The sequence below is a fragment of the Notolepis coatsorum genome, assembly GCF_963971535.1.
Source record: "Notolepis coatsorum genome assembly, chromosome: 5".
NCBI lineage: Eukaryota > Metazoa > Chordata > Actinopteri > Aulopiformes > Paralepididae > Notolepis > Notolepis coatsorum.
The window spans coordinates 9,825,045-9,897,133 of record NC_140169.1 but is presented as its reverse complement, the minus strand read 5'-3'; the positions used below and the strand labels follow the sequence as shown (position 1 = coordinate 9,897,133).

The window sequence follows — 72,089 nt, the reverse complement described above, 5'->3', positions numbered from 1 at the left end:
ATGAGAAACAACTGTTCTCAACAACAAGGAATGCAAACAACGTTGCAAGGGTGAAGTGTGAAGCGGGGCCTCCAGTGCCAGCGTCGTCACAGGAAGCATGTCGAATGCCAGCCAGCGAGGATGAAGAAGGATGAGCAAGCAGTTCAGGACCTGCAGGCATGCATGAGGGATTTTGAAGCTGATCCATTTGACATCTCCTCACCTACACTGAGGTCACTACAGTCTGGCCTCCTCGCCTCACCAGAGTTACTGCATGACCTTAAGACTGCAATTCCAGATTCCAGGTTGAGACTTTTCTGCAAGAGCGGGTGTTCACCAAGATCAAGCCTCTTACTGCAACCATCCACATGAATAAGAGAGGGAATTTTGCAAGTGAAAAGAGCTGCGCACCTTCTGGTGCTCATACGCAGGTGGCCCATATGGAGAGATCAGGACTAGCGGCCCTGGTGGACCTAGCAGAGGGATCTGGTATGATACAACTTGAATCATCCCTTGAGAGAAGAGTGACAGAGGAGTGCCTTTCACTCTTCAATGTGGATGGGTCAATGTGCAAGACTGTGAAGAGCAAGTTGTTAGAGCTTTTCACCCTAGAACCAGTTCCTGAGGAACCGCAGAACTACGTGAGCCTTGTAGACATGGGTCTGATATAGCGGCTTGCCACCCCCACACCTGAGGACCGAGAGGCTAGGAAGCGGGATGGTTCAGAGTACCGCTGGAATGACTACCTGCATAAAATCTGCGCAATCATCTTCTCACGCCATGCCAATGCTTACCTCATCATTCTCATCAACGACAAGTATGACCTTCCCTTCAGCATCAAGGATGATGAGCATGATGATGAGCAAAACATCCACACATCCCAAATGTTTTCCTGAAACCCGAAGACAGGTTCCCAGGTCAACTCATGGTCAACTCAGGAAACAAGGTCAGATTGCAAAAACTTGTGAAAGAACAGCTGAAAACACAAGTTGGTCATGTGCAGGGTGCTATCATATACTGTGAGGGAGAAGTGTCAACCAACCTCAGCAGTGGCATCGATAATGGAGAGTATGTCTTCAAACATCCAGAGGCAGATACAATGCTGCTTTCCGCCTATGCAAAGGTGAGGACCACCAACTACACTGGACCTGTTGTTCTGGACTGCGGAGACACAGACGTGTTTGTCCAAGCAGCTTATGTCTCGTAACAAATCAGAGGTGATCTGCTGATCAAGCACAAGAATGCATTTATCAACTGCCGTGCAATGCTCTCTGAAGAGGTTGCAGACATCATCATACCTCTCCATGGCAGTAACCCAACTCAGGCTTCTATGGGCATGGAAATAAAAAGGTGTTGGAGAAGGTGATGGTTGTTCCTGAGGCAAGAGAGCTCCTGGGACGAGTGGGTGATAGTCTGGAGTTGAAAGATGAAGTGAGAGCAGATATGAAAGCATTTGTCCTCTCAATTGTTTACGCTGAGAGTGCAGATGTTATGTGTGTACGATTCGTCTCCCACCTGATGAGGACTCCTTGGATCTTCATGTGGAAAGGACAAACTACATTACATATTGCCAGCTCCATTACAACCTTCAAGAACATCCTTCCCCCATTGGTCACGGCTGGGAACTAGTGAATGGGAAGTGCCGGCCAGTGTATCATACCCTTCCCCCCTTGCCCCAGCAGCTCACATCTCATGACTGCTCAGATGAGAGTAGCAGTGATGATGAATGGAGTCAGTGTGGAGAATCAACAGATTCTGATGAAGAATAGTGATTCTGTCTCCCGTTCTCATCATCCATCAACAACAAGTTGTTACGTTATATCATCTGCTTAGCTTACTTTATATCCATCCCTATACTCTGTATTTTGTGTTTTCTACCAGCCTTTTCTCTCCACCCTTATTTCCTTTATTTTTTAATATTGTGATGTGAACATTAGTGTGTTTTTATTCTAACAATTATATTTTCAGTTTGACATTACATGGTTCAGTTGCTGTGTCAGCCAGAGGGAGATTTTGTTGCCTCCAAATCTGCCCTTAAGGCCATTAGGCTACTAGTTGATCAATTATTATTTTGGAGTGCTATTTGTTGAAGCACTATAGTTATACAAAAGTTACAAAACATATAGAAAAAAAAGAAAGAAAAACCTTGTCACCTTGTCGTGGTAAGGGAGCTTGAGTACCTCAGTGAACCCTGAGAGCTATGCCAGTAGGAGGAATTTTTTTTGTACCAAACCGGACAGGTCTAGGGTGAGAGGTTAGGCCAATAACCCACCCTGCTGAAGCAAACAGGGGTGATCATGTCTCCAACTTTCACAGATGGATGGAGTATGGTGGAAGATAGCCACCTACCCCCTCTGTCCATAACTCAACTCATCATGAGCAGAGCTTTCATTCGAGCCTAATATGAAGGCTCTGTGACGATTTTGAAAAAAATCCATTTTGGAGCTCAAAATGGGCAGCCATCTTGCATTTGAAGGTCAACAATAGGTCAAATCATTATATGAACACCAAATATGTATTCCTTGATCAAAATAAGCTCTGAAACCATGTATTGTGCATCATTGTAGGTCAAACCATTAAAAAGTAAATTTCCACGGCAGCCATTTTGGATTTTGGTCTCTCGCGAATCTTCCCCGCCTTTAAAAAAAATACCCCCCGGCTAAATTTGTTTATTAACCCTCCTAGATGACAAATCCATTGAGAAACGGACCTTCGCTCTCCACGGTCACGGAATTGCCACAGATGACCATACTAACCCCCACTTGCTGCGTCCCTGTCTACAAGTTAGACAGACATTTAAAAACAAAGTGCATCGTGGCTCCTCCCTCTCAACATGAGCTGAAACTACTGTTGGAGCTTGTGGGGGAGGGGCGGATCACACCACTGTGAAGGAAGGGTGCACAGCATTTACAACACAAGACAAAATGAGAGCAACACGGCATGTGGCACAGTAATCCTTTTATCTCGATTATCTTGTTTTCATGATCGCAGGGATAGGAGTCAAAATCGTATTAATCCACTTTCATTAATTTGTGCTAAACTAGGCTAGCTTGAAGCCAGATCGTTTTTTGAACGCAAATTGGTATCTTCTTGTCTGACTCTGGAGAAGACGGTAAGCACATTTATCATAATGTTGGCGTGTTTCTTTAAAGTACCACATAAAAAGGTTGCTCTCTATTGTGCCATAACTCTTTCTGCGCCATACCCAAGATTTCTCGGGTTTCAAATCCAACAGTTGAGTCTTGGTGACTCACCTGAGTCCTTGAAATTGCAATGACGATTGGATCCCGCCAGGTGGCAGTATCGCCTACCTTATGAACATGCATATGGGCCAGCTTAGTGTGGGTGGCCCCAGCCCCCAAACAACTAGGGACTCACTCTACTAGTAGGTTGCGAGCAGCTGTGAGCAGGATGACAATGACGATCGCCTAGAGCAGGGGTCGGCAACCTGCGGCTCTTTAGCCAATCTTTAGCCCTTTTTATTTATTATTATTATAATTTTTTTAGATCGATGTCATACTGTGACACTGAAATGAAAAAATATTTCATCAACAAAAATATTTCATCAACTAAAATATACAGTACGTCACACCCCGCGCCTCTCCCTGCCATCTGCAAGTGGCTAATCTTGAGTTTCCGACCCCCCAGTAAGCTAACCGTGGATACATCCAAAAAAAGGAAAGTCTGAGGAAAATAGAGGGTTTAATTCAGCGTGGACAGGTAGGTAGGTAGGTAGGTATTTATTTAGACAACAAAACATATACAGATCATTTCATCACATATTTGCCTTTGTCAAGGATAGGAACGAAAAAGCCAATGACTTATTTACATCGTTGTCCCTGGAAGTCAAGGATGCTTGATACATACACATACAAGGCACAAGGCAGCTGTGGTCAAAATGCTTCCAAAAAATTCCCCAATTTGGTTTAAACACGATTTATCACGTCCTTAATCTCCTGCGTGATACCTAGCATGGTCTTTGATCTCGATTGTTTGTCAGAGTGGTAGACCGCGAGTCTCTTAAAAGGTCTACCACTAAAAGTAGGTCTACAGATGCCAGTGTTTTTTCTCCTATTCTGTGTTTTATTTCAAAGTAGGTCTACACATTGTAGTCTTTTTTCAAAGTAGACTACTTTTTATTTTATAAATGTTCTACAAATAAGGGAAAGACTCAAATATACCTGCATAGTTCAGGGTTTTATTTCAAAGTAGGTCTACAGATGCCAGTGTTTTGTCTCCTCTTCTGTGTTTTATTTCAAAGTAGGTCTACACATGGTAGTCTTTTTTCAAAGTGGATTACTTTTTATTTTATAAATGTTCCACAAATAAGGGAAGGACTCAAATATACCTGAATAGTTCAGGGTTTTATTTCAAAGTCGGTCTACAGACACCAGTGTTTTGTCTCTTCTGTGTTTTATTTAAAGATAGGTCTACACAGCCAGTATTTTTTCTCCTCTTCATACGAGTTTGAGGTTTTCCTTTGTTATAACAGGTAAAAACAGCAATAAAAAGACAAATAATTTCTTTTTGTTGCTTTATAATTCCATTAATGCAACAAACTGTGTGCTAGAAGTATAAAGTATAATAAATCGCAAATTACTTTGGGTATGCAATTGTCAGGCGTTTTATGCTAAATGTGGGGTATGCTTGGGGATAACTATATATAAAATGTTATACACTGTGTTATCTTCATTTTAAGGGTAAATTGGTTTTGCGGCTCCAGAGGAATTTTATTTTGTGGGAGGGGGGAAAAATGGCTCTTTTGATAGTAAAGGTTGCTGACCCCTGCCTAGAGCGAACTATTGGATATTATGAAAAAGACTAAATGGATTATATTGATGATGATTATGGACGATAAGGTGCGTTTACTAACGTTATATGTATTGATCCTGTTCTGATTCAAGACAGGTAACGTCCATTTTACATCTACCTTACCGAAACTCCATCATAAAACATGCGTTTGCAGCATCGGAAAACAAGGTCATGTGTTTACCTTTGACCTGGCAATAATATAGGTTTCAGGCGAGCAGCCACGATGTTTGCGCATACGCTGCACAAAACACACTTTATCTCACAATCTAGAAAATCAGCCTGGATTATTTTGAAACGGGGCAATGTTTAGCTCGGGATTGTGCACAAACGAGGGTATGTAGAAATTAACTATTTTTTACATGTTGGAGTATAAATAGTGCCTGTCAAATGAGCCATACTATTGTCTCCATAGCTATAATATAGAATATACAATAGCTCTGCAAAGATCATGAAATATCGTGAAAATGGTAAAAATAAAATAAAAACTGACGCCAGGGAGTACAGATGGGAAAACAGTGTGGCATTCAATGAATTAATGCAGTGTCTAAAATACTGTATTATATCACAATGGCAACACTTTTCAGTGAGCTTTTCAATATTAGCATTTTATTCTTTTGTTTTTTCAACATTTGTTGTCATTATACAGCACAAATACAGTACAACAAAAAGAAGACAAGACAAGATTGATTTGGAACCCACATGTCTGAAGACTGGTCCTGAACTGGACAGCCAAGCATGCGGTTGTCCACAAGGACACACTCTAAACATGTCGGTTTACATGTATATAGTTCTCATTCAGTTTGTTTTCTGCCGCCCTCTTTCTCTCCACGCCTGTTTCTACAATTCTTCTCTCCATTCCTCCTCCTCTCTCTCTCTGTTCCCATCTCCTTCCTTCCTCTCTCTCTCCCTCCATCCTTCCTTCTCTCCATCTTCACCATCTCTCTCTGCCTCTGTCTCTCTCTCGGTGTCTCTCTCTCTGTGTGTGTCTCTCTCTCTCTCTCTCTCTCTCTCTCTCTCTCTCTCTCTCTCTCTCTCTCTCTCTCTCTCTCTCTCTCAGGATAAGCTGTGTCTTCCGCACCACATCCTGGAGGAGAGAGGCATGGTGAAGTTGAGCAACACGGTCCAGGCCCTGGTGGACGAGACCTCCACTAAACAGACCCTCTTCACGTGAAGCAGAGAGAGAGAGAGGAGAGAGAGAGAGACAGGGGGCATTTCCACCAAGCAGCCAACATATGCCCCCCCACCCACACACACACAGACACACACACACACACACACACACACACACGACAGACTTCGGGGGAAACGTGTGTGTGTGTGTGTGTGTGTGTGTGTGTGTGTGTGTGTGTGTGTGTGTGTGTGTGTGTGTGTGTGTGTGTGTGTGTGTGTGTGTGTGTGTGTGTGTGTGTGTGTGTGTGTGTGTGTGTGTGTGTGTGTGTGTGTGTGTGTGTGTGTGTGTGTGTGTGTGTGTGTGTGTGTGTGTGTGTGGAGAGAGAGAGATGGGGGGGGGGGGGGGTACCTGAGTTCTACCCTACTGGTTCAATGTAAATTAAATGGCATGCTGTTCCTCATACTAGCTCCCGGATAGTTGGAACTAGGGATGCCCCGATCACGTTTTTTGATACCGATCGCCGTGAGCCATATCGGCCGATACCGATCGTTTTTGATTAAAAATAATTAAAAATAATTTTATATACATATTTTTTTATAAAATATATATATTATATAATTAGACTTGTACTTGTATTATCTGCGAGACATCGCCACCACGCAACAAGTCAAAATGCTCGCTATCTGCAAACAGCTCCACTGTCTGTGTGTACTCTAGTAGCCTCCAGCTCCAGCAAGGATTCTCCTGCGCTGCAGCTGGACCCTATTGGTATAACGTTACTGTGCTTTGGTCATATCACATTCAGCAAGCCCTCAGCTCCAATACGCATTGAATCAATGTTATAAGACTGTAGCTTCTGTAGCTACTGCTAGCCGGCTAGATGACGTTAAGACAACTATTTAGTTCAATGGGACATTTCGTTTTGAACAGTGAACTAACGTCAGCTAACGCGAGCTAACGGAGGTATTAACATGGACTACTAGACTTGCTGGAGCATTTGTTGATATCAGGAGCTATCAGTAGCTAGCCGGCTAAATACCGTTAGACAATGCCTACTAAAAGTGAATAGTTGACTCTGTAATTTTGTTTAAACAGTAACGATAGCTAGGTAGCTAATGTTAGCTCATGGTCGAATGCACTATAGACTTGAGCAGAGGAGCCTCCTCTCAGTCCTCTGTGTTTACAAACTGTACACAGGTGCTGGCGGGGCTAGGGAGGAGGAGCAGTGGCAGTTTGCAGGTCGTGTGTGTCTGAGACAGACAGCGAGTGAGATCTCCGCTTGATCGGTTTCCGCGATCGGCGAATATGACTCATTATCGGAATTCACGATCGCATATTTATACTGACTATCGGCCGATAACGATCGGTGGCCGATCTATCGGGGCATCCCTAGTTGGAACCAATCGAAATCTACTGCACCTTGGGAGATATCTTCAGTGAGACAGACCCCATTGACTTTGCATTGGTTTGTGGCTAAACTATCCAGAGCTAGTGTTTGAGGAACAGCATGGATTGTGCTGAGAAAAGAAGGATTCTACCGATCAACATCATCATCGGTGAGTAAGAAATAGGGCTTGGCATCCAAAGATCTGAACTATCCCTTTAAAAGTTGTTTCCTGAGGCCGGTGTAAACGCTCAGTGTCATCATCCTGGGGTGTGGTCACAAGAGCGCTGTGGGGCTTCTTCCAGACTGAAGTGGACTGAACCAATGTTAACGGGGGGGGGGGGGGGGCACGTTAACTGTCTTAACACTCGCACAGGAGCCGTGATTTGTTTTGGGAAATGCCATTTCTGGGTCGTAGGAACCCTAAACACGCTTGTGACGTGCTTCACCATGTGTTTTTCAGCATGAGGTTCTTGAGGAAACACTAGACACTCTTAGCCCCGCTGGCCCATTTCACATTTCTAACGTGGGTCTCAAGCTAAGTTGTTGGTGAACAGTGTGAATATCTATCCTACAAGTAGCTATTCTATTATAAAGACCATGTATCTCAGCACTCGGGGGGGGGGGAAACAAAGAAATGAAAGAAAAAAAAGAAAGCACATGCCAATCAAGCAAAGTCTTTAAATAGTAGAGAGGTCTCTTTGAGAAATGTTTTACCTACAGCTTCTATTTAAATATACAGGTATTTATGATATAAAGATAAGCCAAGATGAGTTGTTGGGTTGTTGTATACATGAAAAAAAGGAAGAAAAAAAAAATATCCCAAAATATTTTTCTCTAATATATTTTAGGTATAGTTCTGTATATTTTATAATGTTTTACTGGCTTTCAAACGGGGGCCACCTGAGATTTTCCTCTGACCAGGTTTGTTTGGGTCACAACGTGTTCGTCTTTCATCAGGGAGCTTTTTCTGAATTCGTCAAGCTTCTCTGAGGATTTAAAACAGAGAGGTAATATCTGGTTTTTAACCCTTAGCTGACCACATGGTTCATTATGCATTTTTTTTTTTTTCTTTCTTTTTTTAATCCCATGACTATTCCATGATATATAGTACTATATCAAAGAGCTTTATTTATCAAGGTTCTACGTTGAAATGTAACTTTTTTTGTGTTGTTGTTGTCTAATTTGCTGATTTTAAGGTGTCAAGCTTTATTTTGGCTACACCAGTTGAGAGTACAGTAAGTCATCAGGAAGTGGATTTGGAGAGGTAACTAGACCCATAGATATATATCTATGACTAGACCAGCTGCCAAACTGGTTGAAAAAACCATGACATTCCCAAGACATATTGGTCACTTTCCAATAACCTTTCCAGGCCTGGAGAACACAATTAAAAAGAAATGTCAAGTGTTATAAGATTTTCCATCCTGGTAGGAACCACGTGACCAGCAACAAAAAAAGATTAAATTGGTGCCACAAAGTCAACAAAATTGGATACAAATAAAAGGAAAGTATTTTGGTTGCCATGCAAATTCCTCTGAGAAGAGTGTATGTGACTCACAGTGACTGCGTGTAGCTGTGAGCTTACTACACTGTCAATGCTTCATTCCTTAGCCTACTACATCAATAGTATTACGTGTGTGCGTATGTGTGTGTGTGCGTGTGTGTGGGTGCGTGCGTGCGGAAGAATAAAGGTGAACCCTATGAAAAAGGGAGGCAAAGGTTATCTCCAATATACTACCTTTTCTTGAATTATGTGATGGTTATCCCTCATAAAGGTGGTCAAGTAGTAGAGTATGTGACCATTCAATGGCTTGACTGAAATATTATACTACTGCATTCGTTTAGGGTCAGAGGTGGGAAGTTGGGACACGTGTCACCTCCAACTTACGTGCGTTCCAGCTACAAAGTCAGAAAAACATAAATGCTCATGGTAAACTTTCTTTTTTATAAATTTTTTACAATTTATCTCGCGAGACAGTTTACAATGACACAGCTAATATACTCACAAACGTACTCTTAAAACAGCCAATAACAACATTACCGTTCATACGGTGCGGCATGTTGAAATTACGTCAAATGACTGCTTGAAGAGTTGATACGCTGTTTTATTAGATTTGTCCTAGTAGGAAGTCGGACTGTCCGACCTCCGAGTTGTAATTGAATTTAACATCATCGTTTATACAATGTGGGTGGCCATGTTGAAATGCCATGTTGTAGCCATAGTGACGCACGACTCGCTAACAATTTGTTAATTTTGAATTGATCCGGAGTTCTAACTTTGAATCTACCAAGAGTATGTCATAACTGCCTATTAAGACCACATCAAATGTTGAAGACTCCTAAAAAAGTATGGTTGTATATGAGAGTGTGTGTTTGTTTGTTAGTTTGTTTGTTTTCTACCAATATGGCTTGGTATCCAAAGCTTCAGCTACTACACTGTATAATCAGTGGTAAAATGAAACTTTTCACTGGGTAGATTTAACAGTTGCCAAAACAAACATTTTAAATCTAAAGATTTTCATTTTAAATTTATTTGTATTGTAGCTTGTGTACACTTTATTTGTATATCAAAATGATCTACCTTTCTTGGACTTGGTAATTATTAAAAAAATTTATATGAGAAGTGGTGATGTGCACTTGTAACGTGATGACGGTCTGTGTAAGTCAGGTTGTTTTTAGAGAGTAAATGTATTAAGTCTATTTTGTTATGTACTGTATGTTTTTTACATAGAATAAAAGAACAAAACTTAACACCGCCAACATTTTGGGACCCCTCTACAGTTTATGGATAATGTGCTTATTTCATATTAATTTAACATCTTTGTAATAATCCATTTTAACTAGGGATGCTCGATATTGGCTTTTTTACCGATACCGATATTGTCCAACTCTTAATTTCTATATACCGATACCGATATATGCAGGGTTTCCCCCCCCAAAAAACGGAATAATTTCAGGTAATTAACATTACATATCTCTTGTTGTGGAATTAACACAACATTATGCATACTTTTGACAACAAATAAAATCAGAATTTGTTCTTACTTGCTTGCCTGGGTAAATAAAGTTTATAGAAATGTAAAAAAAGAAAAAAAAATTGAAAACCGATACCAATATTTTCCGATATCACATTTTAATGCCGATATCGGCCGATAATATCGGTAGGCCGATAATATCGGACATCCCAAATTTTAACCTATTTCGCCACACTTTGACACAATTTAGTAAGGTAAAGGCTAATGTTATTTATGTGGACATTCTGTGGAACCACAAGCTTTTTTTTGAGAAATGTCTCCGCTGCTCAGAAGTATTTCAATTAGACCCCTTAATTAAGTTGTTCACTTTCAGGCTAAAAGAATAATTATTATACCACCCCATAATTGGGAGGCCATAAAACCGCTAGCCTGAAATAATCTGCACTTTAAAAGGTTTAAATTATGTATAGTTCTTTGTTTTGGCAACTGAGAAAATCTTACGATGAGTAAACCTTTAATTAGGAATGTAAAGAGTTGTGACTATAAAATACAATTTTCCGTTCAACAAATGTGACACTAATGTAAATGTGTGGTAAAAAGATGATTGCCTGCTGAATGTTACGCAACATTGTTTTTCCGTCTCCCTTTTTGTACACCTTTAAAAAAGAAAAAAAAAGCTTCCACTCACTCACTTTTGTACTTTTCTGATTGGGAGGACATTTATTTGTATGTGGCGTAATGTTCATGTTTGTTGACAGTTTTGATGTATGATGCTCTTTTTGTACCCGTTATGTTTGTACAGCAACACGACTTAAATTGCATGAAACACTCCTTTGATGTCGCCTTAACTGCTGTGAATACTGTACATATTTCTCACCACTTTATTAGTAAAGACCTTATCTGTAAAAAGCTATATATTTGGTTCTCGTTCTTTAATTCACGTTTGATGAGAAGGGGAATTCGAAGATTAACATTTTAGGCTTTTGTTAAAGGACGATACCAGTCTTTTTGACATGTGGGTTCCAAGTCATTCGTGCCTTCCTACAAAGAAAATCAAGGTTCCCTTATTTTTTTTTATAATATTTTAATTGTATAACACTTCTATAGGTTTCCAGTGTATCTGAAAATGTGTCTTAAACAGCACATAAACTGAAGTCACCATGTTTGACTAGAACACCATGCTGACATCTTATGTGTCACTTGTTTTTTGTAAAGGTTTTGCCATTGTGATGTAATAGTCTTTTTTAAACTGTATTAAGACACAATAGAGTGACTTTCCAGGGTGAAAACGGATCTTTTCAGCATGGCATTTTAGTCGGATGTGGTGAGGTGACGTTCATGGTTTGTGAGCCTATGGCAGCAATGAATGAGGAGAAAATAACTGCCACATTTTCAGTGAAAAGATTATGAACAAACAAGGGCGCCTTGATTTTTGTATCAAGGCAATAACGATTTGGAGCCTACATGTCAAGACTGAACAGGTCCTTTTAAAAATGTTCCCAAGAGATCAACAAAACAAAAACAAAAGGCCGGCTGTCACAAAACAGTCACATCTAGAGACCTCAAAACCTACTCTAGCGAGGCCTTTAACCTTGAACTGGGGAGCCTGGACTGGTCAGATGAGCTCAATGGTACACTGGTTGAAGAAACATGGCTTGGTTTCAAAACCAAATTTTCAACAATACTAAACGACATGGCCCCCCTAAGAACCACCAGGGTAAAAAATCACCTGAGCCGTGGATGCACACTGAAATACTGACTGCTATGAAAACCAGAGACAAAAAATTCTCTGAGTTTCGTAAAAGTCAGTCAAAGCTTACCAAAAGCACGAGCAGTGAACTCCAAGCCCACGTGACTGAACTCAAACTGGAAAGAAACAGACTAAGAAATGACGTTAACTCCATGATCAAAACTGCTAAAAAATATTTCATCAATGACAAAACTGAGGAAAACAAAAACAAACCATGTGAACTTTGGAAATTACTCAATAATCAACTAGGCTGCAGTAAAAAACTTAAAACCAGATTCTCAAACATAAACATAAAGACGGACAACACGCTCATCACAGACAAGCTGGATGTAGCCAATTACTTAAACATTTTCTTCACAAACATAGCCACAACACTGGTAAACAAACTACCCTCCCACTCAGGGCATTATGGGGTAGAACACATACTAGCATACTACAAAAACCTAGGGGTCCACAAAGACGACTTCAAACTGGAAATGGTAACAACAGATGAGGTACTCAAAAAACTGAGCGCCCTCCAACCGAACAAGGCCACTGGCCATGACAACGTCTCCTCCAAATTCCTCAGAGACTCAGCAGCCGCCATCACCCCAGTCATCACACACATAATAAACCTCTCCATAAAACAGGGACACGTCGCCAAGGACTTCAAAATTGCGAGAGTAACACCCCTGCACAAAAAGGGCAGAAGATTAGACCCAGGCAACTACCGCCCTGTTTCTAACCTTACCTCCATCTCGAAAGTCATGGAAAAAAAATTATACGAACAGGTCGAAAAGTACCTTGCGGAAAAAAATCGAATCTACGAATTCCAATCTGGCTTCAGAACATCCCACTCCACTGACACATGCCTTCTCTATTTAAACGACCACATCAAACAAGAGGTGGACGCGGGCAAATACTGCGGCATGGTCATGCTGAACCTACAAAAGGCCTTCGACACTGTCAATCACACCATTCTGATTGACAAGCTAAAAGCAATTGGTTTTGATCAGTCTATCAGTGAGCTGGATGCAATCCTACCTGGAGGGGAGAAAACAGATGGGTAAACGGTACCCTACCCCCCCCCCCCCCCCCCCCCCCTCCCAGTGAGCTGTGGTGTTCCACAAGGAAGCATACTAGGAGCGCTACTGTTCCTAATTTATGCAAATGTAGGTCGTCAGCTTGTGACTGCAACTTGTTCCTGTTCACGGACAACTCAGCCCTGCTGGTCTCTGACAAGAACAAGTTACAGGTTGAAAAAACCCTCAGCTCGGAACTAGGCAAAATCTGCATATGGCTCGCTGATAACAAACTATCATTACACCTGGGTAAAACAGAATCCATTCTCTTCAAATAACAAACTCAGCAAGACCGACGGCTTCTCAGTTACAGTGGGTGACAATATTGTCACAAGGAAAGAAGAAATTACATACTTAGGTTCCATCCTAGAGGCAATCTTTCCTGTGACAAAATGGCATCCAATGTAATAAAAAAAAGTCAACCAACAAACTCGATTCTTGTACCGGATCTCCTCTCTGGTAAACAAGAATACCCTGAAAATGGTACAATGCATCGAACATTGTACATATGTCTAAACTGAACACTGTGACCTCATTTTTTTACTTCTAATTTTACTATGTTATTTTATTTCATACTTATCTTGTCTTGCACAGTCTCTGGAGCGTAACAGTAAGAAGCATTTTGTATAAAAGTATTCTGTACTTCTGTATGACAACTATTAAAGAAACTTGAAACTTGAAGACTCTGGCAGGAGCACTCATTCAAGGGTACTACGACTATGCTTGCACCTCATGGTACAAAAGCACCTCAAAGGCGCTAAAAACATTACAAACATCTCAAAACAAACTGGTCAGACTACTGCTTGACCTTAATCCTAGAACCCACCTCACCCCTGCCCACTTTGACAACCTAGGATGGTAGAGTAGATCAGGGGTTCCCAAACTTTTCAGGCCGGGGCCCAGAAAATAAGGCGTCAGAGAGCCGCGGCCCAATGCACATCGTCTGGTTTTTTTTTTTTTTTTTTTGTCAGGCGACCGATTTTTTAAGCCAAATATCACTTCAATCCTATTAAGTTAGTTCAAGTTAGTTATTCATTTATATGTGCTATTTATGAGAGGGCTAACTTGTTGCAAAATAATAATGATAATAATAATAGCCTCATTAAAATACTATTGTTGCTTCGGTTGTTTTCAGCGTTTTATGTGCATAATCTGTTATTTAGTTTGAAATGTTCGTTGAAATAAGTAGATTTTTCGTTTTTGTTTATTTATTAAGTTAATATAAAACCATATAGTCACATTTTAGAATACAATAGAATAGAATTTTAGAATACAACTAGAAACACTGTCCTGGCCTGCTTCTAAGTTCAGTGGCCTGACAAAAAAAAATAAAAATAAAAAATAAAAAATTATAATTTTTTTTTTTTTTTTTTTAAATCATCTCGCGGCCCATCCGTGGCTGCTCGCGGCCCACCTTTGGGTCGCGACCCCAACTTTGGGAACCACTGGAGTAGATGACAGAGTACAGCAACTTGCAATGGGCCTGGTCTACAAGATACACTACACGACTAAGGTACCCATGTACTTGTCAAAATACTTCCCAAAGGTCAGTGAATACCACGATCACAACACCAGAGGAAGCTCGACAAATCATGTTAAACCCAGATTCGGCTCAAACAAGGGACTAAACACGTTTCGCAATTATGCCACATCAATGTGGAACGCCCTACCCAAATCTGTAAAGGAATGTGAATCCCTACCCACATTCAAAACTGCTCTTAAAGAGCACCTACGGGACGCTGCAATTCGAAACTGGCCACCATAAATATCCAAACCCCCCCACCCCCACCTAATAGACAGTCTCCTCCCCACCGTATGTATATATTCTCTCCCCACTATGTATATTTCTCTCCCACCCACCCACCCCCTCCTAATGTACAGTCTCCTCCCCATCATATGTATATACTCTCTGTCGGGATCTATGGGTAACAGTACTGTATATTTGCATATCGTATATGTCACAAATGTAACAGTACTATATACCTGTTTGTCATGTATGTCCCTATGCCATAAATGTCATGATGCCATATATGTTGTGTATGTCATAAATGTCACTATGAATTGAAAATGGGGGACCCTGATGTAAACAAGACAGACGTCTTTCTCTGGTCTGCATCCCCTTAACAATTGTGTGTATTGAGCCGTACTGTATTGTACCCATTCTGCAATCTGTTAAATAAAGTTTTCATTCATTCATTCCGGACCGCATCTACCGGGTCTGAAGACTCATGGATGCTATCCAGCTCATAGCCTGCAACACACACACACACACACACACACACACACACACACTGAACACAGGACTACATTTCCCAGATGCCTCCCATGTCTGGATCAACAAAGAGAGTTAAACTAGTCTGCAGACCTGCTCCTACCCAGAGAGTTAAACTAGTCTGCAGACCTGCTCCTACCCAGAGAGTTAAACTAGTCTGCAGACCTGCTCCTACCCAGAGAGTTAAACTAGTCTGCAGACCTGCTCCTACCCAGAGAGTTAAACTAGTCTGCAGACCTGCTCCTACCCAGAGAGTTAAACTAGGCTGCAGACCTGCTCTTACTCAGAGAGTTAAACTAGTCTGCAGACCTGCTCTTACACAGAGAGTTAAACTAGTCTGCAGACCTGCTCCTACCCAGAGAGTTAAACTAGTCTGCAGACCTGCTCCTACCCAGAGAGTTAAACTAGTGTGCAGACCTGCTCTTACCCAGAGAGTTAAACTAGTCTAGAGACCTGCTCTTACCCAGAGAGTTAAACTAGTCTGCAGACCTGCTCTTACCCCGAGAGTTAAACTAGTGTGCAGACCTGCTCTTACTCAGAGAGTTAAACTAGTCTGCAGACCTGCTCCTACCCAGAGAGTTAAACTAGGCTGCAGACCTGCTCTTACCCAGAGAGTTAAACTAGTCTGCAGACCTGCTCTTACACAGAGAGTTAAACTAGTCTGCAGACCTGCTCCTACCCAGAGAGTTAAACTAGTCTGCAGACCTGCTCTTACCCAGAGAGTTAAACTAGTCTAGAGACCTGCTCTTACCCAGAGAGTTAAACTAGTCTGCAGACCTGCTCTTACCCCGAGAGTTAAACTAGTGTGCAGACCTGCTCTTACCCAGAGAGTTAAACTAGTCTGCAGACCTGCTCTTACCCCGAGAGTTAAACTAGTGTGCAGACCTGCTCTTACCCAGAGAGTTAAACTAGTCTAGAGACCTGCTCCTACCCAGAGAGTTAAACTAGTCTGCAGACCTCATCTTACCCAGAGAGTTAAACTAGTCTGCAGACCTGCTCTTACCCAGAGAGTTAAACTAGTCTGCAGACCTGCTCTTACCCAGAGAGTTAAACTAGTCTAGAGATCTGCTCTTACCCAGAGAGTTAAACTAGTCTGCAGACCTGCTTCTACCCAGAGAGTTAAACTAGTCTGCAGACCTGCTCTTACCCAGAGAGTTAAACTAGTTTGCAGACCTGCTCTTACCCAGAGAGTTAAACTAGTCTGCAGACATGCTCTTACCCAGAGAGTTAAACTAGTCTGCAGACCTGCTTCTACCCAGAGAGTTAAACTAGTTTGCAGACCTGCTCTTACCCAGAGAGTTAAACTAGTCTGCAGACATGCTCTTACCCAGAGAGTTAAACTAGTCTGCAGACCTCCTCTTACCCAGAGTTAAACTAGTCTGCAGACCTACTCTTACCCAGAGAGTTAAACTAGTCTAGAGACCTGCTCCTACCCCGAGAGTTAAACTAGTCTGCAGACCTCCTCTTACCCAGAGAGTTAAACTAGTCTAGAGACCTGCTCCTACCCCGAGAGTTAAACTAGTTTGCAGACCTGCTCTTACCCAGAGAGTTAAACTAGTCTGCAGACCTGCTCTTACCCAGAGAGTTAAACTAGTCTGCAGACCTGCTCCTACCCAGAGAGTTAAACTAGTCTGCAGACATGCTCTTACCCAGAGAGTTAAACTAGTCTGCAGACCTGCTCTTACCCAGAGAGTTAAACTAGTCTGCAGACCTGCTCCTACCCAGAGAGTTAAACTAGTCTAGAGACCTGCTCTTACCCAGAGAGTTAAACTAGTCTGCAGACCTGCTCTTACCCAGAGAGTTAAACTAGTCTGCAGACCTGCTCCTACCCAGAGAGTTAAACTAGTCTGCAGACCTCCTCTTACCCAGAGAGTTAAACTAGTCTGTAGACCTGCTCCTACCCAGAGAGTTAAACTAGTCTGCAGACCTGCTCTTACCCAGATAGTTAAACTAGTCTGCAGACCTGCTCCTACCCAGAGAGTTAAACTAGTCTGCAGACCTGCTCTTACCCAGAGAGTTAAACTAGTCTGCAGACCTGCTCTTACCCAGAGAGTTAAACTAGTCTGCAGACCTGCTCTTACCCAGAGAGTTAAACTAGTCTGCAGACCTGCTCTTACCCAGAGAGTTAAACTAGTCTAGAGACCTGCTCCTACCCAGAGAGTTAAACTAGTCTGCAGACCTGCTCTTACCCAGAGAGTTAAACTAGTCTGCAGACCTGCTCTTACCCAGAGAGTTAAACTAGTCTGCAGACCTGCTCCTACCCAGAGAGTTAAACTAGTCTGCAGACCTGCTCCTACCCAGAGAGTTAAACTAGTCTGCAGACCTGCTCTTACCCAGAGAGTTAAACTAGTCTGCATACCTGCTCTTACCCAGAGAGTTAAACTAGTCTGCAGACCTGCTCCTACCCAGAGAGTTAAACTAGTCTGCAGACCTGCTCCTACCCAGAGAGTTAAACTAGTCTGCAGACCTGCTCCTACCCAGAGAGTTAAACTAGTCTGCAGACCTGCTCTTACCCAGAGAGTTAAACTAGTCTGCATACCTGCTCTTACCCAGAGAGTTAAACTAGTCTGCAGACCTGCTCCTACCCAGAGAGTTAAACTAGTCTGCAGACCTGCTCCTACCCAGAGAGTGAAACTTGTCTCTGGCCGTCTTGGCGTAGGACTCTCGGTCATGAAGAGCATAAGGGACAAACACCCGCTTCACATGTCTGAAACACACAGCACAGCGGTTCTGTAGAATAGCACATAATTGAAAATCATAACATAGAATAGAATAACATAGAACAGAATAGAATAGCATGGTCCAGCCAAGGTGTAACAAAGGGCGATGCCCTTGCACAACCAATGTGACAGGCATTGTTTCGACAGCGCCTTACCTTTGTTAGGGCCACCGTGACTGTCAAGTCTCTGGAGCGTAACAGTAAGAAGCATTTTGTATAAAAGTATTCTGTACTTCTGTATGACAACTATTAAAGAAACTTGAAACTTGTATGGAACAACAGAAAATAATAACATAGAATAGAAAATAGAACAGAATATAATAGAAAATAAATAGAATAGGATAACATGGCTTTCACACAGGTTCTGCTTTGTGGTTGCAACAATACTTCCTCTAGACCCCTACGCTCTGCATCTTCTGGCCGCCTCAGACCTACTCCTATCCGAGCTCCGGTAGGGTCATCAAAGAGAAGTCGCCTATTCTCAGTCCTTGCCCCACAATGGTGGAATGAACTACCCACCCCAGTTAGGACAGCCGAAACCCGTCCAATCTTTCGGCGTCGACTAAAGACGCACTTCTTCAACCATTATCTGATTTTTTTTATTACAAAAGAAAAATAAACATAAAAAGATCATATATAACCCTAACTAACCTTACTGTCATGCACTTGTCCTAATAAACTAACCTACACACTGTACTACTCAACACCTTGATGAACATTGTTACTCAGCTGATAGAGTTGTGCCCTTCCTGCTGTCTTGTCGTACAGAACTTGTAAGTCGCTTTGGACAAAAGCGTCAGCTAATAATGACTAAATGTAAATGTGAATACTTAATCAAATCTAGCTCTTGGGAGACATGGAAAACGTTTTAAACTAGACTACAACCTACATTTATTTTAATCGTGGTAGAATAGTTCATCACAAGAATATAGAAAACAGAGAATAAACAGTCTGTGTCACAGAGTATGATGCTAGAGAATAATATAACAAACTAACTTAAATCTTACTTTCCAAAGAAGTCTTTGATGGGCTGTTGACAGTGTTCCAGGTAGCCACCGCCATGGAGGGTGGAGTTGGACACCAGCAACACTCTTCTCTTCATGTTTGCTGCAAAGACAAGACGGAACCACTCTGTCCAAGATCTCACTTCTGTTTTTGACAGCTGGAAGCCTGGAACAGAGGTCAAGGTTCAAAGTGAGAGTGAGTTCGCTGACGGAGCTGTTTAAAGTCTATAAATCATAGCGCCTTGCTCCGCCTATTGGACTATGCGCGCGCCTATTGCGCACGCTGAAATAACTTGTCATGCACCTTACATCTACCTGGCCACGCCCATTCATTCATTCATCCATTACTTCAGCCATTTTTAGCCAGTAGATGGTTTTGGTCTTAATAGTTCTAGCATTTAGCTTAAAAAAAACCTTAGCACAAAAACACAGAAAAATAGTCAAAAGTTAAGTAAATTACTCTCTACCATTATGCATCATGTAACTCAGCTAAAAGGAGCCATCAGGCCATCAGGATGCTCAATGAATCTATGCAACACTAACCCATCCATTCTACATTCATTGCACACACATCCACATGCACACACTCACTTTAAACATTCACCTTAACATTCAATTTAGACACTTTACTTTTTAACACTACACCAGTACACCATATTTTATCTATTTATTACTAAACGTTTTGCACTACCTTGTTGCATTTGTAACTTTTTTCTACGTTTTGTATATTGTATATTCTGTATAGTGTTTGGTCTTTATTCTTTTGACTTTTTTTTTGCTGTATGAAGCACAATCTCTGGCATTTCACTGTAATGTACATGTAGCTTATATGTGACGAATAAAACAAAACTAGGAAGAAAGAGAACGACATCTATTTTTCTCCCATCCCAATTTCGTATCGTCCAATTCTACCCTCCCCTGTCTCGAACGCTGTTAGGCCATGCCTCCCACAAGCCGGCTGCAATGTGGACGAAGCCTTACATCACGTGTCCCCTCCGGTACTCGAGGAAGCAGCCGTCGCATCTTTTCACCTGCACAGCGCGATCTCTCAGCGTCGGGGGTCTGCGTGGGAGGGCACGCCGCCCCCGTCGCTTCCTGATTCTGCTGCGCAGGCGCACCAACCGACCTGTAGGAGTCGCTGTCCACAACGTCCGATCCCCACCCATCAGCTTCCCACCCCCTAATACTGCCAATTGTATTAGTATGAACGACCAGCCAAGCTGATAGCAATGCGGAGAGCTGGGCTCGAACCCAGCGTCCCCTGCATTGGTGGTGAGCGCCTTGCCCACTGCACCACCTAGCCGCCACCCTTTTTTCTTTTCTTATTTTTTGTCTATTTGTTTTAAATTTTTATTTCTATATGATACTATGTCTTTATAATTTTGTATGTTGAACTGTATTGTCTATGTTGTTGAAATTTTTTTAATTAAAAAATAAGTAAAAAAAATTAAAAGTGATTGATTGAACTTCCGGGTATGACAAGTAACTATAGGAGGTCGCACATTTTAAGCTCAGCTGCTAGCATGTAATTTAATCCTACAAAACTTGTTAACAGAATTCGGCTATAGGGCGACAATAATGTGGTCAAGAGGCATGGGCCCTCATTTATCAAGTTTCCTCAGAAAATGTTCTATTTCCACACGTAAGCACAGAATTTAGAATGTGTGCACGCAAAAAAAAAAACGGGATTTATCACACGTGCGTACACAGGTCCTACGCACACCTGTCATGATAAATATCACCTTGCTTCTACGCTAAGGCTTGTGCACACTTTCACGTATTTGCATACCAAAACCGCCCCGATTAACCATATACGGTAATGGAACACCCCCATGAAATGTGGAAAAATGGACTAAACCGAGACAGGCTGACAGACGTGTACACGTACGGTGATGTCGGATATGATATCTATTAACCATTGCTGCCTGGGCAGCGCAAACACTAATAAAGACCGTGCTGGAATATGACTGCCTTTTTCCGTTTTGTTTGATTAATACCCAGGGATTAAAGTTCTCCTCAATTTTATTCCAAATCGCGACGGATTTTCCGTCAATTTTCTACCTGCTGCATATGATTTCTAGAGGCATACAATCTATTTTGATGTCAGTATTGGATAGCCTATATAAACAATAATACGAGAGCATATACAAGAACAATGAATCTCACTGCCATGTATGATGTAGCCTGCCTATGTGATCAATACAAACTGAATTCCATCATGTTTGTGTGCGGGAGCTCACAAGGCTGTTGTCACAATGGGTGGTACAGTAATAACAGTCTACACAATATCACGATGGACCATGCCATGTAGCCTATGTTCTATTATGACATGATCTGTGACGACAAATGTTCTAGAATGTTTGATTATGACACCATACTCTGACAGCATGCCTATGATCAATAAAAACGCGAACTTGAATCCCATCATCATATTTACATAGTCTGTCCACTATCTTTATTACTTTGTTATTCCCCCCCCCCCCATCTATGTAAAGCGACCTTGCATGGGTCTCTTGAAAGACGCTATGTAAAATGAAGCTATTATTATTATTGTTGTTGTTATTATTATTATCATGTCTGTGTGAGCTCAGTGAAGTTTCAACGGAGCGAGGTAATCTATTCTAATCAACAAATTGAAGTAGAAAGCATTCCGTTGTGGCCAATCTTATTTGGAAACGACACAAAATAATAGTATGTCGCTTTTTATTTGAAACAATATTTAATGGCGTTTGGAGGTGGGTGTTCTGCTTCTGCCCCCCGTGCCAAACAAGCAAGCCAACCTCTTGTTCCCGCATGAGCCCGTTATAATTACACTACTGTCGCTATTTTACAATGAACTATAATGAATTACGGATCATACAGAAGTTGAACACGCCAGTGTTGGAAGTAATGCACGGAAGCAAATCTGGTATGTCATAAATGTATAGATGTAGCAGTACTGACTATCTGTATGTCATGTATGTCATATATGTCCTGATGAATTGAAAATGGGGGACCCTGATGTAAACAAGACGAAAGTCTTTCTCTGGTCTGCATCCTCTTAACAATTGTGTGTATTGAGCTGTACTGTATTGTACCCATTCTGCAATCTGTTAATAAAGTTTTCAATCAATCAATCAAAGCTTATTTCCGCGTTGAAACTAATGCATGAACTGAGGAGCGCTTATGCCGTAGTAACGATATTCTACCACTGGGCGTAAGCTAAGCATGCTCAGAGCTGTGCGTAGACATAAGCACAAAGTCAAGCACAAGTTCAAATTGATAAATCCCACACTTTGCTTAGAAATGGTCGTACGCACGGCTTAAGCACATATCTGTGCGTACGTCACGTTGATACATGAGGGCCATGGTTTCTATCTTGAGCCTTAACTGGCGTGGTTTATTTATTCACATGAAGAATAGCATTTCTACAGGTCTCCTCTTACTGAGAGGCTTGGGGGAAGAGAAAGAAGTGGGAGGAGACATCTCTATTTATACTCGCCACCTGGTGGTACTCCTGAGTTTCTCCGCCTAGAGCGCCCTCTGCAGATAGACAGTTACTAGTGTAAACAGTTATATATGCAGTTAGACAGTTACTAACAATCCTACACATAACCTCTGCCTTCAACACTCCCACTTAGGGTTTAGCATACTGGATAACTTCTTGGAAAAACATTTTACAAAGGAAATAATATAACCCAAAAACATCAAAAGAATATGGCAGTCAATATCTACACACCAAACATGGCCTCTGCAAATCTCTTCAATTTCAATTTGGAAGCGGGTTTCGTCATGGCGTCTGCTACCATGTCGTCCGTTGGACAATACATCAGTGTCATCCTTTATTTTTTTTTTTTTTTTGAAGCACCTGTTTCTGGTGTAAGCGGCTTCTTGCACCGCATAGTGCCATAGGCTCTTAGGTAAGTTACTACCTACTAGCTTACACCTAGCCATCTCGAAAAGAGTGCGCCATTCTCTCTCTGCCACTCCGTTCTGATGTGGGGAATATGGACATGACGTCTCGTGTCTTATCCTGTTCTTCCTCAACAGTGATTAAAACTCTCTGTTTGTGAATTCGGTCCCGTTGTCGGACCTCAGACATCTTACTGTACCATAAGGGGCTATGTCCGCCAGGAATTTTTCCGTGGCCTGGAGTGTGTCACTCTTTGCTTTAAGAAAGTAAACAAACACTGCCCCTGTGCACACCTCTGTAAAAGACTGTACGTATCTAAAGCCTCCTATGGACTCGTTCCTTACTGGACCGGCAAGATCTGTGTTAACCAACGCAAGTGGTACTTTTTCTGTGGGATTTCTGTTTCTCGATTGAGCAAACTTCCCCTTTATGCACACGACACATTCTTTATCAGGTCTACGCTTTTCGCCTTCAATGTGCATGCCCTCTGTCACTGCTTGCAGTTTCAGTAAATCCTCGTAATTACAATGACCCATAATCTCATGCCATGTCTGAATATCGTGGCTGATGGTTACTTTACACATATCATTGTCATTACACACAGGTAATACATTCTCTGATACACCTCTATGTCACTGTACGCCGGCGCCCCCCGCTGTCCGTGAGGCATACCTGTGCGTCTCCTCTCTCTTTCGCCAACCCGTAGGTGCGCTTTCCGTCTGCCAGCTCCATGCTGTGTCTCTCCGGGCGGAAAGTTCTGTCAAAGTTCTTGAACTGGCTCCTGTCATTGATGACGTGGGACGACGCACCTGTGTCCACGATCAGTCCCTTCCTTTGGGCCTGTTGCAGCTGCGTTGGCCTGGTGGCGTACGCTGTCTGCGCCCTGGGGATGAAGCCCTCTCGTTCCGCTACTCTCCAGTCGTCGCCTCGATCCGTCTCACGCCGACCATCGCCCCCATCTTGTCCATGCGCGCGTCGCGTGCCCTGGTCGCGTTTCTTCATGCACGCTCTGCCTGCGTGCCGCGTGGATCTGCAGGAGCCACACCAGACAGTCCTCGTGCAGTTACTTCTCCGATGGCCTTTCTCTCCACATCGCCAACACGCCAGCTCCGTCGTGGTCCTGGTCCTCTCCCTTGGCGTCACTCGGGCCTTTAGCACCCTCTCTCCCGCCTCCGCGGCAGCTGGGTGGGTATCTTCTGAGGCCTCAAAGTTCCTTAACTTAGCCTTGAACTGTCCCAGCGGCATGTCCGCTGAACCGTGTGTTACCAGGAGTGTGAACGGTTTGTACAGCTCCGGTAGTCCTCTCATCATCATCGCCATCATTAGCCCATCGCTTGGTGCTTCTCCGGCACTCCTCAATGGCGTCGTGATCTGCTCCGCTCTGTTGACGTATTCGGTCACAGTCGTCAGTTACGTCGGGTACAAGCCACGACGCCCCGCCCACGCACAGTCAAACCTAGTCCAAGCCACGAATACCCGCCTCAAACCTAGTCCAAGCCACGAAGCCCCGCCCAGACGTTGGGCTTGCGGCTCTGCAGATATACCCTATTGGCCTCTGCACCTCATCGTATCCGCGCTGCTGCCTCTTGTGCACACCTGCCGAGAGGTCTATGTGAAGACGAACCGGCTTGTTGTATTATAAAGGACCTGTCCCTTGGTCCTAGCTGCCCTCAGTACTCGCTCTCTGTCCTTGACGTTCATGAACTTCATGATTAGGGTCCTTGGGCGTTGAGTAGGGTGGTGACCAGATGCAAAAAGTCCAAAAGCAGGACAACAGTAAGATTTTGGTGTGGGACAGATAAATAATGTAATTTATCTGTCCCACACCAAAATCTAACTGGTCTTCACCGAATAGATAAAGGTTCAATCAAAATAAATACAAAATTATATCTCTCCACATTCGTCTTGGCACTGGTCTGGCAGCCGACTTGTTACCACCTAACATCTGTTTTAAATATTCAAACTTTATCACTTGACAGGAATGTCTTGTGTTCGATATTCCCCGTTAACACAGAACTAGGTTATAGACGCTTGTTATCTCAGCAGCTGCAGTGACTTTGTCCGTCTGGCTATCATCTTTGGGTTTAAGAAGATACATATCCATATATCTGGATCTGAGTTGAGAGTCAAGTGGCGCGCCGATTCTAAGCCCTCTCTCGTGGTTCCATAATTCAGAGCCTCCGGTAACCATTTCTCCAAAAATGTAGTTGCATCCTGGCCCTCTGCCTTCTCCTGTAGCCCCCCCAACCTACGTCAGGCCATCGACTACTGGCACCTAAACCCAGAACAAATCTACTAAAAAAAGAAAAGAAAAAAAGCTAATGGGGATCCTAAATAAACAAACCTGCCGTTATTTCTCAGAATTCTGCATTCCAAGTCCTCCACTTTGTCGAGAAGGCTTTTAACAGTGTTCTTCTCCAGAGTGCTAACCTTGATTGATTGATTGATTGATTGATTGAAAATGTTATTAACAGATTGCATGGGTACAATACAGTACAGCTCAACACACACAATTGTTAAGGGGATGCAGACCAGAGAAAGACTTTCGTCTTGTTTACATCAGGGTCCCCCATTTTCAATTCATAATAACATATCTCATACATGACATACAGATAGACAGTACTGCTACATCTATACATTTATGACATACCAGATTTACAAATACAGTACTGTTTGTGATACAAAAATAGGACCCTGATGTAAACAAGACGAAAGTCTTTCTCTGGTCTGCATCCCCTTAACAATTGTGTGTATTGAGCCGTACTGTACTGTACCCATTCTGCAATCTGTTAATAAAGTTTTCAATCAATCAATCAATCACTCTGGCCTGCCTTGGGGCATACTGCCACCTACAGGCCTAACGGCAGAATGATCTATAACGTCAGTCATGTGACCGGTAGGCGTCTATTCGCTCCTCTTCATAGAAACCAAAGCCGTATGCTTATTGCTTATTGACAGCGGAAGAGTGCGCCCGAGTGCTTCCGCGTTTTCCCTGATTGGCTGCGACACGCCCCGCGGCAGGCGCGGCAGCCGCAGAGCGGAGCGGCAGAGCTTGCGGCATTATGTAGGCGTAATCGCCGATGATTTTCATCCGAAGCTTAGCCCACCTGAATCCCTTCAATTTTTTTTTTTTTTTTTTTTAACATGTATTCTTTCGCCGGTTAAGGTTAGGCATGGTTAAGGTTAAGGTTAGGCATTGTTTCGGAGTTGGTTAAGGTTAGAAGGGTTAAGTTTAGGCGCTGTTAAGGAGCTGGTTAAGGTTAGAGTTTGTCTTAGAGAATGGCAATATTCTTTCTATGGTTAAGGTTAAGGTTAGGCATGGTTAAGGTTAAGGTTAAGGTTAGGCATTGTTTCGGAGTTGGTTAAGGTTAGAAGGGTTAAGTTTAGGCGCTGTTAAGGAGCTGGTTAAGGTTAGAGTTTGTCTTAGAGAATGGCAATAGACAGCCTATTTCCGCACTGCTGCTCTCTCGCGCTGCCGCGGTCACATGGTCACATTGTCACATTCTTGCACTCTTCCGCTGTCAATAAGCTACACGCAAGCCGTATACGGCTCTGACAGAAACGAAACCAAACCGTTAGTTGAAGTTGTGTCGCTGCGCCTGCTACCAACCAGGCAATCAACCTTCTACAACAACAGATTATGTGCCACTGCCTACACCAGTCAGTAAGTACACTTTATTTAAGTAGCACGTTTTAAATGATTGATTGATTGAAAAGTTTATTAACAGATTGCAGAATGGGTACAGTACAGTCAATTGTTAAGGGGATGCAGACCAGAGAAAGACTTTCGTCTTGTTTACATCAGGGTCCCCCATTTTCAATTCATCATAACAAATATGACATGCATGACATACAGATAGACAGTACTGCTACATCTATACATTTATGACATATCAGATTTGCAAATACAGTACTGTTTGTGATACAAAAGTGTCCAGAAAAAGAGTGTATATACATTTGACGTAGAAACTGTACATTGGAGGAGGTTGGGTGGGTGGGTGGGGGATGTACATTGGAGGTGGGGGGGGGGGGGGGGGGGTTGGGTAGGGGGACACACACACTGTACACTGTACACTGTACATTGGAATACTGGCAAAGCCATACTTGGTAATTTACTGTGCAACTGGGTTAGGACATTTGTAGGGGCCAGTTTCGAATTGCAGTCTCCCGTAGGTGTTTTTTGAGAGTGTTTTTGAAAGTGGGTAGTGATTCACATTCCTTTACAGCTTTGGGTAGGGCGTTCCACATTGATGTGGCATAATTGCGAAACGTGTTTAGTCCCTTGTTTGAGCCGAATCTGGGTTTAACATGATTTGTGGAGCTCCCTCTGGTGTTGTGATCGTGGTATTCACTGACCTTTGGGAAGTATTTTGACATGTACATGGGTACCTTGGTCACGTAGTGTATCTTGTGCAGTTGCTATGTAGCAGGGAAACTGCTATTTGTCCAAATGCCCTTAAATAACCAACTGCACAACCGGGGTACAAAGAATAACAACTTTATTAAATAAAAGTACCTATGATAATGATCATACAGGGGACACAGGAGTAATAATCAAGGGGACCAATCGGGTACAAGCTCCCCCCTCTGATGGAACATTCCAGGGCGCGTGATTACACAAACAAGCCGCATTTCTCGGAGACGCTCTCTGATTGGCACTGACTGACGCTCTCTGATTGGCCACTGACGCGTTTGGCCAATCCGTGACGAGCTGTGTCTTTGCCCATTTCCTCGTCAAACAGCCTGCAAACTACCTGGCGTTCTATCGCCATGCTCTAAGACAAACTCTAACCTTAACCAACTTCGAAAGAGTGCCTAAGCTTAACCGTCGTTCCGCATTGCTCTGACAGTCCGGTTCTGTGTTTGTTTGTGTCTGTAGATTGTTGGTGAACAACTAACTTCACAAACAAACACAGAACCGGACTGTTATATTAAATTAATTGATTGCTGTTTAACGCGTCCGTGTCCAGTTGTAAACAATGATGCATGTGATGTAGTTACTGTGTGTTGTTGTAGCCACCGGTTAATTCGCGATTTTTTATTTGTTTGTCATGACAAACCAATTACATAATCCAACATATGTGTTCTGAAGGATCAGATTAAACCGAATATATATATTTATTTATATATATATATTTAATTGTATTTGTATATCCCCTGATATCCCTTGTATATTCCTTGTACAATATGCATTGAATATCCCTTCTAGTCTACTGAACATCCCATAATAGTCTCCATTCTACCATTGGACGAGACCTTGGTGCCAGGTCGCCATACCCCTCAGACCAGGTTCAATCGTACCGCTCAACATGTATGGACAAGTCCTAGTTCCGCGTAGGAATATGTCTACCGCACCACTAATGGTACTATTTGTTCATAGTGCGTATATATACTGCGCTATTAAAGTAGAGCTTTCTTTTAGTCCAGTTCCTTACCCTCCAACAGAGTGACAGACGCAAAAGCCTCCCCGCGAACCACGTGTGGGCAGTAAGGCCAATTCGGCCCAGTATCGGCATTGAGACATCGTGTATATTAATATTTGAATAGTCATATTTGGCACTATATCGTCGAGTTGGACGTATTCTATTAAGCTAATAATAGTCTATTCATATGTAGTGCCTCGTGCGGTAAGAGTTCTATAGTAATCAGCACCCCCATCGTTTCGGGCATCAGCTGGACGCTTATCCAGGGTGGTTGACCCCACGTGAAGCTGCACCCGAGGAGCTCCAGGCCAAAGAGCGAGTGGACCTGTATATTGGATTATTCTACCGACGACGGCTAGCCTTCCACGGCTTGGATTATGCTTTGAGTACTTTGATTATTCTATGGATAAAGGCCAACACTGCGGTGTGTTGGAAATACCCCCCCCCGGAGAGGACGACAGGTGAGAAGACGCTCTGCACGACGAGGTCGCCTCACGTCTCTCCATCGTGGACCGGAGGACGCCGGCCACAGAGAGTCCAACTGCTTTCATCTGTGGATCGAGGATCGCTGGGCACCGGGTCGCACGACTGTGGGCTCTCCCAGGATACCCTCGGCCAGACGGGATACAGCCAGACTCTACCCCCCCCCCCCTCCAGCTGTCCTACAAGCAGTCGGAACCTTCCCCTAGTGTATCCAGCTATATAATCATTCAAGTATCATTGCTATTGTTCCCTAAATATTCCAGGTTGTATATTTGCTTCCTGCGCAATCAGAGATTGGACATTCGATATTGATCTACCTACGAATACTCATTTGCCATAAAAGTGCATACTATTTCAAATCATAAATGTAATTAAGTGATCGTTGTACATACCTTTTGCTATGTATTATTATTAAACGCAGACTTTCGACTTGGTACATTTGTGTTGGATCCGTTTCATCAGGTGGGAGTGTTTATCATAATTATTTATACCTAGTACTGGGTGGCCAGAGTCTAAAGTACAAGAGGTAGTGGTAGTAAGTATCATATCTAACAATACAGTCAGGGAATTGTACCCCTCAGTTACAATTGGTCCTTTGAGCCGGAGGGTAATCAGTGTAATATTAATATAGTGTTATTAATATTAAAATGGCCTATGATGAACACTCCACGAAACGATCCTCCTAACCAACAACGCCCGCGGCGCAAACGACAGCTCCCTCAGTACCTAGAGGCTTACGCTGTCAGTCAACAACCTAGTCTTCTACCAACAGTAAACGCGGTAAAACTAGAAAGTAAAATTATGTCTAACCCTAACGACCAGGCTACCCCGACCATAGAGGCCCCTATGGGTTCTAACGTAACTGACCCAGCTCACGGTGGGGACCAGGGGGAACCAGACATGACTTTACACCCCGCCAATACCGAAGAAGTAGTCCCCGACGAGTCCCGGGAGGAAGACAACACTACCGAGAGAGAACTCAGCACGGAAGAAGATGAGGAGAGCACCGTGGAGATAGAGCTCCAAGACTCCGCACGGAGTACCCCAAGGGACGGCTCCCCTATACAACCGTCTTCTCCCAGCGAGGCAGAGAGGACACTACAGCAGGCATTCCTCGTCAGCCTGAAAGCCTCTACTGAACGCGATAGACTCCAGGGTGAACGCGATCGATTGCAGATACAGCAACGGAGCGAAGAAAAGCACATACGCCTGGAAATAAGACTCATTCAGATGGAAGAGAATATGGCAAGAGACCGGGCCGACGCCCAGCGCGCCGCCACCGGTGCCCAGAGAGAATCGGATCTCACCAAGCGCGAAGCCGAGCGCGACAGAGCACAAGCGCAACTAATAGAACAGCTGATCAGAAGGACAACACCCCCTCCCTCCACCAGAGGCTCCAGGAACTCGTCTAGACATCACTCCAGGGCGGCATCCCCTAGCCGAGTAAGCGACCCTGAACTTGACCAACAGACAAGGTTTATACCCCCCGCAGACCCCCTTCCCCAACCGGTCTAAGCGAGACCCAGCCACCGGGAAGGAGCAGCATACACTGCGGAGAGGCTAAATCAGAGACTACAAGCCCTGGATGACCTAACGGAAGACGAAGAGGAAGAGGAGGAGAACCACGCCCGACGACAGCACAGTACTCTACCGGACCAGGAGGTCCAGTACAGCCCAGGCTATACCCCCGCGGAGCTGCGCTACAGACCCCCGACGCTATTCACGGGTGAGCATGACGCACGACCCGCACCGAGGAACAGCACCTGGACCAGCGGGCCATGGTACACAGCCGGTACCAGCCCACGCCAAGGAGCAGGAGGAGACTCGCCTAGGAGGCCTCTCCCCCAACGCTCGCCGATGTATCAACAATCCGCGTCATACATTGGCACACCTATGGTACCAGACTTCACCCAGGAGAACCGGGCCCAGTATACGGAGCTCCGCATGTGTCTGGAGACAATGTTGGTGGATGTCATTGACGAACGCCATAAATACGCGATACTACTGAAGCATTTAAAGGTACCCCGCGCGCACAACATAGCGCTCGCCTACGCCACTTCCACGACCCCATACACCGCAGCGCTGGTAGCGTTGGACCAGAGATATGGACGTATATGGGATTACGTGATCCAGGAGATCAGGCACATCGACCGCCTACCCCCAGCAACAGACAATCGAGCACTGGACGACCTGTCCATCAGAGTGCAGTCCCTAGTAGGGATGCTGGGAGCGCAGAGGGAAAAGGGTAGGCATGAACTATACGCCAACTCAAATGTAGAGAGGATCTTGGAGAAGCTACCGCCCGCCCGACAGGAGCGCTTTAGGCGGCAGAGAGACCACCGAGACCCTAATGGCCCCGAACCGAACCTCCTCGATCTAGCCGACTTCCTGGCGAGAGAAGTCAGCAGCCTACGGCTAGATACATTCGGACGGAGCACCCCTGGCTCCAGAGAAGGAACCAGGAGACTAAATGATGGAAGAAGATCGGTGACTGTCATGCACCAATCGGAGTCAGTGCCAAGCAGTAGGAGCCACAGTACCCCCTCAAGAAAGGAGAAGTGGAAGATAGTGTGCCCCTACTGTGAGAAAGAACACTGGCTGTCACAATGTGACTCATTCCCCAAGATGAATGCGGAGGAAGCGAGTCAATGGATAAAGTCCAACAGACACTGTTTTCGCTGTGCGCGATCACACATGGCAGCCGAATGCCGCTTAAAGAAAAAGTGCAGTCGGTGCGATGGAGCCCATCTGGACTCCACGACAGTAACAGACGGCGGCCTCCACCCGCACCATCAAGCAGCAAAGCAAGCGTCATGTACATCGACCCCGCCAGCAGCAGCGGAGCCAGAGTGCTCTTAAAGGTAGTCCGTGTGACATTGAGCTACCAGAATAAAGTCATGGACACTTACGCCGTCCTTGATGACGGGTCAGAGAAGACCCTTCTGCTTGCGTCCGCTGCGGCCCAGCTAGGGCTGCGGGGGAGCGAAAACCAAATGACAATTCGGACAATAAGAAGAGATTTGAAAACGATAAAGGGCGAGAATGTCTCATTCTCTATCGCAGCAAGCGGCCAGCCCGAGCGACGGTACAGGATTACAGATGCTTTCACCAGCCAAGAAATAGGACTCTTGCGGTACACATACCCCGTAGCCAAGCTGATGGAGAAATATGTACATCTACGCAAGCTACCGATCCCACTCATAGACGGTGCTACCCCGACACTGTTGATAGGCTCCGACCATGCAGACCTCATTGTCCCGATAGACCGGGTTCATACCGGACCCAGAGGCTGTCCTGCAGCAGTCGAGACCCGCCTAGGATGGACTCTCCAAGGCCCACTCGCCAAATCTCTCAACCGAACCACAGCCACTAGCTGTCTCCACTCCCGAGTCACAGAGGGAGACACCGCACTCCTGCAGCATGTAGAGAGGCTATGGACCTTAGAACAAATGCCCTTTAAGAACGAAAAGAAAGACATTCGCTCTAAAGACGACATCTACGCCATTAACCTCCTCGAGACGGGAACAAAGAGAGTCCCAGTCAGCGGCGTGTTGAGATACGCCACGCCACTCCTGCGGCGGGAAGGGATGCCTACCTTTCACGCAAAGAAAGACGCCACAGAGCGGTACCTACTAAACACAGAGCGGCGCTTAGCCAAGGACCCCGCCCAAGAAAGTGTATACCGCGCTGAGATTGAGAAGCTCATCACAGCGGGACACGTCACAAAGATTGACATTAAAGAGGCCGACCAGACGACTGAATCGTGGTACGTGCCCCACCACAAGGTTCATCACAACGGCAAAGACCGCATCGTGTTTAACTGCAGCTACCAGATCGGATCCCAAAATCTGAATAAAGAGCTATTGCCCGGTCCTACACTCGGCCCCTCCCTACTAGGCGTACTACTCCGCTTCCGCCAGGACAAGGTGGCTATCAGCGGGGATATCAAAGGGATGTTCCTGCAGGTGAGATTAGTAGAGGAGGACAAGCCCCTGTTGCGGTTCCTATGGAGAGAGAGGCCAGGAGATGAGCACCCAGCCATCTACCAATGGGAAGTCCTCCCTTTCGGAACTACATGCAGCCCATGCTGTGCTACATTTGCACTACAGAGACATGTCGCAGAGGACCCAGCAGCGGACGAAGAGGTCCGACACAGTGTGAAGAACAGCTTCTACGTAGATAACTGTCTACAAAGCGTTTCGACCCAGGAAGAAGCCGAGGCTCTCCTACTTAAACTCCGCGCCTCTCTGATCAAAGGCGGCTTTGATCTCAGGCAGTGGGCCAGCAGCGATCCGCACGTACTGCGCAGCCTCTCCTCCGAGGACAAGGCAGCGAGCAGCGAGACCTGGATGGCCACAATCCCAGGAGAAGCCCAAGAGATGACACTAGGACTAGTGTGGCGCTTCAAAACAGATTCGCTCCACTATAGACACAAACCCCTGACCACGGAGCAGGGAAGGTCGACGGCAATACCGACCACCAGACGGAGTGTGTACAGAACACTCGCCCAACAATATGACCCGTTAGGATGTATACTACCGTACACCACCAGGGCAAAGATGATTGTACGAGCATTGTGGGACAAGGACCAGGGCTGGGACGACCCCATTCCCGCACACCTTGCATCCACCTGGAGAGAGTGGGAGATGGAACTTCACTCACTCCCAGGCGTTAATATACGCCGAAGCTACTTCCCACCCACGGTGAGGCCAGAGACATGTAAAATGGATTTACACGTCTTCAGTGACGCCTCCGAGGTCGCCTACGGATCAGTAGCCTACTTGCGGGCCCAAGAAGAGGGGGGAGAGATCTACACAGCATTCATCCTCGCCCGCTCGAGAATAGCCCCACGCAAGCAACAGTCTATCCCACGTCTAGAGCTCTGCGCAGCCCTCGCAGGAGCGCATCTAGCCACGCTCATCCAACGTGAGCTCACCATTCCGGTGCATAGAACAATCCTGTGGTCAGATTCCACGACAGTACTCGCCTGGATCAAATCGGATTCATGCAAATACAAAGTCTTCGTGGGAGTCAGAGTCACTGAGATTCAAGAGTTAACCGGAGAGTTAACCGGAGAAGCAAACTGGCGCTATGTTGATACAAAACACAACCCAGCTGACGTCATCACCCGGGGAATGTCCCTAGATGACTTAACCCGTCATAACATCTACAGTGACGGACCAGCATTCCTCAAGCTCCCGGAAGGAGATTGGCCCACGCCCACCCCGAGGGAAGCAAGTGACGAGGAGGCTGAGAATAAGAAACCCATGTTCTGTGGATTGAGCACTGTTGTCTCCGCAGACCCCAACATAGACGATTGCATTACCATAGAGAGTGCGCAGCAACGGACATTCCTGCGGCACCACCCAGAGATTAAGTCCCCCGCTGATATGTCAGCAGCTGACTACGAGGAAGCAGAACTGCTTCTACTGCAACGAGCCCAGAGAGACTCGTTCCCCGATGAACTCGACTGTCTACAGGGAGGAAAGCCCGTCCCATCAGACAGCAGATTGATTCATCTGGCCCCCGAGAGTGACACACATACCCTCATCAGAGTGGGTGGTCGCCTGCGGAGAGCCCCCAATTTACCGGATGACATTAAGTACCCGATCGTATTGAACAGCCGACACAAGGTCACAGAGCTGATTATAAAGAAATACGACGAGGATGTACACCACGCAGGAGCAGAGAGAGTCTTCGCGGAAATCAGACGTCGTTACTGGATACTTCAAGGAAGAGAGGCGGTGCGACGCTTCCAGCGAACCTGTCTAGACTGCCGAAAGTGGCGCGCGCAGCCCAGCATACCACGGATGGCTGACCTACCTCCATGTCGCCTCCGACTCGGCGACAAGCCATTCCACTCAACAGGCATGGACTGTTTTGGCCCGCTGCACATAAAGAAAGGAAGAGGCACCGAGAAGCGGTGGGGTATTGTATTCAAATGCATGACCACCAGAGCGATACATATCGAGCTCCTTCCGACCATGAGCGCAGACTCATTCCTTATGGCCTTCCGAAGATTCACATCACGGAAAGGAAAACCGTCTACATTATTGTCCGATCACGGGACAAACTTCAAAGGCGGAGAAAGAGAGCTGAGGGAGAGCTTCCAAGCTATGGGCCCAGAACTTAAGACCCACCTCGCTCCAGCCCAGATTGACTTCCAATTCAACCCCCCAAACGCACCCCACTTCGGTGGAACTTGGGAACGAGAAGTACGTTCTATAAAGACAGCCCTGTACGCAGTACTTGGGGACCAGACTGTGGCGGAAGAAGCCCTAATGACAGTCCTCACGGAGATTGAGGGAGTATTGAACTCCAAGCCCCTCGGTTACGTCTCCAGTGATGTAGCAGATGTCGACCCAGTCACCCCCAACACCCTCCTGATGGGGCGGCTAGATCCCGCGTTACCCCAGACAATGTACCGGCCTGAAGAAGCGAACGGCCGACGAATGTGGAGGTACAGCCAAGTATTAGCCGACAAGTTTTGGAGCAGTTTCCTACTGCACTACCTACCGTCTCTACAGACCCGCCAGAAGTGGGTAAAAGAGAGAGACAATTTGACGGAAGGAACAGTCGTCATGATTATTGACCAGTCACTACCCAGAGCTATGTGGCCGGCTGGCCGCGTAAGCAAAGTGATCACCGGTGCCGATGGCAAGGTCCGAGCAGCTGAAGTACTCGTCCAGGGGCGCATTTACACCCGTCCTGTGGCGAGGCTCATAGAACTGCCCCGACTCCCAGACACAATCGATGATGACCATGACCCTATGACTTTGTGAGTTGACTGACCCTTACAGCGAACCCTTGAGTGGTAGACAGTGCGGTTAATCTGTCTCTGCTTAACTAATTGGGTTGGGACCAATTAGGGGGCGGCTGTTCTGAAGGATCAGATTAAACCGAATATATATATTTATTTATATATATATATTTAATTGTATTTGTATATCCCCTGATATCCCTTGTATATTCCTTGTACAATATGCATTGAATATCCCTTCTAGTCTACTGAACATCCCATAATAGTCTCCATTCTACCATTGGACGAGACCTTGGTGCCAGGTCGCCATACCCCTCAGACCAGGTTCAATCGTACCGCTCAACATGTATGGACAAGTCCTAGTTCCGCGTAGGAATATGTCTACCGCACCACTAATGGTACTATTTGTTCATAGTGCGTATATATACTGCGCTATTAAAGTAGAGCTTTCTTTTAGTCCAGTTCCTTACCCTCCAACAGAGTGACAGACGCAAAAGCCTCCCCGCGAACCACGTGTGGGCAGTAAGGCCAATTCGGCCCAGTATCGGCATTGAGACATCGTGTATATTAATATTTGAATAGTCATATTTGGCACTATATCGTCGAGTTGGACGTATTCTATTAAGCTAATAATAGTCTATTCATATGTAGTGCCTCGTGCGGTAAGAGTTCTATAGTAATCAGCACCCCCATCGTTTCGGGCATCAGCTGGACGCTTATCCAGGGTGGTTGACCCCACGTGAAGCTGCACCCGAGGAGCTCCAGGCCAAAGAGCGAGTGGACCTGTATATTGGATTATTCTACCGACGACGGCTAGCCTTCCACGGCTTGGATTATGCTTTGAGTACTTTGATTATTCTATGGATAAAGGCCAACACTGCGGTGTGTTGGAAATACCCCCCCCGGAGAGGACGACAGGTGAGAAGACGCTCTGCACGACGAGGTCGCCTCACGTCTCTCCATCGTGGACCGGAGGACGCCGGCCACAGAGAGTCCAACTGCTTTCATCTGTGGATCGAGGATCGCTGGGCACCGGGTCGCACGACTGTGGGCTCTCCCAGGATACCCTCGGCCAGACGGGATACAGCCAGACTCTACCCCCCCCCCTCCAGCTGTCCTACAAGCAGTCGGAACCTTCCCCTAGTGTATCCAGCTATATAATCATTCAAGTATCATTGCTATTGTTCCCTAAATATTCCAGGTTGTATATTTGCTTCCTGCGCAATCAGAGATTGGACATTCGATATTGATCTACCTACGAATACTCATTTGCCATAAAAGTGCATACTATTTCAAATCATAAATGTAATTAAGTGATCGTTGTACATACCTTTTGCTATGTATTATTATTAAACGCAGACTTTCGACTTGGTACATTTGTGTTGGATCCGTTTCATCAGGTGGGAGTGTTTATCATAATTATTTATACCTAGTACTGGGTGGCCAGAGTCTAAAGTACAAGAGGTAGTGGTAGTAAGTATCATATCTAACAATACAGTCAGGGAATTGTACCCCTCAGTTACAATATGTGTAAAGGCACAACATATTCCAGTTAATGGTATATTTTTTTAATGATTCGTTACGGCGTAATCAATACTTCCATTTGTATAAATTGCTTAAGCGGAGCGCAGCTGAGGAGCTGGCTGAGGAGCGCGTCGCGGCTCATGCGCATGCGCGCGCTCGGCCAATCAGAGCAATGCGGAAGGACAAGTGGGTTGCCGAAAGTATTCACACGTCCAGGGCGCGCGTGCGTTGCGTCACAATCCGTGGGCAATCTGTGCATGTGCATGGGGAATAGCTGCTTAAAAACGGGCTTTTTCACTGCCGATTTAGTTCTGATCGATTAGGAATGGCTCGCGCCGTGTTCAGGAGATTCAGGCGCATACAAGTCTATTCGATCATGTCTCCAGCACCCCCACAGCCGTATCTGCAACCACTTACATCACGGCTCTCATCCACATTCAATAATTTGCTCCCCCCGCTATCTCCTCCCCGATTTCAATGTAACGCGGAAGTGTAGTGGTCTATAGCACGTTAACTTTACCAATCTAGCTGCCTAAAGACTACAAACTGATCCCGCCCACAATTCAATGCGAAAGCCTCATCATGCAGGCGTATACAGTACGGCAAGTGAGTTGTGTCGGTTTGTTAAGTCGATTGCATTCTCAAAGCGTACGAGTCGCTTCGGGTTCGGTTGGAAGTGCGCCGAGACCACCCTCTCTAGGCGGTCTCGGCCCGCTTGTTTTGTTCCGCAACAGAATGCGATTGCTGTGTTCACATATGCCCAAATGAACCGACATAGGGGGGTAAACGCTCCAGGTACCGGAACAACAGCTCCAAACGAGCTAGGTGTGAAAACGCCCTAACAGATTGCAGAATGGGTACAATACAGTACAGCTCAATACACACAATTGTTAAGGGGATGCAGACCAGAGAAAGACTTTCGTCTTGTTTACATCAGGGTCCCCCATTTTCAATTCATCATAACATATATGACATATATGACATACATGCAGAGGTGGGACCAAGTCATTGTTTTGCAAGTCCCAAGTCGAGTCCCAAGTCAAGACTGACAAGTCCCAAGTTGAGTCCCAAGTCCTAACCTTTGAGTTTCAAGTCCTAAACAAGTCATAATACACGCTTCACCAAAAAATGTCATTATCAACTTGTTGGCAAAACATAATCTAATTTCTATAAATGTAATAATATTCAGAATCAGGGTTAGTCTTACATTTGGGCAAGAGCTGCTTGAGAACCAGTTCAGCAGTATATTGAGGGAAAAAAAGAATAAGGATCACCATATCCATTTTAAAGGTAGGATAACAATAACCAACATATTGTCTTTGTGAGGATTCGCCTGTCCCTGGACCTTTTTTCCCTGTCTACTCTCTTCACCAGCCCCCACCCTTGGACATTCTTGTTCCTCTCCCTTCACGCACCTGTTGGGAGTTTGCAATCAGGTCGGGAGAGTACTTAGGTTGCAGACTCCCCTCCAGTCCTTGTCGGGTCGTTCTGTGTTCTGGACTCTGTGTTCGTTCTGTATTCTGTACATCACCATCACCTGCCGCGTCTCCGGCGTGAGACGACGTGCCAGCCATCACCACCTGTCGCCGTTTGCCTGGAGTGGGACACCGCCTTCGCTCTCTAATTCTCTATGGGAGGTTCCAGTGTTCCCACTCCAGACGTCAAGCCGGCTCGCCATCACTCCCGATTTCCACGGGAGGATGGCGTGTGCCCATCCCGTTTCCCCTCGGACCCAGGCTCGCCGTCGCTCCCTATTATTCCACAGGAGGATGGCGTGTGCCCATCCCGTTTCCCCTCAGACCCAGGCTCGCCGTCGCTCCCTAGTATTCCACGGGAGGATGGCGTGTTGCCCATCCCGTTTCCCCTCGGACCCCCTTTGTTCTGCGCTGCCCGTCTGCAGCATCCGAGGAGGAGGAGGAGGTTTCCTTCCTGAGCAGCAGAGCCCTACTCGGTGTAGGGACGGGAGGAGGATCTCCGTGCCCGGCCTCCGCTGCGGGCCCCTGTCCCCGTGCCAGGCCTCCGCCGTCGTAACCCTGTCCTCATCCCTGTAAGCGGTCCTGGCCCTGACACTTAGCCCTGACACTTGCCCTGGTCCTGGCCCTGTCACTTAGCTCTGACACTTAGCCCTGGTCCTGGCCCTGACACTTAGCCCTGGCCCTTAGCCCTGGTCCTGGCCCTGACACTTAGCCCTGGCCCTTAGCCTTGGTCCTGGCCCTGACACTTAGCCCTGGCCCTTAGCCCTGGTCCTGACACTTAGCCCTGGCCCTTAGCTCTGGTCCTGGCCCTGACACTTAGCCCTGGCCCTTAGCCCTGGTCCCTTAGCCTGTTCGCCTGTTAAAGGCACAGTGCCGCAGTTTCAGATTTCATGGACTCTTGTGTTTTTTGTGTTCTCCCTTAAAGGGACTGTGCCGCTTTTGTTAATTAATAAATATTGCCCTGTTTTGGCTTTCTCTAATACCTGTCTTGTGTTGTGCAGTTGGGGTCGGTTTCAAACCATAACAGTCTTCCCACTTGGACCAATCATTTATTTAACGTCTGCCTGCGCTGTTATTGTACACACTATAGTACACATGCAGAGAGCCCTAACCTACTGCAGTACACAATATAGTACACACTATAGTACACATGCAGAGAGTCCTAACCTACTGCAGTACACAATATAGTACACACTACAGTACACATGCAGATAGCCCTAACCTACTGCAGTACACACTATAGTACACACTACAGTACACATGCAGAGAGCCCTAACCTACTGCAGTACACACTATAGTACACACTACAGTACACATGCAGAGAGCACTAACCTACTGCAGTACACACTATAGTACACACTACAGTACACATGCAGAGAGCCCTAACCTACTGCAGTACACAATATAGTACACACTACAGTACACATGCAGATAGCCCTAACCTACTGCAGTACACACTATAGTACACACTACAGTACACATGCAGAGAGCCTTAACCTACTGCAGTACACAATATAGTACACACTACAGTACACATGCAGATAGCCCTAACCTACTGCAGTACACACTATAGTACACACTACAGTACACATGCAGAGCCCTAACCTACTGCAGTACACAATATAGTACACACTACAGTACACATGCAGAGCCCTAACCTACTGCAGTACACAATATAGTACACACTACAGTACACATGCAGAGCCCTAACCTACTGCAGTACACACTGTGTACTGTAGTGTGTACTATAGTGTGTACTGCAGTAGGTTAGGTCTCTCTGCATGTGTACTGTAGTGTGTACTATATTGTGTACTGCAGTAGGTTAGGGCTATCTGCATGTGTACTGTAGTGTGTACTATATTGTGTACTGCAGTAGGTTAGGTCTCTCTGCATGTGTACTGTAGTGTGTACTATAGTGTGTACTGCAGTAGGTTAGGGCTCTCTGCATGTGTACCAAAGCACCTCAAAGGTGCTAAAAACAAAATTACAAACATCTCAAAACAAACTGGTCAGACTACTGCTTGACCTTACTCCTAGAACCCACCTCACCCCTGCCCACTTTGACAACCTAGAATGGCTTAGAGTAGACGACAGAGTACAGCAACTTGCAATGGGCCTGGTCTACAAGATACACTACATGACCAAGGTACCCATGTACATGTCAAAATACTTCCCAAAGGTCAGTGAATACAGATTGCAGAATGGGTACAACACAGTACGGCGCAATACACACAATTGTTAAGGGGATGCAGACCAGAGAAAGACTTTCGTCTTGTTTACATCAGGGTCCCCCATTTTCAATTCATATCGACATTCATGACATACACAACATACATGACATTAGGGATTAATAAGAACGAGCGGCCTCGGAAGAAGATGGCCGCTGCTGCTAAAACCACCGCCTTGCGTCGCCTCGCTGGCTCTTCCGCTTCACAGCGCGGCAGCGGGCGATAAGGGGGGCGTGCTAGAGTGCGGTCACGTGGGCTTAGTGGCCAATCATAGGAACCCGGAAACCGAACTGCGTTGTATTTGGCATAGACGCCACCGGACCACGGTAAGATCTTTTTCACGTAAAGTACATCCCGATCGGGCCTTGTTTTGATAGCCATCCAGGCATTCGGCCTATGCGGCTAATGAGGCTAACACGGTTATTGCTAATCAATAATCAGAAACGACGTCCCCCCCCCCCCCCCCCCCCCCCTTTCATGCATACATGCGTGAGGATCGTACCGATCATATGCAGTTTGAGTTTTAACTGGAGCGTATCTATAACCGAAATGCCATTGGATTTAACGTTATTAGCTATTAGCCCTGTATCTTGGCTTCCAGGAAATATACTAGACCGAATCGGGTATAACGCTTATATTCACGGCGCTATAAAATGAGAACCTATTGATGAAAATCTTTTTTCTTTAAGCCATTTTGAAGGGACGGTTTATGGCCTCAATTGACAATGAGAATGGACAGATAGCAATACTATAAAGTATAGATTTAGCTCTACAAACAGCCCCACGTTTGTTTACATTCCCCGGTCCTCTTGAGATTAATTAGACTCATCCCAGTGGCCACGATTGTGTTAAGAAGATTCGATCATACCTGGTAATGCAGATCGATATGAGTTCTGAAAATTCCTGTATGAAGAGTGGTGAGTACTTTGGTGGTCGATACAATGTCACACACACTACTGGCGTAAGGGATAATGTATAGCAAGGTCATTGTCGCAAAATAATTTACCGACACTGCGTTCTGGAACACCGAGGTGCAGCCGAGGTGTTCTAAATGCAGTGAAGGTCAATTATTTTGCGACAATGACCGAGTATAGCTATACATTATCCCGCTTATTACATGGCTAACTTACTAACAATATACCTAATTCATTTTACACCATCGACAAGACGAGATCAAATGCAGACGCAGTTGTTCTGTGGCTCCTCTATTTTTTTCCAATTACCGTCCGATTTCGTTATTACCGTCCATATCTAAAATATTGGAGAAGCTGGTTTATACCAGAATTTTGAAACATCTTAATGACAATAATATATTATATGAACATCAATATGGTTTCAGACAAAAACACTCTACGTACATGGCTCTCTTACAGTTTATAGATAGAATCACAGATGCACTAGACAATAAGCAATTTTCAATTGGTATATTTCTGGATCTATGAGAATTTTGCAGTATTAATTAGGGAAGCAAATGATGGTTTATCTTGTGTCTCAGATTGGTTCCAGACTAATAAGCTATCGTTAAATGTAGAAAAATCTAATTTTATTGTATTTTGTAATAAAGGTAAAAGTTATTCGAAAAAGGAGGCAAAGCTATTGATCAGTAACACCGAAATCAAACAAGTAACTTCAACAAAGTTTTTAGGGATCCTAGTTGATGATAAACTAAATTGGAAAAAACACATTGATCATGTTTGTAAAAAAGCAATGAAGTCAGTAGGTATAATTAGGAAGGTGTGTTCATTGATAAATAGAAGTTGTTTTTTAATCCTGTATTATAGTCTTATCTTTCCTTACATATCTTATTGTAACATAATTTGGGCTAGCACTCATTCATCTCATCTTCAAAAAATTATTTTACTTCAAAAAAGATTTGTTAGACTGGCAACCCTCTCAGATCGATTTGAACCATCTGCTCCTCTTTTCAAGAAACTAAACATTCTGACTGTGTCTGAGGTTAATTCTTTACAGATATGTATATTTGTGTACAAATGCATTCATGATCACAATCTACCAAATGGTTTTTTCTTTTAATTCAGATGTTCATTCATATGCTACACGTCAGTCCAGGGACCTGCATATACCTTATTGTGGTACTTCACTTAGGCAGTTCTCAGTGAGGTATAGAGGGTCCAATCTTTGGAATGCAGCTGATCCTATGCTGAGGAAATCTCCATCTCTGCTTATTTTTTAAAGCAAACTACAAAGAAATTCTCATCCAAAAGTAGTAGATAGATAACAGGTCATACATGTAGGTATGCATTTGGTTATGTGGGTGGGTAGGTTTATAGGCAGGTGGGTGGGTTGTTATATATTATTATGTACACAGTATATCCATGTATGTACTGTGTGTATGTATGTTTGTATTAACACAAATCTTTTAATGTATTCTGGTATTTTATAATATGCATATTTTTGTATTTTTGTATGTTTGATTTTATAAAACGGGGGACGTTCTTGATAAGCCTCTAGGCTTCTAACTTCTCCTTCACAATCGTTATAACTTATTATTAACCTGATGTAGTGCAGCGGGGCGAGATAAAGCTGGGAACGAGGTTATAGCTTTCGTAACTGCGATCAAAATGCTTGATTGTGATTGGTCAATAGCGCTCCGTTTCCCCTAGCAGCGGTCAACTATTTCTCGATAATTGACCGCTGCTATGGGCAACGGCGCAATAATGACCGCTGTTGGGGGCAACAGAGCGCTATTGACCAATCACAATCAAGCATTTTGATCGCAGTCACGAAAGCTATAACCTCGTTCCCAGCTTTATCTCGCCCCGCTGCACTACATCAGGTTCAATCAAGTCCACAGAACAACTGCGTCTGCATTTGTGTTATGGTTTGACACCGACCCCAAACGCAACGACACAAGAGAGTTGGATTCAGAGTTGCCAAATACAAGGGCTTGTTTATTTGGTGACTAGAATAAGTGAAACAGGGAAAGCAGGTCAACAAGAAACAGGTAATATGAACAAGGGGCAAAGTTCTGCTGCTCTGCAGCTTCTCCCGGAAGGGTAGTCTTGGGAAGCAGGAGCAGACCTCTGAACCGCTCTGCAGACTCTCACGGCGGACCTCTCAGATGTAGTGCAAGACCGAGAGAGGGAGAGAGGGAACGGGTCAGTGACAGAGCAGACTTGAAACGAGCTGGAGGACAGGGTGTTATATTCTTCGTGTTAAACAACACAGTGATGAGCAATAATCCAAAAACAGCCCAAGTGAAATATCTTCATGTAATCACACAGTGAGCAAAATCCAAACACCGTCCAAATGTGAAATACTATCTTCGTGTAAACACACAGTGAGCAAAAATCCAAACACAGTCCAAATGTGAAACAATATCTTCGTGTAAATACACAGTGAGCAAAATCCAAACACAGTCCAAATGTGAAATAATATCTTCGTGTAAATACACAGTGGGAGGTGGAAGATCCCAAAATATTATTCCATAAAGGAAAGGGCAAAAACGATAATGGCTGGGTGAGTGACTGTCTGACAAAAAGGTGGTAGACTTCAGTGTAAGGGTTACACACGAAAATCGGAAATAGGTCAAGACAGTCAATCTAGAAAAACTCACCCAGACGAGCTGCGTAAAGGAACAGGAACAAACAGTGGAGGCGAGCGCGCGCCACGGAGCAGGAATCCAAGCGAAGGCTTCTAGGAATTTCCTGGAGATTAGCACAGTGAAACAGAAGCAACGGGGAAAAACATCCAGCGACAAATCAAGACGAACCAACAACTTAGGGTGGGGAAAACGGGGTATAAATAATGAGGGATCGATTGATTGAAAGGCAGTGACAGCTGGGGAATGTGATTGAAAAGCGTGGGGAAGTGAGGGAACCAATCAGCGACGTCTCAGATGACGTCAGCGGGGAGAAACGTGTGAACGAGGGAATTGAAATACTTGACAGAAAAAATGAATGAAAACAAAGCGAGGGTGGTTAAAGGAACAGAACGAGTGAGAAGGCAAGGACAGAAACCTCACAGTACCCCCCCCTCAACGGGAGCCGCCCGGCGACCAGGCCGACCCGGCTCGTCAGGATGGGCCCGATGGAAGTCGGTGATCAAGCCGGGATCCACGATGAGCTGCCGGGAGACCCAGCTACGCTCCTCAGGGCCGTAACCCTCCCAGTCCACCAGGTATTGGAATCCCCGGCCCCGCCGACGAACGCCCATCAACCGGCGGACCTGCCACTGGGGGTGACCATCCACTAGCACAGGAGGCGGTGGATCAGGAGCCGGAGGCATAAGGGGACTGAGGGAGACGGGCTTAACCCGGGAGACATGGAACACGGGGTGGATGTGCATGGATGCAGGAAGCTTCAGGCGCAGGGCCGCCGGACTGAGTACCTTCAGGACCTCGAAAGGACCGACGAAGCGAGGGTTGAGCTTCTTGGCCGAGGACCGTAGCGGGAGGTCCTTTGCGGAGAGCCACACCCTCTGCCCAGGGCGGTAAGTCGGCGCGGGAACCCGGCGCCGGTCGGCACCACGACAGGCGCGCTCAGATGTCCGGAGCAGCGCGGTCCTGGTGATCTCCCAAACGCGACGGCAGCGGTCGAGGTGGACCTGCACGGAGGGAACTGCCACTTCCGTCTCCAGTGCGGGAAAAAGAGGGGGCTGGTAGCCTAGGGAGGCCTCAAAGGGGGAGAGGCCGGTGGCGGAACTGACCATTGAATTGATCGAGTATTCAACCCAGGGAAGGAAACGACTCCAGGATGCCGGCCTCTCGGCTGCCACACACCGAAGAGCAGACTCCACGCTCTGGTTCATCCTCTCCGTCTGCCCGTTTGTCTGGGGATGGTAGCCGGAGGAGAGACTGACCGTTGCCCCCAATCCCTTGCAGAAAGCCCGCCAAACCTGGGAGGTGAACTGGGGCCCCCGGTCAGAGACGATGTCCTGGGGGAAACCGTGAAGGCGGAACACGTGGTGCGTCAGGAGGTCCGCCGTCTCGGCTGCTGAGGGAAGCTTGGAGAGGGCCACGAGGTGGACCCCCTTGCTGAATCGATCCACCACGGTCAGAAGGCAGGTGTTCCCCTGGGAGGAGGGTAGTCCAGTGACGAAGTCGAGCGCCACATGTGACCACGGACGGCTTGGAACGGGAAGTGGCTGCAAGAGCCCGGAGGGTGCCTGGTGAGAGGCCTTGCTGCGGGCACAGACCGCGCAGGCCAATACGAACTCCTTGACGTCGTTTCGCATGGTGGGCCACCAGAAACGACGAGCCAGGAAGGAGAACGTGCGATGGACGCCTGGGTGGCAGGCGAACCGGCTGGTATGGCCCCACAGCAGTACCTGGGACCGGACAGAGTCAGGGACGAAGAGACGGCTCCTAGGGACGTTGCTTGGAGCACGTTGGAAGCGTAGGGCACGCCTCACCACACCCTCGATGCCCAAGGTGATGGCTCCAACCACTCGGGCCTCCGGGATGATGGGAGATGGGTCCTCAGAGGGTGGAGCCCCCTTGGAGTGCATCCGGGACAGGGAGTCGGCCTTCGTGTTGCGGGAACCGGGGCGGAAGGTCAGCGAGAAGTCGAACCGACTGAGGAAACTGGCCCATCTCGCCTGCCGACCGTTGAGGCGCCTGGAAGCGCGGATGAACGTTAGGTTCTTGTGGTCCGTCCAGATGGTAAAAGGCTCCTCGGCACCCTCTAGCCAATGACGCCACTCCTCCAGAGCCGCCACGACCGCCAGTAGCTCCCGATTGCCGGTGTCGTAGTTCCTCTCGGCGGGGAGGAAGCGACGCGAGTAGAAGGCGCAAGGATGTACCTTCTGGTCGGAAGGAGAACGCTGGGATAGGACAGCGCCCAGGCCAGAATCCGAGGCGTCCACCTCCACGATGAACTGTCTCTTGGGGTCAGGGTGGAGCAGGATAGGAGCGGAAGTGAACCTTCTCTTGAGGGAGCGGAACGCAGCGCATGCCGCTGGGGACCAGTCGAACGGCAGAGCGGGGGAGGTCAGCTTGGTAAGAGGCTCCGCCACTTGGCTGTAGTTCCGGATGAACCTTCGGTAGAAGTTTGCGAACCCGAGGAAACTCTGTAGCTCCTTCCGAGTGGTGGGTTCCGGCCAATCCTCCACAGCCTGGATCTTGCGAGGATCCGCTCGGGTCAAGCCCTTCTCCACGATGAAGCCCAGGTAGTCGACGGAGTTGGAGTGGAAACGGCACTTCTCCGCCTTGACGAAGAGCCGATTGTGGAGGAGGCGCTCCAGCACCCGGCGGACATGCAGGATGTGTTCCTCGAGGGTCCTGGAAAAGATAAGAATGTCGTCCAGGTACACCACCACGAACACCTCCAGCATGTCACGGAGGACATCGTTCATGAGTGCCTGGAATACCGCCGGGGCGTTGGTGAGACCGAACGGCATCACAAGGTACTCATAGTGGCCCCTGGGGGTCTTGAAGGCGGTCTTCCATTCATCGCCCTAATGAGGAACTGGATCCTCTCTACGTGGTTCCCAGCAATGGTCAGCAAGACTGGGCCGGTCCGTTGAGAGATGTCGGCCAGGCGGTGTTGGTCCAACGAAAAGATCTCCAAGGGCCTCACAAGGGCCTCAAGAGGTATGTTGGCTTGGGTGGCAAACTCGAAGTCGAGGAAGTTCTCGTCTGCCCCAGAGTCGATGAGGGCCTCCACCGTGGCACGTTGGTCCCCCCAGGCCAGGGTGACGCTCAACAGATGGTCAGGTGGTGCGCGGCGCTGGGAATGGGAAAAACGGCTCACCAGGATCTCCCGGGGTCTTGGTGAGCCCGATCTTTTGGCCGGGTAGGGCAGTCGGCGATACGGTGTCCCGCACCTCCGCAGTAGAGGCAGAGACCGGACCTGAGCCTTGCCTGACGCTCCGCCTGGCTCAGATGAGAGCGTCCCAGCTGCATGGGTTCCTCCTCGCGCACCGGACGGGGGGGCCTGCTACCCACAGTAGTGTTGGGGACGGGGCGTCCAGGAGTCCGGGGTGCTTCAGGAGGTGACAGTCGGGCCCTCTCGCGCCTTCTCTCCAGGAGGCGTCCGTCAATACGGATGACAAGGCTAAACAGCTCCTCGAGGGAGTCGGGCACCTCCCTGGTAGCGAGCTGGTCCCGGACTGCGTCACTGAGCCCCCTTATGAAGGTTAGGCGAAGAGCAGGTTCGTTCCATCCGCTCTCCACCGCCGCCAGTCGAAACTCCATGACATAGTCCGTCACCCTGCTGCTCCCTTGCCGGAAGGTCCCCAACCGGGCTCCAGGGTCCAGACCTCGGGCTGGATGGTGGAACACTCTGCGGAGCTCCGCCACGAAGTCTGGGTAGGAGAACAAAAAATCTGCTTCCATTGCCCAGGAGGATGTGACCCACTGGGCAGCATGGCCTGAAAGTAGGTTGGTTATATAAGCCACTCGGGACCCATGAGCTGAAAAACGGCTTGGCTGATGACGGAAAACCAACTCACATTGCATGATGAATGTGGCACACTCCTCGGGATTACCGTCAAACAGCCGTGGGACGGAGAGAAGGGGTTCCCGAGGTGCGAGATCTGCTGGGGCTGCGGGGAATGTTCCTGGAGGGTGTGAGAGGTGAAAAGTATTAACGGCGTCGCCCAGCGAGTTAAGCTGGGCGAGAATCTCGGACTGTTGTCCCGCCATAGCGGCCATTGAACCCTGCATAGGCAGGACCTGGTCCCTGAGGTTCTGCACCGCAGCCGCAGCCCGCTCTAGTTGGAGACCGTGATCCCTGGTCAACTCGACTTGAAATGCAAGTGCGGTTCTGACCCCCTCTGTGTCGGCTGGGGTCGTCATGGTTGGTTCGTAATGTTATGGTTTGACACCGACCCCAAACGCAACGACACAAGAGAGTTGGATTCAGAGTTGCCAAATACAAGGGCTTGTTTATTTGGTGACTAGAATAAGTGAAACAGGGAAAGCAGGTCAACAAGAAACAGGTAATATGAACAAGGGGCAAAGTTCTGCTGCTCTGCAGCTTCTCCCGGAAGGGTAGTCTTGGGAAGCAGGAGCAGACCTCTGAACCGCTCTGCAGACTCTCACGGCGGACCTCTCAGATGTAGTGCAAGACCGAGAGAGGGAGAGAGGGAACGGGTCAGTGACAGAGCAGACTTGAAACGAGCTGGAGGACAGGGTGTTATATTCTTCGTGTTAAACAACACAGTGATGAGCAATAATCCAAAAACAGCCCAAGTGAAATATCTTCATGTAATCACACAGTGAGCAAAATCCAAACACCGTCCAAATGTGAAATACTATCTTCGTGTAAACACACAGTGAGCAAAAATCCAAACACAGTCCAAATGTGAAACAATATCTTCGTGTAAATACACAGTGAGCAAAATCCAAACACAGTCCAAATGTGAAATAATATCTTCGTGTAAATACACAGTGGGAGGTGGAAGATCCCAAAATATTATTCCATAAAGGAAAGGGCAAAAACGATAATGGCTGGGTGAGTGACTGTCTGACAAAAAGGTGGTAGACTTCAGTGTAAGGGTTACACACGAAAATCGGAAATAGGTCAAGACAGTCAATCTAGAAAAACTCACCCAGACGAGCTGCGTAAAGGAACAGGAACAAACAGTGGAGGCGAGCGCGCGCCACGGAGCAGGAATCCAAGCGAAGGCTTCTAGGAATTTCCTGGAGATTAGCACAGTGAAACAGAAGCAACGGGGAAAAACATCCAGCGACAAATCAAGACGAACCAACAACTTAGGGTGGGGAAAACGGGGTATAAATAATGAGGGATCGATTGATTGAAAGGCAGTGACAGCTGGGGAATGTGATTGAAAAGCGTGGGGAAGTGAGGGAACCAATCAGCGACGTCTCAGATGACGTCAGCGGGGAGAAACGTGTGAACGAGGGAATTGAAATACTTGACAGAAAAAATGAATGAAAACAAAGCGAGGGTGGTTAAAGGAACAGAACGAGTGAGAAGGCAAGGACAGAAACCTCACAATTTGATCTCGTCTTGTCGATGGTGTAAAATGAATTAGGTATATTGTTAGTAAGTTAGCCATGTAATAAGCGGGATAATGTATAGCTATACTCGGTCATTGTCGCAAAATAATTGACCTTCACTGCATTTAGAACACCTCGTCTGCGCCCAGTGATGCGTTCCTCATGGGATCGCGTGCACGCACCTGGAGCGTGCGTGCACGTGGCGTCCTTAGCGTGCGTGCAATCAGTGTTGATATGAGGAACGCAACACTGGCTACGCCTCGGTGTTCCAGAACACAGTGTCGGCCAATTATTTTGCGACAATGACCTCGTAGCTATACATTATCCCTAGCCCCTTACGTGACTGCGATGTGCAAGCCTGGGGCCGCGTGACCGCAGTCACTCTCAGCTGTGCCGCGACCAGGCTAAAAAGAAAGTACCAAGCGGTGATCGGGGGCTGGGGTGGGTAAAAAATATATCAGATATGAATTTCAAAGATACCCAGCGTACAATATGGGTTTAACACAGCTTTACAGTGGGGTCTGGAAGCTCGGAGTTGCTAATAAACAGTTTAAAACATTGTTACAAAACGAGTGGTACTCACAGAGCGAACGTCCATTTCCGCCGTTGGTGCCACAGCGCATGCGCACCAGGCAGCCAAATAGCGGCAAAAGAAGAAGACGCCATCTTGCCAACGTTCGCTCTGTGAGTACCACTCATTTTGTAACAATGTTTTAAACTGTTTATTAGCAACTCCGAGCTTCCAGACCCCACTGTAAAGCTGTGTTAAACCCATATTGTACGCTGGGTATCTTTGAAATTCATATCTGATATATTTTTTACCCACCCCAGCCCCCGATCACCGCTTGGTACTTTCTTTTTAGCCTGGTCGCGGCACAGCTGAGAGTGACTGCGGTCACGCGGCCCCAGGCTTGCACATCGCAGTCACGTAAGGGGCTAGGGATAATGTATAGCTACGAGGTCATTGTCGCAAAATAATTGGCCGACACTGTGTTCTGGAACACCGAGGCGTAGCCAGTGTTGCGTTCCTCATATCAACACTGATTGCACGCACGCTAAGGACGCCACGTGCACGCACGCTCCAGGTGCGTGCACGCGATCCCATGAGGAACGCATCACTGGGCGCAGACGAGGTGTTCTAAATGCAGTGAAGGTCAATTATTTTGCGACAATGACCGAGTATAGCTATACATTATCCCGCTTATTACATGGCTAACTTACTAACAATATACCTAATTCATTTTACACCATCGACAAGACGAGATCAAAGGCAGACGCAGTTGTTCTGTGGACTTGATTGAACCTGATGTAGTGCAGCGGGGCGAGATAAAGCTGGGAACGAGGTTATAGCTTTCGTGACTGCGATCAAAATGCTTGATTGTGATTGGTCAATAGCGCTCTGTTGCCCCCAACATCGGTCATTATTGCGCCGTTGCCCATAGCAGCGGTCAATTATCGAGAAATAGTTGACCGCTGCTAGGGGAAACGGAGCGCTATTGACCAATCACAATCAAGCATTTTGATCGCAGTTACGAAAGCTATAACCTCGTTCCCAGCTTTATCTCGCCCCGCTGCACTACATCAGGTTAATAATAAGTTATAACGATTGTGAAGGAGAAGTTAGAAGCCTAGAGGCTTATCAAGAACGTCCCCCGTTTTATAAAATCAAACATACAAAAATACAAGAATATGCATATTATAAAATACCAGAATACATTAAAAGATTTGTGTTAATACAAACATACATACACACAGTACATACATGGATATACTGTGTACATAATAATATATAACAACCCACCCACCTGCCTATAAACCTACCCACCCACATAACCAAATGCATACCTACATGTATGACCTGTTATCTATCTACTACTTTTGGATGAGAATTTCTTTGTAGTTTGCTTTAAAAATAAGCAGAGATGGAGATTTCCTCAGCATAGGATCAGCTGCATTCCAAAGATTGGACCCTCTATACCTCACTGAGAACTGCCTAAGTGAAGTACCACAATAAGGTATATGCAGGTCCCTGGACTGACGTGTAGCATATGAATGAACATCTGAATTAAAAGAAAAAAAACTATTAAAGCCATTTGGTAGATTGTGATCATGAATGCATTTGTACACAAATATACATATCTGTAAAGAATTAACCTCAGACACAGTCAGAATGTTTAGTTTCTTGAAAAGAGGAGCAGATGGTTCAAATCGATCTGAGAGGGTTGCCAGTCTAACAAATCTTTTTTGAAGTAAAATAATTTTTTGAAGATGAGATGAATGAGTGCTAGCCCAAATTATGTTACAATAAGATATGTACGGAAAGATAAGACTATAATACAGGATTAAAAAACAACTTCTATTTATCAATGAACACACCTTCCTAATTATACCTACTGACTTCATTGCTTTTTTACAAACATGATCAATGTGTTTTTTCCAATTTAGTTTATCATCAACTAGGATCCCTAAAAACTTTGTTGAAGTTACTTGTTTGATTTCGGTGTTACTGATCAATAGCTTTGCCTCCTTTTTCGAATAACTTTTACCTTTATTACAAAATACAATAAAATTAGATTTTTCTACATTTAACGATAGCTTATTAGTCTGGAACCAATCTGAGACACAAGATAAACCATCATTTGCTTCCCTAATTAATACTGCAAAATTCTCATGTGACATTATAATGTTGGTGTCATCAGCAAACAAGATCGAGAATACTCTAGGAGATACCCAAGCAAAATCATTTATATAAATCAAAAATAAAAGGGGGCCAAGTATAGAGCCCTGAGGAACCCCACAGACTAGCTTTGCCCTGTCAGAGTCATCGCCATTTATGGAAACAAACTGTTCCCTATTATAAAGATAGTCACTGAGCCATTTAATCAGGTCGCCAGCCAAACCATACCTCTGAAGCTTTGATATAAGTATTTTATGGTCCACAGTATCAAATGCTTTGGATAGATCCAGAAATATACCAATTGAAAATTGCTTATTGTCTAGTCACTAGTGCATCTGTGATTCTATCTATAAACTGTAAGAGAGCCATGTACGTAGAGTGTTTTTGTCTGAAACCATATTGATGTTCATATAATATATTATTGTCATTAAGATGTTTCAAAATTCTGGTATAAACCAGCTTCTCCAATATTTTAGATATGGACGGTAATAACGAAATCGGACGGTAATTGGAAAAAAATAGAGGAGCCACAGAACAACTGCGTCTGCATTTGATCTCGTCTTGTCGATGGTGTAAAATGAATTAGGTATATTGTTAGTAAGTTAGCCATGTAATAAGCGGGATAATGTATAGCTATACTCGGTCATTGTCGCAAAATAATTGACCTTCACTGCATTTAGAACACCTCGGCTGCACCTCGGTGTTCCAGAACGCAGTGTCGGTAAATTATTTTGCGACAATGACCTTGCTATACATTATCCCTTACGCCAGTAGTGTGTGTGACATTGTATCGACCACCAAAGTACTCACCACTCTTCATACAGGAATTTTCAGAACTCATATCGATCTGCATTACCAGGTATGATCGAATCTTCTTAACACAATCGCGGCCACTGGGATGAGTCTAATTAATCTCAAGAGGACCGGGGAATGTAAACAAACGTGGGGCTGTTTGTAGAGCTAAATCTATACTTTATAGTATTGCTATCTGTCCATTCTCATTGTCAATTGAGTCCATAAACCGTCCCTTCAAAATGGCTTAAAGAAAAAAGATTTTCATCAATAGGTTCTCATTTTATAGCGCCGTGAATATAAGCGTTATACCGGATTTGGTCTAGTATATTTCCTGGAAGCCAAGATACAGGGCTAATAGCTAATAACGTTAAATCCAATGGCATTTCGGTTATAGATACGCTCCAGTTAAAACTCAAACTGCATATGATGGGGGGGGGGGGGGGGACGGGACGGACGTCGTTTCTGATTATTGATTAGCAATAACCGTGTTAGCCTCATTAGCCTCATAGGCCGAACGCCTGGATGGCTATCAAAACAAGGCCCGATCGGGATGTACTTTACGTGAAAAAGATCTTACCGTGGTCCGGTGGCGTCTATGCCAAATACAACGCAGTTCGGTTTCCGGGTTCCTCTGATTGGCCACTAAGCCCACGTGACCGCACTCTAGCACGCCCCCCTTATCGCCCGCTGCCGCGCTGTGAAGCGGAAGAGCCAGCGAGGCGACGCGAGGCGGTGGTTTTAGCAGCAGCGGCCATCTTCTTCCGAGGCCGCTCGTTCTTATTAATCCCTAATGTCATGTATGTTGTGTATGTCATGAATGTCGATATGAATTGAAAATGGGGGACCCTGATGTAAACAAGACGAAAGTCTTTCTCTGGTCTGCATCCCCTTAACAATTGTGTGTATTGCGCCGTACTGTGTTGTACCCATTCTGCAATCTGTTAAATAAAGTTTTCATTCATTCATTCATTCATTCATTCATTCATTCATTCATTCATTCATTCATTCATTCATTCATTTTTCCCCCACTACTCCCAAAAGTAACACTAAATAATAGATAAAGTACAACAACGCCAGACTCAAGAAACTGTGTTCCTTTTGGCGCAATACACACACTTGTTAAGGATTGCAGACCAGAGAAAGACGTGTGTCTTGTTTACATCAGGGTCCCCCATTTTCAATCCATATCGATATTTATGATACACAACATACATGACAGCTTTGGCTGTTTGTACGATGAAACAAAGAACTTCTAAGATATACATTAACTTGGATTTCAGTGATATTCAGCGGTTATGTCAGTGTTCTTAAGAGCTTGTAGTTGTGCATTTCATAAAAAAACAAACTCGCATCATTTGGGTATTTCTGAATGTTTTGGCATATGAGTCTATATAGGATGCATTTTTGTGTAATTGTTTGATCATAATACAGGACTAAGGAACATGGTATTTTTTTTATTTCAAATTATATATATAGGACTATGTATAAAGAAACCATTTCTTCTTTCAGAAAGGCTGATATAAAGCTAATGTTTTGTGTAATTGTTATACTCATTGAGGACCATTACATTTGTAGTATTAATCGTAGAATCATATCATATCAGTACCTTCAATAAAGAGTAGATCTGACTACTTTACTGAATTAACAATTACTGTGAATATCTCCAAACCACGCTCACAAACATTGAGTAACAATACCTTGGATGATGTAACTGATATGGATATTAGTCGCGCTACTGGAGAAAAATTGTGTGTATTGCGCCAAAGGGAACACATTTTCTTGAGTCTGGCGTTGTTGTACTTTATCTATTTAGTGTTACTTTTGGGAGTAGTGGGAGAGAAATGAATGAATGAAAACTTTATTTAACAGATTGCAGAATGGGTACAATACAGTACAGCGCAATACACACAATTGTTAAGGGGATGCAGACCAGAGAAAGACGTTTGTCTTGTTTACATCAGGGTCCCCCATTTTCAATTCATATCGACATTTATGACATACACAACATACATGACATTAGGGATTAATAAGAACGAGCCGCCTCGGAAGACGGCCGCTGCTGCTGAAACCACCGCCTCGCGTCGCCTCGCTGGCTCTTCCGCTTCACAGCGCGGCAGCGGGCGATAAGGGGGGCGTGCCAGCGCGCGGTCACGTGGGCTTAGTGGCCAATCAGAGGAACCCGGAAACCAAACTGCGTTGTATTTGGCATAGACGCAGCCCGGAGTGGAGGACCCTGGACTAAAGAGGAGACGTGTAGGAAGATGATGAGGGGGGGAGGGGGGAAATAAATGAAAAAAACATGAAAAGCAAGAGAGTTGTTTTTGAAGGAAGAGCGTTGAAATTGCAGCATTTCTTGGTAATGCTTTACTTTAAGGTAAGGGATTACAAATATAGAATAATTACCTAGGAGCTACCGTTGATTACCCGTCAGTTACTCACGTCTCAGACCGTGACCTGAGTCTCCTCAATCTGGGATGCGGGGAAATCCTTCACGAATGGCTTCTATACTTCACTTCCCAACAACACATTGACTGAAATGAATTTAACTCTTTACCTGCTTACCCCATGATTCACTTCCCCAAGGGGATTAATAAAAGTACAACTTTTCATGTCAATCAATCCTTTTTTTATTTTTATTTTAGAACCTTCACTGTGAATAATGCTGTGACAACCAAGCCTACGGTGTTGACACTTTTGAGAGTGCTGCTTTATTTTAAGAGTGGTGGGACTCGATTACATTTTTTAATCGGATTAATTCGAGACTTTATAGTAAATTAATCGAAATTAATCACATTTTAATCGCATATCAATATTTGATGCGAAAAGCTAAACATTTCAATTCAAATTAATTTTGGTATACGAGTGAATCAATGAAATTATACATAAGTTTAAGCAGCAAAATCCTGTATTAGCTACACAGACCAACAGATCAATGCAATTTTTAAGAAAGTGCAGCAATTTTAGGAATAATATATATATAGCACAAAGGACCTTTTGTAAACTCAAGCACTTTCAAGGTAAAAGTAAAACGCAGTACTTTCAAGTACATTCCAGAACAGTTGACCATTGGAAAAAGAAAACTCTTGATTGATCTCAATTTCTCTTATTTCAGACTAGGAAAAAAAGTTATTTGCGATTTATTATACTTTATACTTATAGCACATGCATGAGTCTGGTCTCCTTTGAAAGGTAACATTCGTACACAATAAAGAAAAATCATCATACGATTAAATGCATCACTTTTTTAAACTTTTAATTCTTTCTGTAGTTAATTAATAGAAATTAATGCGATATAGTAGTAGTAGTTTATTGTCACGAATAAAGTACAGGTACATTATAGTGAGATGCTTGGTTCATATACACATACAGCTCATTATAGTAATATTCCACAATTATTAGTTGATAGTAATAATGGCACACATACATTTCACACCAACATGCACATTTGATGATACATGTTACATGCTAAGTCTTAAGACAACGTATGTGTATCACCGCTGCCATTTCCACGGCGCGGTCCAGCCCTATAGTAGTCCCAGCCCTACTATTAATACAGCTATACATATTCATATTTACCTTCACAGACTCAAATCAAATCAAATCAAATTTATTTATAGGGCCCGACAACACACGTTAATGTCCCCATGGGCCGTACATGTCTTCTTTAAACAAGTCAAGAAGAAAACATAACAATAAGTCAAGAACAGAACAAGAACACCTTAAGGTCCAACAAATTTAAAATAAATGCAAATAAATGAAAGAATGCAAGCACTCCCAGACATACCCCACGCGAAGGTAAGGAAAAACTCACTAAAACCTAACAATAGGGAAAAATGGTCCACAGGCAGTGTGGAGGAGAGAAACCTTAGAAGGGCCATTCAAGGGGGGATCTCCCTTCTTAGATGTCGGTGATAGTAGTGTTGCAGACTAACAGTTGCAGACAACACCTGCATCCTCGTGGTGACCACAGTTGTGGGATCCGAACCCTTGATGGCTGCACTGTGTGATCGCAGACTCATTGCCTGTGCACCTGACGTCATCCAACCATATGGGCCCTCTACCCTGTCCAAAATGTGCATAATGGGATGCAGACAGTGCCCGGCCACAGCCGAGCTGTCTACACACCACCTGGGCATCATTCAGGTCCCAGGCATCATCACACACCGTCCCCCACTGGTCATCATGGTAGACCTCCACTCTGCCAGAACAAGGGTTGTCAGAGTAGCCGTTGACCAGTCTCACCGGAGCACCAGCTGAAATACAAATACATATACAGTATATATATATATATATATATATATATTTTTTTTTTTACTTTATTTGGATACAAGCACTGTGTCCAAACGCTGTCCAAACTGAGCAGTCAAATACATTTTCATCATGACAGATGCTGACATACACAGAAAGGATTGGTTATTTTTTTTATCCACTTTTTCTCCCATTTTCTATATTTTCTCCCATCCCAATTTCCTATCATCCAATTCAACCCTCCCCTGTCACGGACGCTGTTTCTTGCCTCCCACAAGCCGGCTGCAATGTGGACTAAGTCATACATAGCACAAGTCCCCTCCGGTACTTGAGGTAACAGCAGTCGCATCTTTTCACCTGCGCAGCTCGATCTCTCAGTGGCGAGGAGTAACGCGTGGGAGGCTCACGCTGCCCCCGACACTTCCTGATTCTACTGCGCAGGCGCACCAACCGACCTGTAGGAGTCGCTGTCCACAACGCCCGATCCCCACCCATCAGTTTCCCACCCCCTAATACTGCCAATGTGTATTAGTACGGACGACCAGCTAAACTGAAAGCAAATGTGGAGCGCTGGGCTCGAACAGGCAAGCCCAGCGTCTCAAGATTTCGTGGCGAGCGCCTTGCCCACTACGCCACGTAGCCGCCCCCCGAAAGGATTGGTTATTATAGGAATACATGTTCATACTGACCTTCACAGACAACACCAGCATCCTCTGTGTGACTACAGTCGTGGGATCCAAACCCTTGGTGGCTGCACTGTGTGAGGTTGGACTCACTGCCTGTACACCTGACCTCATCCAACCAGATGGGTCCACTGCCTTGTCCGAACAGGGCAGTATGTGGTGCAGACAGGGCCCGGCCACAGCCCAGCTGTCTACACACCACCTGGGCATCATTCAGGTCCCAGGCATCATCACACACTGTCCCCCACTGTCCACGGTGGAAGATCTCCACTCTGCCTGAACAGGAGCCGTTCCTTCCATCGGCCAGGTGGACCTTCCCCTCTGCTGCTGTGTTGTTGCCTGGTGTTGGTGGCCTGGTGATGTTGGCTATCGCTGTAGTGGTGGTAGTGTTTATTGGTCTGGGAGGAGGTGTGGCTGGAGGTCTTGTGGTATTAACCTCTGGTAGGACTGGGGAAAATAATATCCATAAACCTACAAGGCAACTAAAAGTCCCACTTAGTGGCGGAATGTCACTAGAGGCCACCGCTAAAAATTTTAATTTTTTTTTTAAATAAATAATAATTACTCATTTTAAGTATGTTTTTGTTTAGAATGCACAATAATGTGTAATATATCAAATATAAATCATTGTTTGTGCTTCCTGTTCATCAACCTCTCTCTTCTGGGGCGCTAGAAACATCGCCCCAGTCAGTGCGCAACGCAGCCAATTGAAAAATTACATAGCTAAATAAATGCACCTAGCAACATAAATTTAGCCAGTCAGCGTCTTCAAATATGATGCCTAGGGGGCAATTCATTTAGCACCCCAAGCAGAGTCAGTGTGAGGTTTTGGTCCGCTCCCTGCCACACGCTCCGTTCCTTTAAGGTACTATGTGATTAATGCGTGCCGTGTTGATTGGTGCTTTCCTCGCCACACGCTTTTGAAGCAAGTATCAATCTCATCCCGCAGCTGTCACAGCTTGTAATCAGCGCCCCTGTAGGCTTTATATGCTCAGACCCCCTTACTATCGATGTTGGGTCGTTTTGAATTACACCTGCATATACCTGCCTTCCCCGTCGCTGTTGCTGTCTTTTGCTCTCCAGGGCCCTCATTCATCAACGTGTTCTACGCACAGATCTGTGCTTACCCTGTGCGTACGATCATTTCTAAGCAAAGAGTGGGATTCATCAATTTCGATTTGAACTTGACTCCGTGCTTACATCTACGCACAGGTCAGACCAGGCGTACCTGACGCCCAGTGGTAGAATATATTATTACAACAAGGAAATGAGCTTCTGTGCATAATAACACTGGCACGTTCTGTACGAACCGTAGTTCATTATAGTTCATTGTAAAATAGCAACAGTAGTGTAATTATGGTCAAAACCCTATAAATAGCATTTGGAATAATAGATCTTTCTCTCAGAATGAATGCAGCATGGTTTATATAGCGTTATCGGAATATACGGGGTGTAGGCTACTGACTGACTGCGCTCCGCGTAGCTTGATTGATTGATTGATTGAAAAGTTTATTAACAGATTGCAGAATGGGTACAGTACAGTACAGCTCAGTACATACAATTGTTAATTGGGGATGCAGACCAACTTTCGTCTTGTTTACATCAGGGTCCCCCATTTTCAATTCATCATAAATCATAAAGCTCAACTCGTTATTATTTTGCGCACAGACCGCCGAAACACGGGAACGTTTTGATTATATTTAAAAGGCTTTACGTTAAACGAAACAAGTGGAATTTCGAAGCTGTAAGCAGAATAAGTCATATGAATATAGTGTTCTTCCCCCTTTTTACTGTATAAGAAAGAATAGAAAACGCATTGCAATGACACCATGCAGATAGTGGACAGACTATATGATGGGATTCAAGTTCGCGTTTTTGTTGCTCATAGGCATGCTGTCAGAGTATGATATCTTAATCAAACATTCTAGAACATTTGTCGTCACAGATCATGTCCTAATAGAACATAGGCTATGGCATGGATCGTGATATTGTGTGGACTGTTATTATTACTGTACACCGGTACCACCCATTGTGACAACAGCCTTGTGAGTCCCGCACACAAACATGATGGAATTCAAGTTCATGTATTGAAAGGCAGCTACATCATACATGCAGTGAGATTCATTGTTCTTGTATATGCTCTCGTATTATATTGTTTATATAGGCTACCCAATACTGACATCAAAATGGATTGTAGTATGCCTCTAGAAATCATATGCAGCAGGTAGAAAATTGACGGGAGATCCATCGCGATTTGGAATAAAATTGATGAGAACTTTAATCCCTGGCCCTGGGTATTAATCAAACAACACGGGAAAAGGCAGTCATATTCCAGTGCGGTCTTTATTAGCCGACAACAAAATAGATGCCTCTAAAAATCATATAGCCAATCGAACACAACTAATAAAGGCATTCATATTACAGCACGGTTATAATGACACACAACCAACGCCAAACAGTGGTCAACGAACGGTCTTTATTAGTATTTTGAGCTGTCCAGGCAGAATTGCAGCAATGGTCTTAGGGAGCCGTTGATATCTGACATCACCGTTTACGAGTCCGCCTTTTATTTATCCCATAAATAATACGAGATAGTGTCTTCTTGGTTCGACAGCAGTGAATTGTCCGTGGAGTTTCTCAGAGTCCCGCTCGGGTCAGTCCATTATTTCACATCCCATGGGGGGTGTTTCCTCATTTTCATGACCATATATGGATAATCATGCACGAGCATTGACGGTAGAACAAAGTGGTATTCATCAACACGGAGGAGCATAGAGCCTGCTTACGCACCGTGTGATGAATCCCGACTTCCCTGTGCGTACACTAGTTCTACATTCCGTGCTTACGTGTGGAAATAGAAATGTTCTACGCACACTATTGATGAATGAGGGCCCAGGATCTTTTGTGGAGAACTGCTGTGGAGAACCTGGTTCCCCGTTCGGAGCTACGCCTCGTAATCTGCCCGCTTCTCGCGTTGCGCTCTGGTGAGTTTTTGGAAACTATCTTTTGGATTATCAGTTTTTTGTGTGTTTGGTGAACACCGAAGAGATCCTGTTTTTGTTTGTACTGGACTCACCTAATTTTTGTGTTAGATTAACACTGAAGATACCGTATTGTTTTTTCTCTGGACTCTGCTAACTTGTGTGTGGTACACCGAAGATCAAGTCACTTGGATTTATACTGGATCAGTCACCTCTCTGCCTGTGTGTGCGCTGGGCTAACTCTGATTTCTCTCTCTCTCCGTTTCCACCGGGAGTGAAAGCTGGGAGGATCTGCAGAGCCGCTTCAAACGTCACTAGCCAATTCCTCACCACTACCTACTGGGAGTATCTGCAGAGCCGCAATAATCTTCACATGCCAGATTCCCCGTTTGTTCGATTGCTCTACTTCATTCCATCTTGTGACTCTGTAAATAAATACGCCCTTGCTTTGGCTAACTCTGAACTTCCTCTCTGTGCCGTTGCGTTTGAGGTCGGTTACAAACCCTAACATTACGACCCAACCATGACGACCTCAGCCGACACAGAGAGGGTCAGAACAGCGTTGGCAGTCCAGATAGAGTTAACCAACGACCACAGCCTACAGCTAGATGCGGCTGCGGCTGCTGTACAGGAGCTCCGAGAGCAGGTCCTGCCTATTCAGGGGTCCCTTGGCTCTCTGGCTAGCCAGCAGTCTAATATTCTCCTCCACTTACAAGCGCTGAGTGAAACCGTTAACACCTTGCTTGTAACCCCACTTACTTCAGGAGCCTCGGCCGGAGCATCACCCGCAGACCTGGCAGGCCCCGCGCCTCCCGATCCCGCACCTCGGGAGCCCCGTCTCTCCGAACCACGGTTGTTCGATGGTAACTTCGAGGATTGTGCCACATTCATCATGCAATGTGAGTTGGTTTTTCGTCATCAACCCAGTCGATTCACTTCAAGGGGAGCCCAAGTGGCTTACATGACTAACTTGCTCTCAGGCCGGGCAGCCCAGTGGGTCACTGCCTCCTGGGCAATGGGGGAAGATTTCTGTTTTTCCTACCCAGACTTCGTGGCTGAGCTCCGCAGGGTTTTCCACCACCCAGCCCGTGGCCAGGACCCTGGCGCCCGGTTGGGTACCTTCCGGCAGGGCAGTGGCGGGGTCACCGACTACGTGCTGGAGTTCAGACTGGCGGCAACGGAGAGCGGTTGGAACGATCAAGCACTTCGTCTCACCTTCATGAGGGGGCTCAACGACGCTGTCAGGGACCAGCTCGCGACCCGTGAGGAACCTGAGTCCCTCGAGGACCTGTTCAGCCTCGCCATTCGCATCGACGGACGCCTCCAGGAGAGAAGACGTGAGAGAACCCGACAGGGACCTCCAGAGGTACTCCAGACCCCCCGTACTCGTGACGGTACTGCGGGTCGCCCTGCTCCCAACACGACTGGTGGCTCTTTTCCCTCCCGTTCGGTGCCCGGGGAGGAACCCATGCAGCTGGGACGTTCTCATCTTAGCCAAGCTGAACGGGAGGCGAGGTTCAGGTCCGGCCTTTGCCTCTACTGCGGTCGGGATGGACACCGTATCGCCAACTGCCCCACCCGGCCAAAACACCAGGCTCGCCGGGACCCCGGGAGATCCTGGTGAGCCGTTTTTCTCGTTCCCAGAGCCGTGCACCACCTAGCCGTCTGATGAACGTCACCCTGGCCTGGGCGGACCAACGGGCCACGGTGGAGGCACTCATTGACTCGGGGGCTGACGAGAGTTTCGTAGACTTCGAGTTTGCTACCCGGGCCAACATTCCACTTGAGGACCTAGTGAGGCCATTGGAGGTATTCGCATTGGACCAACACCGCCTGGCTGACATCACTCAACGCACCTGCCCTGTCCTGCTCACCATTGCTGGTAACCACGTTGAGAGACTCCAGTTTTTTATCACCAGATCCCCTCTTGTCCCAGTAGTCCTGGGCCGGCCCTGGCTCGCGCTGCACGAGCCCCACATCGCCTGGTCCTCCGGTACCATCAGGGGGTGGAGCTCCTCCTGTCATGCCCAGTGTCTTCAGGCGGCGTCCTGTCCCTCGCCCCGGAGATCCGTTTGTGAGCCGCCTCCGGACCTCTTGACCATACCCCCCGAGTACCACGACCTCATGGAGGTTTTCAGTAAGTCCAGGGCTCAGGCCCTTCCGCCTCACCGGCCTTACGACTGTGCCATCGACCTCCGCTCAGGGGCTCCCCTTCCCGGCAGCCGCCTCTACAGTCTGACCGTCCCTGAGAAGGCAGCGATGGATCAATACATCTCTGAGTCCTTGGAAGCAGGACTCATTCGGCCTTCCTCCTCTCCTGTGGCGGCCGGCTTCTTCTTTGTTGGGAAGAAGGACGGAGACCTTCGACCCTGCATCGACTATCGCCAGCTCAACGAGATCACCATTAAGAACAAGTACCCTCTTCCTCTCATGAACTCCACCTTCGAGCCTCTCACCCAGGCTACCGTCTTTACCAAGCTGGACCTCCGGAGTGCCTACCATCTAGTCCGTATCCGAGAGGGCGATGAGTGGAAGACCGCCTTCAAGACTCCCAGGGGCCACTACGAGTACCTGGTTATGCCGTTCGGCCTCACCAACGCTCCGGCGGTATTCCAGGCGCTCATGAACGACGTCCTTCGTGACATGCTGGAGGTGTTTGTGGTAGTATACCTAGACGACATCCTCATCTTCTCCAAGACCCTCGAGGAACACATCCAGCATGTCCGCCGTGTGCTGGAGCGCCTCCTCCACAATCGGCTCTTCGTCAAGGCGGAGAAATGCCGATTCCACTCCGACTCCGTCGATTACCTGGGCTTCATCGTGGAGAGGCTTGACCCGAGCTGATCCTCGCAAGATCCGGGCCGTGGAGGAGTGGCCGGAACCCACCTCTCGGAAGGAGTTACAGAACTTCCTCGGGTTCGCCAACTTCTACCGAAGGTTCATCCGGAACTACAGTCAAGTGGCGGAACCGCTTACCAGGCTGACCTCTCCCGCCCTGCCGTTCGACTGGTCCCCAGTGGCGTGTGCTGCGTTCCGCTCCCTCAAGAAGAGGTTCACTTCCGCCCCGATCTTGCTCCATCCAGACCCCAAGAGACAGTTCATCGTAGAGGTGGACGCCTCGGATACTGGACTGGGAGCTATCTTATCCCAGCGGTTGGCAACAGACCAGAAGGTACATCCATGCGCCTTCTACTCGCGTTGCTTCCTCCCTGCCGAGAGGAACTATGACATCGGCAATCGGGAGCTGCTGGCGGTTGTGGCTGCCTTGGAGGAGTGGCGTCATTGGCTAGAGGGGGCCGAGGAGCCATTTACCATTTGGACGGACCACAAGAACCTGACGTACATCCGTGCTTCCAAGCGCCTCAATGGCCGGCAGGCAAGATGGGCCAGCTTCCTCAGTCGGTTCGACTTCTCGCTGACGTTTCGCCCTGGTTCCCGCAACACGAAGGCTGACTCCCTGTCCCGGTTACACTCCAAGGGGGCTCCAACCACTGAGGACCCGACTCCCATCCTCCCTGAGGACAGGGTGGTAGGAGTAGTCACCTTGGGCATCGAGGGGGTGGTAAGGCGAGCCGTCCTTGGTCACATGTGGCGCTGGACTTCGTCACAGGTCTTCCTTCTTCCCAGGGGAACACGTGCCTACTGACCGTGGTGGATCGGTTCAGCAAGGGGGTTCACCTCGTGGCCCTTCCCAAGCTTCCCTCGGCGGCAGAGACGGCGGACCTCCTGACACGCCACGTGTTTTGCCTCCATGGTTTTCCCCAGGACGTCGTCTCGGACCGGGGGCCCCAGTTCACTTCCCAGGTATGGCGGGCTTTTTGCAAGGGATTGGTGGCAACGGTCAGTCTTTCCTCTGGTTATCATCCCCAGACTAACAGACAAACGGAGAGGATGAACCAGAGTGTGGAGTCTGCTCTTCGGTGTGTGGCTGCCGAGAGACCAGCTTCTTGGAGCCGTTTCCTTCCCTGGGTCGAGTACTCCATCAACTCCATGGTCAGTTCCGCCACCGGCCTCTCACCCTTTGAGGTATCCCTGGGCTACCAACCCCCTCTTTTCCCTGCACAGGAGTCGGAGGTGGCAGTTCCCTCCGTACAGGACCACCTCGACCGGTGCCGTCGGGTCTGGGAGATCACCAGGACCGCGTTGCTCCGGTCATCGGAGCGTGCCAGTCGTGGGGCTGACCGGCGCCGGGTACCTGCGCCGACGTACCACCCTGGGCAGAGGGTGTGGCTTTCCGCAAGGGACCTTCCACTTCGGTCCTCGGCCAAGAAGCTTATCCCCCGGTTCGTCGGTCCTTTTGAGGTTCTGAAGGTACTCAGTCCGGCGGCGGTGAGTCTTAAGCTTCCTGCATCCATGCACATTCACCCCGTTTTCCATGTGTCCAGGGTTAAGACTGTCTCTCTCAGTCCCCTGATGCCTCCTGCTCTGGACCCGCCTCCTCCCGAGATGGTGGACGGTCACCCCCAGTGGCAGGTCCGCCGGTTGATGGGCGTTCGACGGCGGGGTCGAGGTTTCCAGTACCTGGTGGACTGGAAGGGCTACGGTCCGGAAGAACGAAGCTGGGTCTCCCGCCAGCTCATCATGGATCCCGGCCTGATCACCGACTTCCATCGTGCCCATCCGGGCGAGCCGGGTCGGGCTGGTCGCCGGGTGGCTCCCGTGGAGGGGGGGGTACTGTGAGGTTTTGGTCCGCTCCCTGCCACACGCTCCGTTCCTTTAAGGTACTATGTGATTAATGCGTGCCGTGTTGATTGGTGCTTTCCTCGCCACACGCTTTTGAAGCAAGTATCAATCTCATCCCGCAGCTGTCACAGCTTGTAATCAGCGCCCCTGTAGGCTTTATATGCTCAGACCCCCTTACTATCGATGTTGGGTCGTTTTGAATTACACCTGCATATACCTGCCTTCCCCGTCGCTGTTGCTGTCTTTTGCTCTCCAGGATCTTTTGTGGAGAACTGCTGTGGAGAATCTGGTTCCCTGTTCGGAGCTACGCCTCATAATCTGCCCGCTTCTCGCGTTGCGCTCTGGTGAGTTTTTGGAAACTATCTTTTGGATTATCAGTTTTTTGTGTGTTTGGTGAACACCGAAGAGATCCTGTTTTTGTTTGTACTGGACTCACCTAATTTTTGTGTTAGATTAACACTGAAGATACTGTATTGTTTTTTCTCTGGACTCTGCTAACTTGTGTGTGGTACACCGAAGATCAAGTCACTTGGATTTATACTGGATCAGTCACCTCTCTGCCTCTGTGTGTGCGCTGGGCTAACTCTGATTTCTCTCTCTCTCCGTTTCCACCGGGAGTGAAAGCTGGGAGGATCTGCAGAGCCGCTTCAAACGTCACTAGCCAATTCCTCACCACTACCTACTGGGAGTATCTGCAGAGCCGCAACAATCTTCACATGCCAGATTCCCCGTTTGTTCGATTGCTCTACTTCATTCCATCTTGTGACTCTGTAAATAAATACGCCCTTGCTTTGGCTAACTCTGAACTTCCTCTCTGTGCCGTTGCGTTTGAGGTCGGTTACAAACCCTAACAGTCAGTGTGTTAGGGAGTGGGGACTGACGTGATGACGACAATGATGAACACAATGAATTAAATGAAAAATGTAATATTTTTGTATCCTCTTTTTCTCCGCCTGATTTTTCAATTTTTTCTCCCCATCCCAATTTTTTGTCGTTATGCCAATTCCCCCCCCCTTCCCTACCTGGTTGTTGTGCGCATGTTCCTCCTACTGGTCGGTACAAGGGAACCCTGAAGTCCACCACATGCTTCCTCCGACACATGTGGAGACAGCCAGTGGCTCTCTTCTCACCTGGCAGCGAGTACTCTCATTGGTGAAGTGTAACGCGTGGGAGTTCACGCTGCCTTCACCATTTCCTGCCTTTCGCTGAGCAGGCGCCCAGACCTGACCTGTATGCGTCGCTGTCCACAATGCCAGATTACCACCCACGACTTCCCTCCCCCTAACCCAGCCAAACGAGTTAGTATGACAACCGGCCCAAGCCTCAGGGCAATGCTGACTCCGGGAGTCGAGACCGCAGCCTCTTGCATTGATGACGAGCGCAATCTCCGCTACGCCACCTGACCGCCTAATGAAATGAAAATTTAAATGAATGCAGCAATCAAATGTTGAAATGTATAAAAAAAAAAAGCTATATTGTTCTTTAAGCCACCTAAAAATTCCATTTTTACATGAAGACATATCTTCTTTTTCTTCTCTAACTGTACATGTAAATGATCACAAAAATAAATCGATGCATTTTGTGCGCAACGACCAGGAAGGGAATTGACATAATGACTAAATTGGGATGGGTGAAAAATACAGAAAGCCTCAACACTGTATGTCATTCTTTTCTGTCTATTAATCTGTTGTGTATTTATGCGTGAAAAAACCCTCAGCACGGAACTAGGCAAAATCTGCATATGGCTCGCTGATAACAAACTATCATTACACATGGGCAAAACAGAGTCCATTCTCTTCGGTTCAAATAACAAACTCAGCAAGACCGACGGTTTCTCAGTTACAGTGGGTGACAATATTGTCACAAGGAAAGACGAAATTACCTACCTGGGTTCCATCCTAGAGGCAAATCTTTCCTGTGACAAAATGGCATCCAATGTAATAAAAAAAGTCAACCAACGAACTAGATTCTTGTACCGGATCTCCTCTCTGGTAAACAAGAATACCCTGAAGACTCTGGCAGGAGCACTCATTCAAGGGTACTATGACTATGCGTGCACCTCATGGTACCAAAGCACCTCAAAGGCGCTTAAAACAAAATTACAAACATCACAAAACAAACTGGTCAGACTACTACTTGACCTGAACCCCAGAACCCACCTCACCCCTGCCCACTTTGCCAACCTAGGATGGCTTAGAGTAGACGACAGAGTACAGCAACTTGCAATGGGCCTGGTCTACAAGATACACTATACGACCGGGGTGCCCATGTACATGTCAAAATACTTCCCAAAGGTCAGTGAATACCACAACCACTACACCAGAGGAAGCTCAACAAATCATGTTAAACCCAGATTCGGCTCAAACAAGGGACTAAACACGTTCCGCAATTATGCCACAACAATGTGGAACGCCCTACCCAAAGCTGTAAAGGAATGTGAATCCCTGCCCACATTCAAAACCGCCCTTAAAGAGCACCTACGGGAGGCTGCAATTCGAAACTGGCCACCGTAAATGCCCAAAACCCCCACCACCTCCTAATAGACAGTCTCCTCCCCACCGCATGTATATATTCCCTCCCCGCCGTATGTATATTTCCCTCCCACCCACCCACCCCCTCCTAATGTACAGTCCCCTCCCCATCATATGTATATACTGTATATACTATAGGGGTAACAGTACTGTATATTTGAATACCGCCTATGTCACAAATGTATCAGTACTAAATACCTATATGTCCCTATGCCATAAATGTCATGTATGTTGTGTATGTCATAAATGTCTATATGAATTGAAAATGGGGGACCCTGATGGAAACAAGACAAACGTCTTTCTCAGGTCTGCATCCCCTTAACAATTGTATGTATTGAGCCGTACTGTATTGTACCCATTCTGCAATCTGTTAAATAAAGTTTTCATTCATTCATTCATTCATGCATATTATATATTTACCTTCACAGATAATGCCAGCATCTTCATTGTGACCACAGTCGTGGATTCCAAACCCCCGATGTCTACAATCTGTTATAGATGACTCATTGCCTGAACACTGAACATCATCCAACCATATGGGCCCTCTACCCTGTCCAAAATGTGCATAATGGGATGCAGACAGGGCCCGGCCACAGCCCAGCTGTCTACACACCACCTGGGCATCATTCAGGTCCCAGGCATCATCACACACCGTCCCCCACTGGTCATCATGGTAGACCTCCACTCTGCCAGAACAAGGGTTGTCAGAGTAGCCGTTGACCAGCCTCACCGGAGCACCAGCTGAAATACAAATACATATACAGTATGCATATATATATTTAGTTCTTTTTTTTACTTTATTTGGAGACAAGCACTGTGTCCAAACGCTGTCCAAACTGAGCAGTCAAATTAATTTTCATCATGACAGATGCTGACATACACAGAAAGGATTGGTTATTATAGGAATACATGTTCATACTGACCTTCACAGACAACACCAGCATCCTCGTTGTGTCTACAGTCGTGGGATCCAAACCCTTGGTGGCTGCACTGTGTGAGGTTGGACTCACTGCCTGTACACCTGACCTCATCCAACCAGATGGGTCCACTGCCTTGTCCGAACAGGGCAGTATGTGGTGCAGACAGTGCCCGGCCACAGCCCAGCTGTCTACACACCACCTGGGCATCATTCAGGTCCCAGGCATCATCACACACTGTCCCCCACTGTCCACGGTGGAAGATCTCCACTCTGCCTGAACAGGAGCCGTTCCTTCCATCGGCCAGGTGGACCTTCCCCTCTGCTGTGTTGTTGCCTGGTGTTGGTGGCCTGGTGATGTTGGCTATCGCTGTAGTGGTGGTAGTGTTTATTGGTCTGGGAGGAGGTGTGGCTGGAGGTCTTGTGGTATTAACCTCTGGTAGGACTGGGACAAATAATATCCATAAACCTACAAGGCAACTAAAGGTCCCACTGATCCAACATTACCAAGGAAACGTCAGCGCATACAGCAATAGTTCAATGTGATTAGATTGTGGACAGATACCATTTATTCAATTTCACCTAGAAATAATTTCTTTTACAGGAAGGCATATCTTCTTCTTTTTTCACTGTACATGTAAATGATCACAAAAATAAATCTATGCATTGTGTATGGTAAATATTAACTGCCACAAATAAATGGAGTCTAAGCCCTTTTTGGGGGGTTGTGGGGGGTATTGGAGAGGGGCTAGTAGTTTCAGGAGCACATGACCAGGACCTCTTCGCCGCCCACAGAGGAGCACTGTGGTGAGTCCTGCGGGAAACCTATCAAACCATGATGCACCCAGACAAGATCCACATTGGTGCCTTGGAGCCTGATACCCCCCCCAGGGAGTATGTGGCAAAGGCCTACGCCACCTGGAGAGACATGCCTGGCCAAGACCCAGCAGCTAATCCAATGGGGGAGGCGATGCTTAGAGAAAAGATACAGAAGGGCATCTCCAGTGAAGTGAGACAAAAACTGAATGAGGTGGTGTGCCTGGGAAGCCTTCCCTTAGATGCATACATGGAAAACGTAAGAAGGAGCAACAGGCCAAGGACAAAGAAACTGCAAGCCAGCGAAAGCTCTTGTACCAACAGCCTGTCGAGGCAATCAAGGTGGTGGAATACCTACAAGCCATGGTACAAGCCGCACAGCCCAGAGCCGAGACGGGGAATAGTGGATAACTGAATAACCAGGAACCAGCACAGCCCAGAAAACAGGAAGAACCGACACCCTTACAACAACAGAATCAGAGGGGATCAAACTGGCAGCTCAGAGGAGGGAATGGACGTCAAAGAAGCGGACCCCTCTGGATGGCCGGCATCGGCTGAGTGCTGGAATTGTGGAGAGATCGGCCATCTCGCCCGAACATGTGACAAAGGGTGGCGAACCCAAGGAGCCAGCAGTAGGGGTAGAGGAAATAACAGAGGAGGTGGCCGAGGAGGATATGGCCGACTCCAGGATCAGTGGTACGGACTGAACCAAGGCCAATACCAGAACCAAGGCCAGACCCAAAACCAATACCAGAACCAAGGCCAGACCCAAAACCAATACCAGACCCAAGACCAGAATCAGCAACAAGACATGGGCCCAGTAGATCCATCCAGGGGGCCGGAGCAGACGTTCTGACGAGGCCCAGATAATTCAATGGGGGGGTGTCAGCTGTCATTGTCATACTTAAGGGAGGAGCTAATAGTGCACGTAGCGGTGAATGATAAATCTGTCAGGATGATGGCAGACACCGGCGCAGCGTTCACTGTAGTCCAACTTAAGGATGCCACACACCTGCCCATGTCCGGTCGATATGTACGGACAATTGGCTTTGAGGGAATCAAAAAGCTGATCCCAGTGACAGAACCTGTCACCCTGAAGTACAGAGGCAAAGAAGCGACTGTTTCCATCTTGGTCTCCGACACCGCACCCATCGGCTTACTGGGCAGGGACGGCCTTGGTATGCTGGGGATGAACATTTTATGCACGCCTGATGGTTGTGTGATCGACGTCCCAGAAGACCACTACTATCAAATGATGCAAAGGACAGACACCCGACCACCGGAAGTATACTGGTTGGGGAACCTAAGCCAGGAATTGCTCGGACCAGCGTTGGAATGGGAGACATTCATCACCGCCAATATGCCAGATGCAAAGAACCCAGAGACACCATACCATTGCACTCTACAGTACTATAGAGATGCGGATCAGAGACAAGCCAAGGAGTGGCTGAGAAATCAACCAGAGGAGGTGCAGCTCAACGCCACCAGCATAATAATGGGACCCCAAGGAGCAGCAATACGGCTTGCACGGAGCACCTATCTGCAAAAGGAACACGAGATCACAGGCAGCGTTCCCCACGTGACGCTAAAGGTAACTGACTCGTGCGACCAACAACACATCGGAGGGATGATGAAAGAGGCAGAAGAAATGGAGTTCGAACAGACAAAGGAGAACCGACTCATATGGATAAGCCCGGACAAGCGGTTCGTCAAGATAATGATTCAAGGCACAGGGATGGGACGTCCCCAGACGGTGCAGCTGTCACAGGAGACAGTGGAAGAAACCCCCCAGAAATTGAGCCTCCAGGAGGAGATGATGGGGGCCGTACCAGAAGTGCTGTGGTCGAAACATAGCACCGACATCGGACTGATCAAATCTGCTCAACCAGTGAGGGTGGAGCTTAGACCAGGAGCAACCCTGCCCTGGAAAAGTCAGTGCCCACTGAAGGAAAAAGCGGTGGCTGGAATTGAGCCACAG

The 72,089-nt window shown here is 46.5% G+C and overlaps 2 protein-coding genes across 3 annotated transcripts in view; one reads left to right on the top strand and one right to left on the bottom strand.

Annotated features, from left to right (window-relative positions):
* lrch1 (leucine-rich repeats and calponin homology (CH) domain containing 1) overlaps positions 1-6,025 on the top strand; it is a 348,164-nt gene extending 342,139 nt beyond the window's left edge. For both annotated transcript variants that reach the window (XM_084314586.1, XM_084314585.1), the window contains one exon: positions 5,849-6,025. In XM_084314586.1, coding sequence (XP_084170712.1) covers positions 5,849-5,962 — 114 coding nt within the window. In that variant the 3' untranslated portion in view covers positions 5,963-6,025. The remainder of the gene's footprint in view (positions 1-5,848) is intronic.
* Positions 6,026-17,945: 11,920 nt separating this feature from the next.
* LOC311229260 (scavenger receptor cysteine-rich domain-containing protein DMBT1-like) lies at positions 17,946-71,308 on the bottom strand (the record flags this gene model as incomplete). Its single annotated transcript, XM_084315327.1, has 7 exons — positions 17,946-18,054; positions 19,074-19,236; positions 57,186-57,451; positions 58,187-58,556; positions 68,800-69,120; positions 69,303-69,665; positions 71,197-71,308. The coding sequence occupies 7 exons, from the start codon at positions 71,306-71,308 to the stop codon at positions 17,946-17,948; spliced, it is 1,704 nt and encodes a 567-aa protein (XP_084171453.1).
* Between the last annotated feature and the right edge of the window lie 781 nt (positions 71,309-72,089).